Below are 69,300 nucleotides of genomic sequence, written 5' to 3'. Positions count from 1 at the left end.
ATGCAGCTGTTTCATTGTTCAGGAGAAAAACACATGCAGGGGATGATAATCCTTGCCTTCCAGTAAAAAAGAATATGTTTATCCAGGGCTTTTTTTTTGTCATAGAACGCACCGGAACGGCATCATTAACATAGTGCCTGAGGGCTGCTTTTGTGTCCGTGCTGCTAGTGAGTGAGTGCTTACTGCCAGCGGCGACCATTATGTTTATGTATGTGTAGAGTGACTGGCTTTATGTGTGTGTAGAATGACAGACTTTACACTAAAAAATTTTTTTAGTGTAAAAGTGTGACCCCAAGATGTGAGTTCCGGCACCGTTTTTTTTTTTTTTTACAAAAAAAGCACTGTGTTTATCTACAAAAAATAATTTATTTTTTACATTTATAGCCTGCTTTTTTTTCCTTCAAGGACCTCAAAGTAGCCTACATAACCCCCTCCTCTCATTTTATCCTCACAACAACCCTGTGAGGTAGGTTAGGCTGAGTCAGCAACTGGCTCAAAGTCACCCAGTGAACTTCGTGGACAAGTGGGGACTAGAACCTGGATCTCTCAGATCCCAGTCCAACATTTTAACCTCTATACTATACTGGCACACATAACATATAATTTGAGCATCTGATATATGCTGTACTGTTTTATGCTGTACTGCATAGGATTGCAGCCTCACTTCTGATATCCTTTTCCAATTATGCCTATCTTGGTAATTAATATTGAAAAAAAATTACAATCCTTGTCCATATACTATGAAGACCTTCCTTAGAAATACAATAAAGCAAAAATACTGCTGTGAGAGAGAACAAAGTAGAGTGGAAATTAAAAAAAATCAATCCAACCAACAGGGTAAGATGGTTGCAACATTAAGTTACACAGTAACAGTGAATAGTTTTTTAGGAATGGTGACATGGATTTAATGAAAACCATATAGGAGAAGTTGTTGCACTATCTGTTTGAAACTGGGTAAACAGTTTGTTTCCACACATCCACTTCTGTGGCCCCCAAACAAGTGCCAAGAGAAACTGTGTAGGTTTTTTAAACAGGCCCCCACAATTCCTCCTTGCCATTAACTTCTTTGTTCACAGAGGCCTCTCTGGCAGGGATAAACAGGGACCACTCTGTGTTTGGGAGGCATCCCAGTGACTGCCCAACAGTTGCTCATTTTCCCAACAGCTGTTTTTTCCAGTGAAGTGAAGCTGGAAATGCTTTCTCAAGATCGTTCTGTACTGTTTTATCTTCTGTAAAATGGGGTTGAAAAAAATTACAAGAGGAACTAGTGCTTGGACAGAAACAGTTTATATATCAGAAATGTGATGGTGACATTATATGCAATGACTCTTAATTATGGCAATGTCTAAAAACTACAACATGTTCCCATGGCTATAGAAAGTCATTTATGTATAATTGGATTCACTGGTGTATGTCTGCTAATCTGTTACTGGTTTGTATTCATTTAAGAAAAGAAGATTCAAGCAACCTATGGAGCAAGTTAAACTGATAGAGGATAAAGACATGAGATATAAAGATAAGCTGCAAGTTGGCATCGTAACTCATCTTTGCCACTGGAGTTGTTCACAGCATCTCTAAAATCTAACAGGGGAAAAGTAGATGGAGCAGGGTGTGATCTGATATGGGTACTGGCCTCACAACTCTGCACAAACTAATTCACATTTATTTAGGTAAGTAAGTAAGTAAGTAAGTAAATACATAAATATTGGGATTTGTTTAAAATTTTCAGGAGACCATGTCAGCCAATTAATTTATCACCCAAACAATCGCCAATGAAATAGATTTTTCAATACATGTGCACCCTAGTGCAGAAAACTGATGTGTTCAAAGCATGGTGCTAGAGCAGAGCTTTGCAGATATAATGGACCAACAAAAAGATGACCGAGTAGATCCTTGATCAAATCAATTTTCTTGAACTTTCCTGGAAGCAAAAATGATGAAACTGAAGCTGAACCACTTTGTGCATATCATGAGTTGGCCAGGATCACTAGAGAAGACAGTAATGCCAGGAAAAGTCAAAGGCAGAAAAAGAAAGCTAACTAGGAGATGGATCAATTCCATCAAGGCAACCACAGTCTTGAGTTTACAAGAATTGAGCAGGGCTGTCAAGAACAAGACATTTTGGAAGGTGTTCATGCAGAAGGTCACCCTAAGCTGGAGATGACTTCATGACATGGAATAGCAACACATGTTTCTCTCTGCCGACCTATCTTCTGTGTTGTACATACAGTGTTTTGGTTAATTTGGAATGGGTATGAGACTGGTTTACTCTTGCCAGAACTGAGTCTAGTTCATGTAGAGGGCTTTTGAAATTAGTCTGAGGACCACATGAAATTAGGTCGAATACTGCAGGTTGCCCAGCCTGATATAGACCAAACTAATTTTATTTCATTTTTCTACAAGTGCAAAAAGATTGCCATTTTCTTGCTTTGGCTCTGCTAGAAAACAAAAGGCTACCAGCACAAGCCTGGCTGATGTACAAGGATTAAAAAACAAACACACACTGCAATCTTAGGTACCTTTACCCAAGTTCAAGCCCAACTACACTTGGTGGGGCTTTCTCCAAGGCAAGTAAGCAAAGCATCGGTGCCATGTTCCATCGACAGAAACAGATAAGAGCTAACATTCTTTAGAGCAATATTAGATTTTTATAGGTTTAGAAACTTTTAATGTTTTTGGAAAGGAAAACTAAACCTTGCTGTCATGCAAAGTGTTGAAACGTCATTCTTTCTAGTTGAAGTTCTCAGAAAATTTGGACATGGATTTTGCATATGTATTGCTTGGCCATTGTCCCAGTAACAGTGGTTTTCTAAATACTGTTTTAGCTACTTCTAGTCAATTAGAACCACATCATGACACATGCATTCAGTCCAAAACTTTGCAAAATATCTTCTGAAATATCTTCTATCTTCTAGAAAATCTTGAAAATTACATGGAAAAGTTCTGGGGGTTTGGTTTTTTAAGAAATATAGGATATGTTGAATAACCCCCTTTCACCTTCAGGAAGCTGTGCTTTAGTTTATTTATTTATTTATTTATTTATTTATTTATTTAGGGAACTTCTATGCCGCTCCATTCGCTGAAGCCTCAAGGCGGCTCACAAACATAAATAAATAACATCCTATAAAACAATATAAATAGTTCTGTTTTCCAAGTGGAGAAAATTGAAATATGATAGCAACTTCACATTCCTCTGTGGCTATCAATAGATTTCAGAGCTGAACTGAGGCAGTCATTCTGTTGTGTGCACACATTATGGCAAACCTCAGGGGTGCCCTCAAGAGGCTACCTCTTCTCGGGGGACTGACAGCTCAGACTCTGACCACAAGATGCTTGTTGAAACAGTCCCAGCCCCAGTTGCAGCCCAAGGCCTGTGCCTGCTATGGGAGAGATTAGTTCAAGGGCAGCCGAGGGGGCCAATCCACCCACCTGTGGGAATGAGGAGGAGCAACAGTGCTGTCAGGGATGAGATTTAGAGATGGGGAGTCTATTGGATGAGGAGCTCCATGTTCCTGAAGAGGTGGGCCCGGGTCCATCCTCACAGTCATAGGGGGGACCAATTGAGGCCTCCAAGGGAGAAGTGCAGGAGTGCCCAGTTCCACAGATCTCCTCCTGCCCCCAGGGAGAGATGCAGAAGGATTCATAAGGAAAGCTTTGGGTGAAGAATGGTTCCACATTTTGCTTTGTGCCTGCTCAGAGACTTGCGGGCAAAATAAAGACGTTTGGCAAAGAAGTGCTGGTGAGACTGATACTGCTGGGAGGGAGACACTCAGCTCACGACACATCCATAGTGCTGTGCCCTGCCCTCAAATAGGCTCAGCACCATGGATGTCTCCCTAAAAGTTCAGACCGAACCCCGGCGTGGATGCAATGTCTCCCTGATATCGGAGCCACCCACCTCCACCACCCAGGCGACAGTTGTGGCCTGGGTGGCCGTGCCAGCTGTCCCTGCTTCAGCACCTGGGCCTTTGCTGAGAGGCCAGGCCTGGCTGCAGTCAGTCCCCACATGGCTGGGGGCAAGCTCAGGCCCTGCAGTCCTAATCCAACTCTCTGCCCTTCCCCAGAAGGCCCTTTTGGTCGTTTCCTGGGTTTTTGAACACCTTTGTCTGTGGCAAAGTTCCCCTGGTACCTGTATCAAGTTCTCCCCCACTTTGGTTGGGGGAAAACCAAACCCAGTGGCCCACAATGGAGAAACCTTAAGCAGTCTCTCCTGGGCCTTCCTCAAATTTCTTGTGAGGCTTGGTTACCTTGCCACCAGGCTGGTAGGGGAGAGCTATCACTTCTTTTCTCAGGGAAGTATATCTCCTCTGCTTCCTTTCCTGAGTGGAGAGTTCAGAGGCATTTTCCCCTTGTGTGCCTGTTGGCTGTCCAGCAATGGCTCATCCCCAGCTTGGAGATTGTTCAGGCATCCAGTCAATTTACTGCTGAATGGGTTGGGTCTGTAGACGTGCTTGGTCTACAGATGACCTCAGTCAGGTTGCCTGCACTCCAGTGCCTTTCACCTAATTATGCAGAGATCTGTGGCTGATTGCAAAAGGGAGTTCCTCTCTCTTGGAGCTGGGTAAGATGAAGTCAGTATGGCCTGGCTGAGCCAGCTGCTGTACCATAACAGATGGGTGGGAGCAGGTTAGCAAACATGAGTCCAGAGTCCCACTGAGCACACATGACTAGTTGTGGAAGTCTTTGGATCTTAGCCTATGTAAATTTGATGGGTCCTCATACTGTGACTCTTGCACCACTGGAAGATCTCCAAATTAATCAGCTTCAGGTCTGTTTTACATGTAATTCTGAAGTAGAAAATTATGCATAAATTATGTTTCCCCTTTTATACCAGGTGCCATGAAATGTCATTAAAATTCCTGATCATTGGCTTGACAACTAAGTGTGGCTGAGTTCTGTGAAACTATCTGTAAGAAATTAATATTGGCTCTTCCTGTAAACCATCTGATTGTTGCATAACTAATAGGTTAATGCTACCTCTGCATGCAGAGACTACATTGTAGATCAGGTCATAGTAAAAGGAGATAGTAAAGAAAACCAGTGGGAAGTTAAACCAACTTGTGTTAACATTTATTCATATATCACATAAATATAGCAGTCAGAACTCAATAGGGATAGGGAACTGTACTCTTTGTATTCCAAACTAATATAAAATATATGTTAAAATGAAATGTAAAAGAAATAATAAAATAACATTTTCAAAGACCCAAAACACTAGTTTTGAGGTCAAAGTGAAATTGTGATTAAAATATTAAATGTACACATTAAATATTAGATGTACACTGATTGTGATATTTGCTCTATGTTTGAGCAAATGATTCTGAATCCTGATTGTGAATCCTGAATATGATTTTATTTTGCATATTTGTGATAGGGAAGCAGCATAACAATTGCCAATGAGTGGAGGAAAAATAACCTTAGCCTGGTTTTGATGAAAAATACTTCAGAAACTTTACAATGTATAACATGGGTTTATATTCAACATCTGAAGGTGTTGGGTTTTTAAACTTGGAGGTTAGATTATGGAGCCTCCACCCTCCATATTAACCAGAAAGGCTAAGCTTTACTGTTTCCAAGCATTTCCACATTGTTTCTTGGACCAGATATAATCGCTTCCCTTCTACAGTTTTGGAAGGGTGATATCAGGGCATCCTCTGATTTTGTTCCTGAGTTGAACAAAACAGAGTTCCTGTTTTTGTTTGTTTGCTTGATTGCTTTTCATGTAGTCTTCACAGTATTATGTACTTTTTTACTGAAGTGATTGATTGAACCTGAAAGGGCATCAGTCAATGCATTTGGGAGAACATAGTTCAAGTTCCTCCTCTGATTGGAAACCCTCTGCAGTCTGGGTCCCTGAACATGGTTACTCTTTGACTGTGACTTCCTGGGGGTGGGATGCTGGCCTTGGAAGGAGGGTACTGGACCATGTATCTTTGTCTGCCTGCCTAATATCTTAACACCTGAAGAAGACATAACCCATTGATTAATGACACACAGAAACATCCAAACAGAAAGGCTGCATAGAATGGAAAGCATCCTCTGAACAGTCAGGGTTTGTTCACACACAGAGCAAATTTTCAAGGTAAGCTCTAAAGCTGCGATAACTAAAGGCAGCTTCTTTGTTTTAAAAATGGATACCAGTATCTCAGAAGCTGCTTTGGTTGCTTATGTATTGCTTGTAGAGAGAATATGCTGCAGTAGTCTGAAACAAAAAGGGTCTTATATGCTTACTACCTTCCTCCAAAAATGTTGGGAGTTGTAGAAGTTCAGAACCTAATTACCAGTCTAATTAAGATTGCAGAAAGGTAAGCAGGTTAATAATTAATGTAACAGCCAAAATATGACCTTGCACTTAAAATTGAGACCACATTAACTATTATAAATAGTTTGTGGCAGAACAATAGACTTGACTAAGGACCTTCTTGGTAGCCCTTTGGCTCAGGTACAAGGAACTGGCAGCAGTTCTGCTTCTCTAGTGACCCATCTTCCCACCAAAAGGAAACATTCCTATTTTGTATACAGTCAGTATCCAGTAAAGTGACCACTTGTAAGTTGCCAAAAGAGGGGAAATTCATTACCAAAAACAGGACGAAAGTGGACAACAATTTGCAAAAAAAAATTTGCACAAGCCACAAAAAGTTAGCAATGATTAATATAGTTTTAATAGCCATCTCACTACAGTGGGGAGGAGTGTGACCAGGTGACCTCTGTACCTTGCTCAGCCTGATGTCCAGATGTTCACTGATGATGGGCAATTTGAAGGCCCCACACTTCCTTCTAATGGGTCTATGTTTTTATACTGGATGTGAACTGGACATTCTGCAAGTAGAGAATGCCTTCAGAATAGAGTTGTTCACACAGAGAATTCTTTTCTGTGAAAGAGGACACAGGACAACCTGTCCCCAGTCTCTTGCTTCCAAGCACTACTAAATTTTACAGCTTGCATCAGATAAGGGACGATGAAAGCAAGAAAAGATACAGCTGCAGCAGCATCTGGGTCCGTGCTTAATCCTGTTCTGGCAGGCGGCACTCTCGTGGCAGGCAGAACTCATGCACCCATCCAGCTTGAGCTGGTTTGCAATATGAACAGAGTGCTAGATCAGATGGACCATTGGTTTTACCCAGCATGGCTTTTCTTAGGCTCTTATGTTCTTATATTAACATATAGATACTGTGTTACAAAGACAGAGATCGATCTGAGCATTGGATCTTTTGTATCTAACACTTTGGTGTTACTTGATACATAGGTGTTTCTCTTCCAGCTGCAATTTATTTATTTATTATAATGCTATCCCATCTTTTTCCCTTCAAGGAACTCAAGGCAGCTTATATAGTTCTCCTGCTCTCCATCTTATTCTCTTCTCCATTTATGGTTCAAAAGCAGAGAACTGGAACAGTGAGCAAGCTCTTTCCAGATTTTTTAAACACATGCTAAGCTTATAAGCTATTCATTTTATAGCACTGCCCAATGCTTGTATGCGAGGCATCAGTCTCACTGGTTGTGCTGCCATGATGGGAGGACTGTGAATAAGCTGCATGGCCTCTTGGCCTCACCATGGGGTTTCCCACCCTCACTGTGCTCTCTCCTGACCTTCTGCCCGTCCATATTTCTTTCTTTCAAAATGTTTGCAAATGTTTTCATTTTTATCAGGTTTTCAGAGGTGCACACGTGTGCAGTTTCAACTATTCCAAAACATTCAGCTGGTACCCCTTCAAGGCCCCCAATGGTTAAAGGACCAGAGGTGCTCTCCATGGATACGGACAAAGTGAGGCTACCAATAGGTTAAGTTGTTGCTTTACTTCTCATCGGACAGCTGTCAGAAAATGAGTTTTCTAGTGAGAAGCAAAGGCATGAGGGGATTGTTGCTGGTGAAAAAGAGGGGCAGGTTGATCTCCCCCTTTGTGCTGAGATCCTCTAGTATTTTACAGCCAAAAAAAAATCAACATAAAATTAAGAAAATATGGTGCCTCAGAAGGAATCAGCACCTTTGGAGTTACCAGGCCATGAGGTCTCACAACCTGTGGTCACCTGAACAGTCAAATTGGCCAGACTGTTGGGGGAAGAAACAAAATGATTCCTTTATCCAGTGGCAGTGGGAAGGGGTGGCCTAGAGAGGCAAGACAGAAGGACGTTGAGGCCTGGACAATGGGCACAGTACATAGGAAGGAGAGGAGGACACAGTTAAGGGGGAAGGGACATAGGGGACTTCCTCCTCTGCCTGGGGAGGTGGTGGGGGCAGTATGAGTGTGAGGGAAGAATGAGAGGAGGAGCTGGAAAGCGAAATGGGAGAGGAAAGCAAGGCCAGGAGCTGCGAGAAGGAGGCGCATTGAGGTGGACAGGTGAGAGGGAGGGAAAAAGCAAGGCTAGGGAGTTAGAGGTGTAGGGAAATAATGAGTTAAAGTGTGGGGAGGGAGATGTCAAGGCCAGTGCTGGGAGAAGGAAATAAGAAGGAAAAGCGGTAGCAAGGAGAAAAACAGGCTAGAGCAGAGAGAGAGCTTGAGGCTAGAAATGATAGAGTCTAGGAGAGGAGAAAAGAGCAAAGGGGAAAGGTCCTTGCTGAAGGAAGAAGGTTGGGGAGAGCCAGGAAGCACGCCTTTCCTTGTCTTCTTAGTGGAAGGTACAAGAACTAAAATCTGATGCCCTCTTGCTTTTCAGGTTTTTGCTTCTATTGAGCATATTTTTAAAGGTCAGGGAATGGAAAGTTTTGCAGGCACTAAAGGAAGTGCAAATAGGAGTAAGGATAACTGTAGAAACCAAGCTGAGGTTCTCATGGCCCAGAGGCTGTAAAGGGGCATCCAAGGTGCCAGACAAACTGTTTCTTATTGTTTGATAAATGCATGCTCTATTTTTCTGCAAGAAAACTGGGAGGTACAAGGAATAGCTTGTTTGCTCCTTAATAAATGGTGATCTAGTTTTGGACCAAAGGGGAGAAAAAGTTCAACTCTGTAGGCATCTTCCAGAGGTAAGTCCAGTTGAGTTAACTGGGTCTTATTCCCAGGTAAGCATATGACATGTTTCAGTCAAACTCAATAAAAATAATGTAACTGAATAAAAATGATGTGTATTCAGACTGATTACTGTTGGGTGTGGATAGCCATGGAAAGGGGGAAAGGGGTGAAATTCTACATTGGAAAAAAAAGTTCCTTGTGCAACTTCTAAGAACTCTCTTTAGATGTAAGGAGCTACGCAGTATGTTTATTTAAGAAAGGGCATGATCTTATATATGTAGACTGTTTTCTTGGCAGTCAGTCCAATGGGGATTACTCCCAAGCAACTGTGCAGAAATGTTGATAAAAAAGAGATGTGTGTGCTTTATGTGAATCAGGCTGCATGCCAGAATAAGAAGGTAATGGTCAGATAGCCTTAAAGTTTCAACAGTAGATGTTTAGTAAGTTAAATATTACTTCTATTTTATGCTGTAGTTTTGCATTTTTAAATATGTATTTTATGTTTTTTACTGTTATGAACAGCCCAGAGAACTGAGATTGTTGTAAGGTAGAGACATGTAATATGCAAACTTATAAATGCAGGTATATTTGAGGGATAGTTTTGTCTGTTTAAACTTTTAAGAATTCTGTTTCATTTTAGTCTGGAACTTACATGAAGAAGTTGGTGCCAGTCCTGAAATTTGTGTAAATAGGCTAAAAGGTTGTGTTTTCCTTTTCTTCTCCACCCCTCTGAAAAGTAAAATACTGCAGAAGAAACTGTCACTTTGCTCTTGGGTGTAAACAACCCACGCCACCTTTTCAGGCTGTTTATTTTGAAGCCACGTGATCTCACTTGGAGAGAGCACTCATTTTAGCCGGCCTTCCCCATCCTGGTGCCTGCCATATGCTTTAGACTAAATCTCCCACTATGCCCTGGCAGGGTCACCAGGGGCCTGGGATGGTGAAAGTTGTAGTCCAAAACATCTAGAGGGCACCAGGTGAGCTGCTTGGAGTTCTGGGAGGGAATTGTTGTTTAAAGCCAGTGTGGTGTCGTGCTTAGAATGCTTGGTTGGGACTCAGAGGATCCAGGTTCTAGCCCAGAATTGGGTGATTGTGGGCCAGTCAAGCCTAACACAACTCTAACCTACATTACAGGCTTGTTGTGAGGACAAAACAAAGAGCAGGGCCATGAAAGCCACAGTGGGTCCCTTGCAATGGGATAAAAGGTGCAATATAAATGTGATGCTGCTGGTGAAGATGATGATGATTTTTTTGCAAAGCTCTTTCTGAGGGACCAGTGGAGGCTCCTCCAATGTTCTATCTCTGACCACAATAGTTTGTGCAGTCTGCTGTAGAATTAATTCTACCCATTGTTAGATTTTTTAAAAGAATAACTGTATTATTCCTTCCCTTAATTAACCGTAATTTTAGAATAACTGTATTTCCCTATTTCAACTAATTGCAATTTTGTTTTTTGTTGGTGAATGACCGAATAAAAAATTGATGGATTGAAACAAAGAGGAGGGCCATGAAAGGCACCGCGGGTCTCTTGCAATAGGAGAAAAGGTGCGATCTAAATGTGGCGAAGGCGATGTTCTTGCAAGCAATGTCCTCGGGGAGAGCTGGAGGCGCCTCCTCATCCCGCGGGGAGGGCGCCTGCCGAGGAAGGCGCTGGAAAGAGACGCCGCGCAGCTCCCCGGAGGCTGCGGGCGGCGTGGGGCGAGGAGGCAGGAAGCCGAGGGATCCGGCGCGCTGAGCCCCGCGCCGCGCGGGCCGGGCCGGGCCGGGCCGCCTGAGGGAAGCCCGCCAAGGCGGCGCGGAGGAGGCGGGGCGCGGGCAGCCGGCTGCCTCTTAACGGCGGGCGCAGGAGGCAGAGGGCGAGTCGCGCTGCACCGACCGGCCATGGAGAGCGACGGCGCGCCGAGCGGCCGAGCAGTGGGCAACACGCCCGCCGGCAACGGCCGGGAGAAAGCGCCCCGCGGCGGCGAGGGGGCCGAGCGCGCCCATGCCGCCGCCGTGCCCATGCTGCCGGCTATGGAGGTGGCGGAGGAGCCGGAGAAGACCGCGCCGCGGGGCAAAGTCAAGGATCCCAGCTACAAAATCCTCTCGCTGGTAAGGAGGCGCCGGGCGCGTGGAGCCCTGCGGCGCAGCCGGCGCGCTGGGCGCAAGTCCCGCCTGCTGGCCGGGCGGCCGACCTCGCAGGGCTGTTGTGGAAATCAAATAGGGCGTCTCTTTCTCTGCTGCCCTCCGCTTGCTCGTAGGAGGAAGGGCGGCTCTTAAAAGCGATAGGACATCGATCGCGATACATTGGGGAGAGAGGGAAGCAAGTTCCCTTAGTGTGCTTTGGGGGGCTGTAATGGATTATGGTTGGCACCACTGGCTTCGCTGATCCACCTGGAAAGGGCAATATGATGTCCACCATCTAGTATAAATCCTTGGGTAAAATCCTTGATTTGCAAAAATCGTTTTTTGCCTGGACACACAACTGGGTATGCAATTGGTGGCTTGGTCTCAGCCACGAGCTCATCATCTGTGATGCTCATGCCTGATTTAGCTGTGGAACATGTGAAACAAGAATAAAGACGCTCGTGCCTCTGAGCATGTGTAGGTGTGCCCTCAAACCAATTGGGATGATGGAATGGGCAAACAGGATTTAACCCCAGCTCAGCCTTCATGTCCTTGAGTTGAACTGAAGCCCAAGTAGTGACGGGGCTGTTGGACACATGCTAGTAGTTTGATTCTGGCACCCGCTAAGTAGCACGGTTCACAGGACCAGATATTGCTAGCCATTCCAGGCTTCCCTGTCGATCTCTGGATAAATATTCAAAATTATAAAATGCGTTACAGCCTTTAGTGGTCTAGTTATTTTGGACTGCATCTCCCATCAGTCTCAACCAGCTCTGTCTGGGATAATAGGAGCTAGAGTCCTAAATTCCTGTAGGGCACTGGTTTGAGGAAGACTGGTGTATCACATATACCTTTACACCCTTTAGCCTTGCATTTGGTGTTTGCCTTTAAAGTCAAGTGGGTTTCCCTGCCTGGCTGATAAGAAAATTGTAATCTGCATTATTGATTTTGCAGCAAGGAGTGATACTTGCTCCAGGTGGAGCACATGTGGATGACTTTGTGCATGTGCAGCCTTCAGCCTAACCTCACAGGAAGGGTTTGACAGTGAACTGAGTTGCAGAAATGCAATAACCTTGAGCTGGGACACAGTGAAGAAAGACTGGAATGACCAAATATGGTTATGCCACCTCACCTTGCTGATACGCAGCCCTGGCACGCTGCCATCTGTGTTTCCCAACCAGGGACTGCTAGAGCTTTTGAACCACAGCCCCCGTCATTCTCACCCATTTGTGGGTGGATGGGAGTTGTAGTCTAAAACATCTGGAGGGCAGTGGTTGGGAAAGGCTGTTTGTTCCCACCGCTCTCCCTGCTGAGCTTCTCTAATCTAGTAGCTATTTAGTGTGGTGCTAGGGTTGCTCTGGGCATTGTTCTCTGCCACATTTTGAGAAAGCTGCAGTTTTCAGAGCTTTCCCACATATGGTAACTTGGCAGAAAGTATGTTAATGCACTTAACTCGTTTTCTGAGCCATGGCACAGCCCAGCCCAGCTGGGGACCAGTCCTCTCCCAAAGAGAACAAGCGACCCAACAGTAATGAACTCAGAGGGCCTTTGGGCTGATGAAGTGGACAATAAGCCCACAAAAGGATTCCTGCTGTTAAAATGAATTCTCTGTATCTGAAAAAAATGCTTAGTGAAGACTTGCGAACTCCAGCACAGCACTCTCAGGCATTTGATGGTACTATCCATATCCAGGATCTCTCCTACAGACCTTAATCCCTGGGATTTGTAAACAACTCTTTGATGTGAGTTAAAGGTTTAGGCTGAACTTCTAGTAGGTCTCATCGTCCAGTGAAACAAAATGGAGTGCTAGCAGGACTGCAGCCTTTGTGATTCAGGTCCTGCATAGAAAGCACTTGCATGCTAAAATGCTTCTGTAACATCTTCCAGTCTTCCAGAATATATCTGCCCGATGGGTGTTAAGAAGTTTGCTTTGGAAATAACTCTTACTAATATCTACCTGAGAATTTTCTCTTAGGAGGAACTCTCTGAGTGTGCATGCTGTATCAGCAACACCAGTGCAATTAAGATATTGCTGCACCTATTTTAAACTCCAGTAGTTACAGTGCAGGAACAAATATAAAAGGATTTACTGAAGTCTTTAAGAGAGACATCACAGAACGAGACATCAAAAATAAGACAACAAGACACGCAAAGGACATTGCAATTTGTCTCCTATCTTCTCCCTTTGCAGTTCTATTAGAGTTGCTGCAGCCAGTATAGTTTACTGCAGTGATGGTTCTTTCCCACTTTTTGTTCTGAAGCCAAAGTATGTTGCACCACTGCCTGGGTAATGTTGGGGTAACGCGAGCTCTTCTACACCGTTTGTATGGCACTGAATAGTCCAGGGGCAGGCAGCCTGTGGCCATCTAGGTGTCTGGCTGTATTGCTCCCATCGCTCAGACCTCGCTGCCACAGCCAGCGGAGAAAACTGATCAGAATGGTTGGCCAAAAACTCTGGAGGGCCACAGGTTGTCCATCCCTGAAACGTTCAGGCCCGTGGGGGCTGCCGAGGTTGATGCGCCATTTGCCAATCTTCACTGCTGCTACGTGGTTTTAAGAAGATTTTGCTGGTCTGTTGTACACTATCCTGCAACTGGTTAACTGAAATATAATTGCAGAATTAAAATCCATGGACATAGGGTGTCTGTGTGTACATAGTTGTGAAATAAAATTAGTGTGCTCAAGGAAGTAATGTCTTTTGTTCTGACTCCATCTGTGTTGTTGGCATTGGTTGTAATAGTCACCCGACACATTGCAAGAAAAAAATTATGTGTAGGCTTGTTAGATATTGTGGGTTTCTCACAATGTTCTGCATGGAATTAGCTTCCATGTAAGGGGTTGATCAAGTTTTAAGTGGATATGGTAGCTTTCATGGAAACTTTCCTTGTCTCTCAAGGGCTCTCTCCTGATGGTGCAGCTCCTCTGGTTTATGTTGAGTGGCTTCCACTCCAGTCGGAGTGGCCATGGTTTAACATTACCCAAAATGCCCTGCAGCATTTGCCAGGGTCAGCCTGGGTGGGTTTGCATGGATGGGAATACCCCAGAAGACAGAAGCAAAATTCAAAACTATCTTGATAGGTTGGAGTGCTGGGCTGAAAACAACAATGTCAGTAGGGACAAATGCCAAGACCTGCACCTAGGAAAAACAAAGCGAAAAAGAAAGTGAACACATAATTGCAAGATGGGAAATACTTGGCTCAGCAATACTGCAAGTGTGAAGGATCTCGGAATTGTCATAGATCAGAAGCTGAATATGAGTCAGCAATGTGGCTGCAAAAAGGGCAATGGCTATTTTGAGCTGCATTGATAGAAGTTTCACTTCTAACTTCTATTGATAGAGAGGAACTCACCAGTTCCCCTCCATTCAGTGCTGGTTAGGCCTCCTCTTGAGTTCTACACCCAGTACCAGGCACCGCTGTTTAAGAAAGATGCAGACAAACTGGAAAAGTTTCAGGGGAGAGCAAGTGAAGGAAATCTGGTGACTGAAAATGAAGTCCTGTGAGGAGAGACTGAAAGAACTGAGGATGTTTAACCCTGAAGAGAGAAGACTGGGGAGATATGATAGCACTTTTCAGCTACCTAAAAGTTTGCCACAGAGAGGATGGCCAGGATTACTTCTTGATTATCCCAGAGTGCAAGACATGAATAATGGGCCCAAGCTGCAGGAAACCTGATTCCAGCTGAAAATCAAAAAACGTCCAGGCTGCTAAAAGTAATCCAGCAATAGAAGCAATTACCTAGGGTGTCTTTGGGCTTTCATAAATTGGAGGCATTCAGGATGCTGCTGGACATCATTTTTAAAGGAAGCTTTAATTTAAGAGTTCAACACTGAGCAGGGCCTTATTGGCTCCTTCCAACTCTGCTGTTCTGACAGTATTTGCAACAGAAGTGCTATAATGAGAAGTACAAAGCTGGCCCAGGAAAATATATTGGTTTAGTAGCTCTGTGAGGCCAAAACAATTATGATATCTTGTTGAGTAAACAGAATTGACTTACTCTACACCTATGTCATTGTACTTTGCCCTTAGCAGATGGGAGGACAATTGTTTTTACTAATCTCGAAAAGGATCAGTACATTCCCACCCATGATCTTTTTTCCAAAGCCAAATGCCACCAACATCTTTGTTTTCTGTGAAGCCATGCACATTTAGTGTGCTTGGCTATATAGCTCAAATCAGTCCTCTAATTTGTCTAACTTGACCTGGCACACAAGGCTGTTTGCATCTCTTTTGTGTGTGTGCTCAGTTGTCTGTACAACCTTTATGGTGCAGGGACTGTGATCTCTGTAAAGACAATCATGCAATATCTTGGCATTGGAAGTGTTACTGACCTACAGTATGGGATAAAAGTACAAAATAAAGCAACATAGGATCAAAATTTTAAAAGTAGATATAAGAACAGGATAAGAACATAAGAAGAGCCATGCTGGATCAGGCTAATGGTCTATCCAGTTCAGTGTTCTGTGTGCACAGTGGCCAACCAGCTGCCTATGGGAAACCCACACATGGGATGTGAGTGCAAGAGTTCCCCCCCCCCACTAATGTTCCCCAGCACTGGGGATACGTAGGTGTACCCCCTTTGGTACCAGAGGTAGTGCAGAGCCATTGTAGCTTGTAGCCTCTGGGATACCAGTGGTTGTTTCATGACCGTACTTCTTATGTAACATTCTTGACTGAAAACAAGAGCCAAGACACACAAGCCATACACAACATGTCAGTAACTGCACCAAAACAATGGATTGCCTGGGAACTCAATGGATTGCCTGGGAGCTTGCATACAATATGTCACTAAAGTGGGCTTCATGTCAGCAAAGGACTTTGGATAGGAAGAAGCCCACAGTGTTTGATTTCAAATCAGAATCATTTTAATTGATTGCTGTGCACTTGGCAGTTTTGATACCAATTATTATTTTTCTTATCCAGGTTATTTCTTTACTGCCCAAGAGTGAAAGCTTTCATAACAATTGATCAAATTAGGATAATAAAATGGATTCAAAGAAAAGATGCGATAAACAATGTGAAAAGTCCAATATACAAACTTTAAAACACTTTAAATACCTAAAACAATTGCAACAAAAACTAGGCCTGATTAAAATAACTGATATATGTAACTCTATGCCATTAAATAACTGCGAACAAAGGGCAATTTTAACCTCATGCTCAAAAGATGGCAATGTTGGTGCCAGGCAAACCTCAGTGGGGAGATCATGCTGTAATTGGGAGACCATCACTGGAAAGGCCCTTCTTGTTCCTTTCTGGGCTTCTCTTGCAGGTGGCACTTGGAAGGAGGCCCCTGATTCAGGTCATACTGTCCAGGTAGATTGAGGCCAGCGGAGGTGTTTCATCAGCTGTAGCTGGTGGAAGGCGCTCTGTGTCATGAGGCCACCTGGGCCTCAAGGGGGGACAATGGTTGAAGGAACACCCCCAAGCTAACAAGTGGTTCCTTTAGGGGAAGTACAGCAGAAGAACCACCCACTAACAACATCTCAGTTTTCTTTATTCAACTGCAGTTTATTAGTCCCCCACCCCCTGCCACTAGTCCATTGTCACAGCCAGGCACAACCTTAGCACATCCTAAGCAACAACTGATTAGAATGAGAAGGGAAAATAGAGCTGCGGATCGTCAACATACTGATGGTGATGCACGTCAAAATCCTAGATTCCACCTAGTGGTTTAATGTAGATCTGCAGCAAGGGCCCTGCTCCGGGAACCCTCCTTGAAGGAGGTTAGGAGAGAACATACTCGGAGGAGGGCCTTCTCTGCAGTGGCACCCTGCCTATGGAATGCACTCCCTAGAGAGGTTCACTTGGCGCCAACACTATATGCTTTTCAGCACCAGGTCATGACCTTTTTATTTTATATGTTTTGTGCTCATTTGTGGAATATTTTGTATTTGGGTTTATATATGTCTATTGGATTTTAACTTGCAAGCCGTCCAGAGACCTGCAACGTATTGGACGGGGTAAAAATACCCAAATAAAAATAAATTGATGCTAAATAGCATGGCAATAGGACTGACCCCTGAGGAACCCCCTACTGGAGAATCTGCAAGACTGAACAATGTTCTTCAGGCACCACCCTCTGGAACTGGTTGTCCAGGTAGGAGTGGAACCCCTGCAGTTCCACCCACTCCCAGCTCAGACAGTTGCCCCAGAAGGGCACCATGGCGGACAATACTGAAAGCCACTGAGAGAAACAGGAACATCAGTAGGGTTGCACTCCCCTTCACATTATCATGCAGGTTGACTAAATGTGTTTATGAACTCTGACTGAAATGTATCCAAATAATCAGTCACATGCAAGAGTACCTGGAGCCGGCTGCCCATCACCCGGTCAAGAACATCTGCCACCAAGCTAAAGTTGTTAGGATTTTTCCAGGTCCAGGTAGGGCTTCTTTGGGAGTGGCATGGGACCATTCCTGCTTGCAAGGAGGCATCAATCACTTCTCTCCCACAGCTGGCTGTTCCTCTCAGATAGTTTTATAAGCCAAGAAGCCACATCTAGTCTGGATGCAGTTGCACAAACCTGTCCAGGCACCCTGTCAGCTTGTCAGCTTCTCAAACTGAACCAGCTGGTACTCATTCAATAAAACTAGATAAGTCTGTGTTCTGGGAACCTGGCCAGATTCAGCCACTATAACATTGGAGCCTAAGTCCTGGCACAAGCTAGAAATCTTGTTCTGGAAGTTCCTGCAAATACGTTGCAGTTGGCCTCAGATGAATTTTTAGTGTCCTTATGACCAGCTCATAGTAGACCCTGGATAACCTGAAAAAAGCTCTGCTGGGCGGCAGATAGTGAGATGTTTCTTTGCTATACTATGTATATATTCTGGATTATAGGACATACCAGGGCTCAGTTACATCTATTAGGAATTGTTCCTGATTTGTGCTCATTTATTTCATTTCTTCACTATCAGATCCAGAGTACATCACAGAGAGAGCCCTACAAGCTATACTACAAAGAGGGTGCTCAGGAGTTATTGTGTCAACCACATAAGTCACTTCTGTGTTCCACAATCTCTGTTCCTGTTTGACCGAATTTCAACAGGACCACTAACCGTATCAGCTGGAACCTCCTGAGAGCTTTCGGGATCTAGTCGCCTCTGCAGTAGGCCATCTTAATAGGTTCCCCTTCTGTGCAGAGGGGGAAAGTTGCTGTCAGTCTAACCTTCAGCAGGCAGTGGTCTGACCCTGACAAAAGGACTGAATGGAAGGCTCCCACCTTCAGAGAGCCATCCCCATGCTGGCTGAAAAGGAGCAGCAGCCAATATGGCACCCAGAGGGCCAGAACACTGCACAGCCATTAGCTACCTGGGCTGTGCTCCCCTTTACTTGACTAGTCCTTCTCTATACTGATGTGGCTTCCCCAAGATTCCTGTACTTGGGACATCTGCTCCCTCCCAGACTCATATTAATAGGGACAAATCTTCCAAAAAGGTCTCTAATTTCGAAGTCCTGTGCTCTAAATGGGGGGAGCTGCATGACAACTCCAAGAGTTCAGCCACAGGGAAGAGCTCCAGTCACTTCTGTAAATATGTCATAGTAGCCATTTGCATGTGTAGAGTGTGAACCAGGAATAATATCCCTTTGCTTTATTAATAAACATATTTCAAGGTTGGCATAACTAAAAATGCTACCAGAACTAAGAGCAGAATGTTTTGGGCAGAAAGAGCATTGGCTGCCTCTCCTTTACAGATAAAGCATTTCAGCTTTATCAGTGTGTCACACAGGGAACATTTTCAGTTAATTATGCCATGCCCTCCCAGTAAATGTGGGTCTCTTAAAAAAATGATTGTCTGGAAAATGCACTTTTCTTCTAGGAGGAAGCCAACTGAGATCCTTTGCTGCTGCTTTTAGGAAACAGAAAAAGAATATTTCTATTTCAGAATTGACAGAAAGTAAATCCGGTCGTTTTAGTGTTTTTAAATGTGCCGCCCATTGTATTTGTTTCTGTAAGGTGAAAGGAGAAGCAGTGAAGCTGCAGGAACAGCAGCCTAATTGACTTTGCTTCTCTATGTATCACATGCACTCATATTTTTCATAGGAAAGGTGTGATAGAAGAAATCCAATACTAGAGCAGGTTGGGTAACCCCGTGCCCTCCAGATGTTTTGGATTAAAACTTCTGTGAGCCTTCACAATTGACTGTACTGACTGGTGCTGATGGAGGTATAGCTGAAAATACCTGGAAGCCACTAGGTTGTTTAACTCTTTGCTAGAAAGATGCAAGGCAAATGAGCCATATTATACAGCTTAAATAAGAGTGTCCCTCTTATTCTATCCTTGTGCTGAACTTCACATGCCTCCCTGACATACAGATATGACAGATAAATACTTGCTTCTACGTACAAACAAGGTGTCATTTCCTAATATAAGTGTTCATGTTGATTCACATTGACTGCCAATGATTCATTCAAAATTATCTTGCTGTTTTTGGTACGAATCACACAGCGTATATGAAACATTTTGGGGAGTGTCTGCGTTAGCTGCTAATAGGACTTGGCCCTTCAGCATATTGCTTTCTGAAGTAGAAGTAATAACTTAGTAGCTTCAAAAGGAAATTCTGAGTTTTTAAAGGTCAGCGCTGGCTGAAAGGCATACAGAGTTTTTGGTGCCGATGTTGGCACTGGCAAACTTCACACCATGTGCCTTCTGCAACTCACAGTGAATAAGCGGCAACCTATGAAAGTGGGTGTGCAAAGTCCTAGTAGTGATCGCTCATCGTGTCCCATACACACGGCACAGAATCAGTTCTTGTGGAACCTCTACGCTAGGACTGACTTCAGCTATATGAAGGACACATTCTTTAAAAGAACGCATACATTTTGCTCATCCCCAGATATAATAACTGAGCGCATTACCATCTGGGCTTGTTTTTTCTTTGTTTCTGATAAGACGGGAACCTGCTTTCACTGCATGCATAAGGCTCGTGTAATTTTTATATGTAGCTTGTGTGCAGCTCAGTGTTCGTCCCTGGGCGAGTGACATTACTAACGGTGGAGAAGGGAAATCATAGACCCAGTTTGCAGATAATAACAACCCATCTGGGTTTCGTGTATGAGTGTAGATGAACAACAGAAATCTAAGAGGAAGCCAAAGAAAATGAGTGGGCGAGGTAGGATTACAGGGAGAGCAAGAGTATGAAGGATGAAAGGATAAAAATGCCTAGAGAACAGGGAACAAATGCAAAACAGCAAAGTACAAAAGTGGAATAAAGATGGCCCAAGGCTAGCAGCACAAGTATAGCAACCATGTGCTGGATGCTTCCTAAAATGTTTGTGCATGTGGAACAAGAAACATGGTCCTGGATTGGGAAATCATGATCAAATGCTTGTGGTTTTATCTGTCTTCATCTGAAAGAGCTCTAACTGTGCTACCCAAGTACTCTCTGCCTAACATGAGAAGTGTTTCTCCACTACTCTACCCACTTGCCGCTAGCGGCCTTAATCATGTGGCATAATGCTTTGTAGCTGATGCTTTCCATCTTCCTCTCACATAGAGCAAGTAGTAAGGGGACAGAAACTCATGCTTAGAATACAAAATTTCACAATAAAACCGGACATTTGCTTCTTTCTTTCAAAACTTGAAAGCCAACTCCAAAGTCCTTTTGATAAGACTCTCCTTAATTCTGCTCAAGAATGCCTGGAAGTTACAAGGTATGAAATAGTCAAATTGTACCTTTAAAAAAATCCAGGTTTTAAAGACTGCCTCATTGCATCTGTATTTTATTTCTGTAATGTCCGTTGCTTTGCCGTTTAAATGCATTTTTAATTTTCAGCCGTGGGCTTGAGGACAGGTTGTTTTTTTCCAAGCAATAGGTATGAGTTAACACAGACTCAGATTGCAAGTTATGCAAAGGTTCTTTCCTCTGCTTTTTTTTCCAACTCCAGAGAAGTTTGGACTGGGTGCATCTAAGTGGAAAACAGCTGTCAGGGAGAAACTGCTAAACTTTTTCTTTCCCTCCCTCCTGTTTTCAGCTCAGAACTACACTTCACAGGGGCTTGTTTTCATCCCCCTGAAGAAATATATAGGGCAAGTTATCCATAACTTGCTGTGCAAGTAGTGCCACTACTTTAAATATGCAGCCTTCAATCAGTCTCATTACAAGCGGTACAAACCCCGATACTTTGTTTGTTCATGGGTTAAACAAGCCAAAGTTAATCTAATAACGTTAGGATAACTTTAAGTTGCCTTATCCATGAATAACCTAAAATGCTCAGGTTCACAATCCGACTGCTTAGCGACTGCACATTCAAAGTGGCAGATACACATGCACATCACATGTCTGGGCAAATCATGTTGAGCCGTTAGGCCATGATGCGCTGCTGTTACATGCACACCAGTCACAGAAACCATGAGGAGGAGGGTAACTCTGAGCTACAAGGAAAATATGGGGAGAGGGTTAAGGAGCCCTGAGGGTTCTCCTCTTGGACGATTCAGTCATCTTGCCTTCCTTATAGATTTATTTTCTGGTAATTAAAAAAAAGATGGAAGAAGCAGTGAGAAAGCAAGGGAGGGCAGCAATTTGTAGCAATGTTGCTAGTTGCATGAGTGATACAGCTCCGTGATGGAGTGAGCACCAGCTTTTCATGCAGAAAGCTTCAGGTTTAATTGCTAGCACAGAATCACAGAATCATAGAATAGTAGAGTTGGAAGGGGCCAAGAAGGCCTTCAGGTCCAACCCCTTGTTGTTGCAGGTCACCAATTTACACCATCCCACTCAGATGCCTGTCCAGTTTCTTGCTGAATGTCTCTAGTGTGGGAGAGCCCATGATTCTCCAGGCAACTAGTTTCACTGTTGTATTGCTCTGACAGTGAGGAAGCTTTTCCTGATATTTCCAGGTAGCAACTCCAGGTAGGCCTGGAAAAGATCTTGCCTGAAGCTCCAGAGAGCCACTGCTGTCAGGGTCAACACTAATCAGCTAGATGGTCAATTGCCATATAAGGCTGTTTCCTATGTTCTTATGGACCTCCACCCCTATAAAATTCCATGTGAGGCAGGATGATTGTAGAGTAAAAGCCTCATTTGGAAGCAGATTGTCTTATCTTATGCTTTAAAAATATACGGAAGAAAGAAGCATATGTAATTTGAGCCACATTCACTGTAAATAAAGTTCTGTAGATTTCAGTATAATTTAATTTCAAACTATTTTGTATGTGCTATCAAGGTTTTCCTCACTTATGATGACCCCATGAATTGGATGCTCTTCAAAATGCCCTGTCTTTGTCAGTTCTTGTAAACTCAAGGCTGTTGCTTCTTTTATGGAATTGGTCCATCGTCATAGTTCTGCTGCCGCCTTTTATTTTACTTAGCATTATTGTCTTCTCCAGTGAGTCTTGCCTTCTCATGATGTGCCCAAAGTATGACACTCAGTTTTGTCCTTTTAGCTTTAAGCAAAAAGACAGGGCATTTTTTAGCTTTAAGCAAAAAGACAGGGATTTGATTTGATCTAGTACCCCTTTTGTTCATCTTTGCTGGTCCAAGTATTCACAAAGCTCTCCTCCAGCTCCATGTTTCAAGCACATCTTTTTGTTTCCTATCAGCTTTATTCATTGTCTAGCTTTCACACCCATATACAGTGACTGGGTGCATAGCTTGGCCTTGGTCTCCAGTGGAGACACATATTGGACTTTTCCAGTTCCTTCTCTGATACCCCTTCAAGTTTCAGTATTCTTGGAATTTCTTGGCTGCAGTCTCCCTTTGAAGTAATGATTGAGCCAACATATTCAAAATCTTTCACAATCTCTATTGCTTCATTGTTGTGTAATTCTTTTCTATTAATTCTTTTTGCTTTCTTAATGTCCAGCTGTAGTCCTTCTTTTGTACATTCTTCTTTCACTTTCATCAGTCATTATTTGTTTTTCGGCGCCAGGCTGAGAGCTTTTTATTCAAACAATGTTTTAATAACATTTAATATTTATAGGTTTTAATTGTGCAGCCGGGGTGTTTCTGGATTTTAACTGTATTTGTACTATATTTATTTATTTGTGTGACCCGTCCTGAGGCTATATAGCAAGGGGACGGCATACAAAAACTTTAAATAAATAAATAATTCAGGCATTTTTCCATTCATTGTAGCTTTCTGCATATCCTGAATTACTGATATCTTCTGCAATTTTCACTCAAATCACTGATATCTTCACTGCAATTTTCCTGTAATCCTAATCCAGATTTCTTTATGATATGTTCTACAAACAGATAGGGAGATAAAATAGACCCTTGTCTGTTGCTTTTGGCTGTAGGAAATCATTCTGTTTCTCCATATTCTGTCATCACAGTAGCTTCTTGTCTACAATACAGCTTATACATTAGGATAAGCAAGTGCTGAGGCACACCCATTTCTTTCAGCAGCATCTATGGTTTATCATGATCCACATCATCAAAGTCTTTGCTGTAATCCATAAAGCATAGACTTTGCTGCTTCTGAAATTCTTTGCCGTACTCCATTAGCCACTGTACATTTGTGCTGTGATTCAGAGATCCGTGCACCTTCAGATAAGCGCATGGATTTCTTGCTTGTACACTGATTTGTAGACACAAAGCCTCACATGCAAAGGTTGAGTTCATCAAAATAAAAGTAATTCACATATGCATCCAATCTCCAACATTAGTCAAGTTTATATTGTCCTCCACAGAACTGTTTGATATGGAATTAGGACTGTTTGATATGAAATTAATATGGTGTTCGGGTTTTTTTTTGAAAAATTATTAAACTAATTGTTATTCCCTACTTTTGGGGTAATACTTAATGCTTAGGTCCTTGCAATTTTTGCTCAAGGATCTTACCCATTTCCAGACCACTAGAGGTTGGTTGCAATTTCTCTTTACTCCAGTGGATCAGTTTTGATCTTGAAGACTTGCCGAAAGTACTGTTTTCACAAAAGGGAATTAGTAGAACTAACCTGCATAATACTAGTTAAGTTCAATTCAGTTCTGAATTGCAATTCCTAACAGAAGTTTGAGCAGCTTTGATCGTTTGGAAATGCAGTGAGGAAAAGGCACCGTTCAAATCTGGGGAGATGGTCAAAAATTATAACAGGACATATTGGTTAAAAGGGACCAAGGAAAGAAGGAAGATTCAAAAAACTTAAAACTTATATAGCTTGTGGGCAAGACCATCAACTGTGCAGGGAGCTACTATACAAGGAGATTTTTATTCTCCCTTGGACATTATGCTGTTGCATGACATGCCACGTAGTTGCATTTATTCTTTCTCCTGCAGATCTGAATGTTGAAAGCCACAAATGTATACCGCCCATTGCAACTGCAGCATCAATACATAAGCATATCCCTCTTGAAAATTGTTAGTATCAGTAATGTTACAGGAAAACTATTGTAATTCCCATTGGTGCTGCTGTATGACAGCAGTTACTCATTTTGCTGATTAACGGAGGGTCTCGCAGGGATCTATATTGGAATCAAGCCTTTTCAAGTTATTCAAAAATGATCTGTAAAATTAGGGTGGTTAAAACAAAAAGAGATTTGGAGGCTTTCCAAAATGATGCCTCTTAAATAGGAAATGGATGTTAACATGGCAAATGAGACTCAAAGTAAGAATCTGTACATAGATTAAGTATGAGGCATTTTTTCCCTCCTTCAAGTTTAAATTGTTTGGATCTCAGTTTGCGGGAGCTGACCAGGAGAGAGATTGTGCAGTTGTACTGGACAGTGCACTGAAAATACCCACCCAGTTGTGTGACTGCTGTGAAAAACGTAAACTCCATGTTAGGCATAATTTGGAAAAGAACTGAAACCTGGCAATATGGAATGTATATTGGAATTGTAGTATCACAGCAGAAACACATCTTGATTATTTATTAAATCATAATTAACAACATTGTACATCCCAGAAGATGAACAGTTACGAAGATTTTCAAAAACATTCATCTTCAGTTTGATTTGTCCTGCTAAAAATGTTGCGATGTTCTTGACCCCTTTCAGTTCAATGTTCATATGGTTTGATTTTGTGTCAATTTCTAGGAATTATGCACAGGTTCTGGGTCCTCCCCTCCCACTGCCCAAACAATTTGTCGTAAACACAAGAATATTTTTGTAATGTTCTGAGGCTTGCAGCTCTGTGAACTCGCCTGTGCATGTGGTTTGCCCTAGACACCAGAATGACATGAATCAGTGTAACTCATTTTGGTAAGACTTCCTGACCACAGGAAAAGATTCATACTTTCTCCAGACCATGATGATATTGTGGGGACTGCTCATTAAGATGACTTGCATCCACTTATAATATCAAACTGTTCACATGTGGCAGTTAGTGAGGTGATGTTTAGGCAACGTCCAGCTCTTTGCAAACTGTTTGGAGCCTTGGATTTTAGCTCTTGTTACACAAGAAGTATAAGTGTGCCATGTTTTATTGTCTATTCTGGAAGTTAATGCACTATGCTTTTGAATTGATATTATGCATAAAAGCATATTTTTATAATAAAGCCAAATGCATATTTTGAGAACATTTGGCACCACCCATCCATGTTGCCATTTCCCTGCAATCAGTTGGAATTCCACCCAGCGATTTTGTTGAAATTGGTTAATTTCCTTATTCTGATTTAAGGAGAACATTTTGGATATACTTGGACAAACTCAGGTTGTGACTTGAGTTCATTCTGTCGTCTGTACCATTGCCTCTGTTCCCTCTGAGTTTCCTAGCAATCTTGTGTTTGCTTAGAGGGGAATGGATTTCTCCCAGTAGCAATATATTGTTTTAAGCTACTCCTGTTCTAATGCAAAGTATTCTGCTTCAGAACAGATTTGTTAACTTTGCAGCTGTTTATCCCCAGCCCTGAGGAAGAAAAAGAAATTCCTGGGAAATCTGGAGTTGTTTGTTTTATGCTGTCTGGGGACGAATTATATCTCTCCCTTTCCACTTTTTATGCAATCAGAGGTCACCCAGCCCAAGTTCAACATGTTAACCACATGCTGAATTTTTTTGGCCAGCTTGTTATTCTGTGACCATAAATGAATGACTTGCTACCTAGGGCTGTTCAACAGCCTTGGGGTCTCTTCCCCCACACATGCATGCACACACATGTAGGACATATTAGATATGAATCAATCCAGCAGCCTGTTCCTTGGGAGTGTGACCATGGCAACGCGCATGCTGAATACCTCCACTTCCAAATTTGCCACTGTGCTGCTGGAAAAGGTAGTGTTACCTCTTGCCTGGCTGACTGGCAGAACTGAATGGTTCCTCTTATTAACCAACCTTTTTGTTTGTAAAAAGGGAAGGCAGTGACTGTAACCGCTCCATTGCTGCCCGAGCTGCCCTAGGCCTGTGGTACTTAAGATTATGGCGTCACTGCCATGCAATGGGCAGAACATGATGAATTTTCATTTCTCCCAATGCACAGTGCCCCAAAACAGGACATTCATAATACTTTCCTTGTCTGAGCTTTCCACTTCTATACGTAAAGGTGAAATGGTTTTCTCTCTGAAGAATTAACAGCTAAATTCCAATCATGCCTCAATTTAGTATGTGTTTTTCACTCTGATTTTCTTAGGGAAAGGCTTTGATTGTTGCACTGTAAATTCCTTGTAAACACACTGAGTGCCAGGCTTCATCTTGTTGCAATCGTAGTTCTTCCAGTGGTAATTCCAGAATTGCTTGCAGCTCCTGAATAGGCAGTGGTAAAAAAAGAGAACGGCCTCTAAACCGTATGAACAGGGATTGTGAAGTGCAGATACCCAGCTGGTGTCTTGAAGCACTAAGTATGCAGTTTTTAGATATTACTTGAGGTAATGCCAGGAGCAATTATATAGGGATTGGTCCACTTCTCTCAAAATATAGCAGTCCAGGCAAGAAAGCTCTGACTCTGAAGATGAGGAGCTAGAGGGCTTGCAATGCATTACTGAAAAGCCAAGGTTAATGAACAAGATTAGCCAAATGGCTGATGAGAACCAGTCCAAATTTGGTTTGTGGGGAGACCCTATAAAACAAGGAGGGTTAGTGGGGGAGGGATGGGAATTCATCAGTGCAGTAGTTTGTTTCAAGCCAAATGATCAGACCAATTAAGTAATGTCCAGTGTCCACCCCTCCCCCCCAATTCACACAAACATAGAAACATAGAAACAGAGCGAGTCAGAAGGGGTCTCTCGGGCCATCCAGCTCCGCTCATGACATGCTTACCCTTCTTGAAGGTGGAGCCTGCTCTTTTTGGAGGGAAATGAGAAGGAAGATTAAGTTTTGAATCAACTCTTGACACGAGCCAACTCCACTAATCAGAGGATCACTATTCTGATTGCTGTTATTTTTTAACTGTAGTGAACAGCTCCTCCTGAGTCCCCACCTCCCACAACCCCCCTGGGTGAATCCTCACCCCAAAACTTCCCGATCCTAACCACCAGGAACCAAACAGACTGGATTCAGCACACGTCCATCCAAGTACTTGGGGAAAATAGAAGTTTATTGAACAGAAACACGCAATAGGAGTGGAAGGTTTGAAAAGGTGAACACTCAGCAACACAGATGCACTCACACAAGAAGGAGAGGGGAAGGAAAGGGGAATTGGATAGCAGCATACAGAATACAAAGTGCAAACTCTTTGAACATCTCAGACGTAAATCAACAAAGCTAACTGACCTAGCACTATTACCAGATAGAATACCTAGCAGAGTTTCCTTGTATTGAGGCATGGATGGATAGAGCTTTGGTGGCAACTGGTTTCTTTCCAAAGAGGGAACAACTGCCAGCCAGAGTGTTCTCTTTTCATCCCCTGCAAGCAATCAGAGCCCTTGCTTCCATGGGGTGACATCTCCTGAGCACTCCCAGGTGGGACCCATTGACTTGATGACCCCCACCTCTCCAGTGCCCTTCCCCCAGGAATGTGAGTTGCCTTGTTCTTGGATGATTTACAACTCTTTGTTTTTGCTGTTCCTCCCTCTGCCCAGCCTTGGTGCTGAAGTGGGCTTGAAGCCGCCACCTGGGCTCTGAAGTCCCAAGGGTGGTTTAACTCCTTCCTCACCCCTTGGGACATCACACCCTGTGCACTACATTAACAAGTTTATTATTACTCGCTGTTGCAAAGCCAGTAACTTTGAACTGAGAAAAATAATGCTAGTATTCACATTTTCACAGTGTAATGTTAATCTGTATGCATTTGGTGGATTAATAGAGGCTTCCAATGTTTATTGCTGTTTGGTTCAATTGCTGTATTGCACAGGCATCGCAACAGAAGCATGACAAAGCTGTGATAATAAATATTTGTGGGAAATTGTTACAGCTCTGAGTTCATGCTGAGAAAATTTGCTTCAGAATATTGCTTCATTAGCCGTTGATAGAAACAGCCCTTGGAATGACTGTACAGGGAAAACCCAAGAGTAATTCCATTTCAAGTGAAATCATTAAAGTCACTACTTCTGTTTGTGTGAGTGTGAATTTATTGGGAAATCTGGGAGAAAGATAACAGGAGTCAGGAAGCATTCAGCTAAATAATCTCTGGGGGATGACCAAGCACGTGTTTCTGTTGCCCAATTATAAAAGAGGAGGAAATGGGTGTATCTGATGAAATATAATAGCCAGTTAGTGAGACCCAAGTGTGATTGCCAGAAACAAGGATACGTGTTTCTGTGTGAAGGCTGAACCACTCAGAGAGCTGTAGCCCCTGGTTTTAAGGAGAAGCTAGATGGAGAAGCTAGAAACTTGGTGGAATGGAAAGAACCAAGAGGATACTGTTATCTCTGGATATAAATTTTATAGGAAGGAAGGATGTTGGATGAGATGTTGCTCTGTATGTCAAAGGGATTATAGTGCTGAAGAGATTAGAACATCTAAAAGGGACTTTTCCACATAAGTGCCACAGGTGATAATGCCTGGCTCCAAAATTAATTTAATTCTAGCAGTGTGCTATCACCTCCTAGATCAGATGCTCAGAGTGATCTTGATATAAAAAAACAAAGCGAGGCCTCCAAAGGATTTGTGAGGATCTCCAAGAGGATGTCAGGGAAAACAACCACAGAATGGCAAATATGGTTTAATGCAAGCAAATATGAAGAGATGCACACCGGGCTATAAAATCCCAACATCAAGTATAAGCTAATAGGATCCAAACAAGTGCTGACTGAGCAAGAAATAGAGATTGGTGTTATGTACAGCTCAATGAAAATGTCAGCCCAACTCATGTGTTTCTGGCATGAAGAAGCATAAATTCTCTTTTAGGTAAAACTAGAAATTGTATTTCAAATAAAACTGCCAGTACTGCATTCCCCTTACGCAAATGCATGGTGCAGCACACTTTGAATACAGTGTCTCTCTTCTGGTCGCTGCACCAAAAAAAGGGGTGGGTGGGGAATAAGTGCAGAAAAATGCAATTAACATAATGAAAGGACTGCCATAATCCTTCCTCCAGTGTACGGACGGGATCTGGCAGCTTGGATTGTTCAGTTTACAGGGAAAAAATGGTGAGACATGATGGAAGTGTGCAAATTTCTGCCTGATGTGGTGAAAGTAAACATGGAGACATTTTTATTTGTTATGAAATTCAGGACTGAGAGGGGGAAGTACTTCTTTACACAGCAGTAGTTGTAAACCCACAGAATTCACTTCCACAAGGTGCAGTGTGGCCATCAGTTGGCTTTAAAAGGAGACTGGACAAGCTCTTGGAGGAGAAAAGCTATCAATGGCACCAAGTCTGATGGCGGTATGCTGCCTACTGTAGTGGAGCCAGCCTTCCCATGTTTACCAGGTGCTGGGGAACTTGGGCATGTGGGGCTGTTGTATTCTTGCCCTGCTTGTGGGTCTCATTTTGGCAAGTAGCTGGCCACTGTGTGAACAGGTTGCTGGATGAGATGGACCCTTGGTCTGATCCCCCACAGCTTCTCTTATGCTTTTAATTAGCCTTATAAATCCTTTAGTATGTTTTATTGTCTGTTCTAGGTATTATGTGTCATTGTGCTAACAATAATCTTAGGATGTATATTCGGACTGAAGCCTAGCTGTACAAGAGATGGTAAGTAATGTGTAAGTAAGTAAGTAACCCTAAGTAAATGAGTCACTTGTGATGCACAAGAGGCATCTTGCATTCATTAAGAATGGCAGCCCATTTTGGCTCTGTTTATATCGTACACAACAACTGAACCTGATGAATAACTTGAGTAAGCTCTGAAATGAAACACAGTGTTCCTTCAAAAACAATATTAAAATGCCATGAAATTGCAAGTGATGATCTATATTAGGCATGACTGAGGTCATTCAAACAATTGATTGCTGTATTAGCATCCCTTTGTACATCTAGAATGATTTTACAAATGGTGTCGTAATACTAAAAGAATCTTGTTGCAGGGCAAACCATGAATGCCAGTGCTGACCTTTGGCACTCCATTAAAGAAATCCTAGTTGAGAAGTCAAGTGAGGTATAGGTTTACTGCTCATGTTCACTCAGTGCTTAGGGATAATTTCTACTGATTTCAATAGCACTTACTCTACAGCAAATGTTCCAGTTGGTGTCGAAGGAGTCTTAGGGTTGCCGTTGAGCGCTGTAGTCCTGTGCACGCTTTCCGTTGCACACAGAGTGGCTTGCTTCTGTAAACACATGCAGGGATGTGTCCTGGCCAGCCAACTGCCATGGCAGTCCTTTATACCAGTGAGAGAAAGGAGGAGGAGGAGAAACAGCCATTGCAGTAGGAGCCAGTCCCCGCTGTCAGGGTTGTTGGAGGGCTGTCCCCAGACCTGCATTGGGTAGCCCGGCTCTGGTGGCACCACTGCGCTCATCTCTTAGTGAAGAGTGCCTGTTACTTCATTGCACTCCAGCGTAGGTAGGTCCAGATCATGCTATAACATGCAAGATGGAGGCTCTGTCCCTAACCAAGAGAATATAAACTATTTCAGTGAAAACATGCAAAGGTCGTTGCTATGAGAGAACATTTGGAAGCTGCCGCTGTGACCGTGACTGTCTTCAGCTTGGAAACTGCTGTTTAGATTTCCAAGAAGCCTGTATAGCACCTGGTAAGCATTTCTCCCTCCACCCAGAAACACTCCCTCTGGCTCCCTAAAGTTCCCAGCTGCTCGACTGCGAGAGAGCTAGGAGAAACAAAGCTGCTCCTGTCTAGTACACTCTTTGCTTGAAACACTTTGGATGTTTCTCTGTTGTTGAGAATGTAGCACTGTGGTTATTTCTGTCATTCTATTGAAGTGTTTCGGCACGACAGAGAAGCATCTGGCCTCCAGCATGTTGAAATGGTAGCAGTAAGGATTTTGCTGGAAAGCAAGTCTCTGGGAAACAAAAAGTGATGGTAGGAGGCATGGACTGCAGGGAAGGAGAAGTCAGGGAAGCAAAAAATGCTCCTTTCCCTGCCACCACACCCATTCATTCATTGATTCATTCATTTTTAAAATATTTTTCTAGACCGTCCCATTACTGAATTATCAGGACAGTTTAACAATGCAAAATGTAAGAAAAGAAAAAAATAAAAATAAAACACAGCATCCTAAAATTTAGCAATAGTTCTTTGAAATTCTCTTTTTCTGGCTGCTTCTTCCCAGCTTGGCTTCTCAGATTTGTGCTTGCTGTGATGGAGGGAGGAAGGCAAACTGGGGAGAGGGGGAACAAGAGAAGAAGTAAACATCAATTTTCACCTTCTGCATTTGCAGACTTCTCCCTTCCAAACACAGTCTTTGCACTGGCACTTTTTAGATGAGGGCTCCAGATTGCTCCTATGCCTATCAGCCCTAGCAGTAAAGCCAATGGTGAAGGAGCCAATCACAGTGATGGGAGTTGCAATCCAATAACATATGGAGAGGCACAAGCTGTCAATTTTAAAATGGTGGCCTTGGGCATCTCTCCAAGTGTTGCCATCCACTGCAGGCACCTCCTTCCCTACCACCTCCTTCCCTACCACCTACCATACTTCTGCCCTACCACCTTTCCCCCCACTAAATGCCAGGAAATGTTTAAAGGGGTTAGGTAACCCTTGAACACGCAGCTGGTGATGCTTCTCTGTTGTCTGCTGCAGTTGCCATCCCCTGCTCAAAATCGAAAAGGTGCTTTTGCTTTGATGGCCATGACTGCTTTTGCGGTCCCTGTTCCCCAGAGTGGTGTAGGTTTTTCCCAGGCCCTGGCTGCACTACTCTGGATGGGCAGCAGCAAAAGCATCTCTTGGACAGTGGTGATGAGTGAGAGGTGGTGCCGAGCAGCTGCCGAGAGAGAGAGAGAGAAGGAAAGGAAATCAGAACACTGAAGTGTCCAGAATAGTGCAGCCAGTGGCTTCTCTAGCCAGCCACCATCTCCCACCTCTGTTCAGCAAGCCCATTGAGGTAGGATGGGAGCAGGGAGATCAGCTCACAATCAGGGGCCCCTCAAGCCCAGAGCTAATCTTGATAGTTAGACATGGAAATGAAAAGAAAACCGTTGGCTGGTTTTAAAAAAAGTTCAAGCAAGTGGCTTCTTTGATCTTATGGCCACAGAATTAAATGACTTAGCATTGCATTCCTGTGTCTTTATACATATTACCCAGTTAAGCCCATGTTTAACTAAAAGTGGATTCCCTCTCTCTGTAGCCAACATATGGACCTGCACCAAGTTTCGGTGTGGTGAAAAGAATCGGCCTGAATACCACTGCTCCTGTTCAGATGATTGCGTGGAAAAGAATAATTGCTGTGCCAATTATTACTCAGTTTGCCAAGGTGAAGCAGTATGTTTGTTTTATGCTTGCATCATTAATGCACTGATGGGATGGTCTATTTACTCTGCTCTGTCAAGGAAATTGGTAGTTGCTTGATTTAAAAATTCTTAGAAACTTATCCTTTGCTGGCACTCGAAGGGATCCAGTAGGCATACTCAGAGTAGCAACTATATGTAATATTATTGGTCCAGCAAATGAAGATAAATGGCCTGCATTCAGACTTGTTTTGCTGAGTACAGTTCCATTAAAATCAGTGGGGCAAGTTAGCTGTGACTTAACTTTCAATGGGAATTGAATTCAACTGAGAGAGGCTGTGTTCAGCTCTATGTCGGGCAACCAATATCTGAGTTTGAAAAGCTGTAAAACCTATGAAAATCTCTGCCTAGACACCAGCAGATTTTGCTGGCTTTGCCGTGATGTTACCTGACTGAGGACTCTCACTGACTCCACAGAGGAGACCTGGTAGCTGTGAGTCCTTTTGGTAGCTGGAGTCCTTGCCCGAGGACTCGTGGGCTTTTGATTTTTTTAAAGCCAACTTCTCTCTATTCTGGAGGTTGCCATTCTGCACAGGAGAGTGCTTTCAAAAAACAGAAGTGAAAAGCACTTTCATTCCTGTGCAACTACTTGTATAGCCTTTTGGCTCTCGACATTTCCTAATAAAGACCAGTCAAGCTGTAATGAGATTGTTTTGCTCATGTCTCTTCCCCATTTTTGTACAAAGAGCAGTGTGGGTGCAGCATCTGATTTGTGCATCAAGAGGTGTGGGTGGATGGTGGGAGACAGACCCTTCCTCTTTTCCCATCCCTCCATTATGCCAGCCACTTTCCCCATGGTCTGTCTTACTACCAGCCCCACAGCTGCACTCAGAGAAATGTGGCTTGGACCACTGATCAAGGAGATGGGTCAGCTTTCCAAGACTGTAGCAACAACATGAAAGCAGCCCACTGTTTTAGAATAAACACTTACAAGCAAGGGCTCTGATCCAAGAGGTACTTCAGATATATAAGCCCAGTGGGATTTTTGGTTGCTGATATTTAAATTGCAGATCCCATAATGCACCTCAAACTGTGAAAATCAGTTCAGGATCAAAAATCTCACTGTAATGTGGCAAGGGAAGCTGCTCATTCAAGTAGCAAAAGCCCCCAAATTCCTAGCATCAAAATTCCAAGGATCCTTGACATTGCATCCTAAGTTTAAAAAAAACCCAAACATTATGAGTTTCAGTTTAAGGCAATTAATGTTTTTAACATCTCTCACCAGTTATATTTATCGCATGGTAGCAAATCTATTTTGTTCCTTGCAAAAAACAAACAAAAAAACCTATAAAAACTTTTACTTTTAAATAAGGGAAAACAAGCTGGCTGGAAGAGAAATGTGAAGACATAAATCAACCCCAGTGTCCAGAAGGGTAAGGATATTTAAGCTTAATTTTGCATCTTTTGAAAAAAAAGGGGGGGTGTTGTTCATCATACCAAAGGCTGTAGCAATATAAAAAAAAGGAATAATAGCACAGGATGGTAGCAAAAGATTTTCAAGAAACAGGAAATTAGGCTTGTAGCTAGGAAAAAATTGCAAAGACACTCCACTCCAAATTTCCACATGATTCATGGTCCTGGGTAACCCTTCTCTGAGTGTTGTCTCTCCTGCTGGGAATTGGGAGCTGGCTTATTTAGGAAAGGGCACATTAGGTAAGCATTTGGTAAGTGAGGTCACATCAAGCAAAGTCAGATTGACATCCAGTAAGGTCACAGGCAGGTTCAGGCAGGCCTTTGCGGGATCATGGAAACCTCCTGCTGAGTTCTGCTGACTGTCACTTTCCATTGCAGCAGCGAAGGGTGAGTTCTGCATCTGGCACGAGCCAGATGTTCTGCTGCCCTGTGCGTGTTTGTGCTGAGCCCCACGAGGAACAGCTGAGGTCCCATAGGATGCTGACTTCTAAAGCATGTATTAAAATATCAGGCGGATTGCTAGAAGAATGTCTTAAAACAGTGTGCTCCGTGCGCCCAGGAACATGAGTGTGTTGTGAGATAAACTCATCAAATAATATTAAAGTCTGTTGGGAGCCCAGAATATCAACCCACGGAGAAGGCTGCCTGCTGTGCCTCTGGATGAGTCACAGTTCTTCCTCGACTTCTCCCACCAGCCCCCGTGGTGGACAGGACAGTCTGCTGCTTGTTGTTGACAGGTGTGATTATAGCATGCATCACTATCGGTGCAGAAATCCGGTAGAATACGTCCTCTGATAAGGAGAGTACTGGACATGTTTCCAAGCAGCCTTCCCCAGTAGCACATCGCTGCCTTCCCTCATGGCGTTTGGCAGGAAAAGGTGGGCTCCTGAGTTATCAAGTCAATTCCCCTGCGGGCAGCAGGAGTCCCTCCTGGCCAGTGCGCCTTGCTGCCACAAGCACATGCCGCCCAGCCACTCCCTCTCGCATGTGGCCTCTGTTGTGTGGCTCCCATGAGAGACCAGCAGAACCCACAAGAGCTCAGCAACTACAAGCCTCCAGGTCTGTCGGCAGACGAAGCAGTGGCGCACCCAGCAGGTTGCTCTGCAGAGTCATGCTAGTTGCTCTCCCAAGTTGGGGCTCTTTGCAGAATCGGGGGCAGTGGCAGACCCCCTGGCAGGGCCAGGGGGAGAGTGGCACATTTACCATTTTTCTTGCTCTGCAGATTCAGCACTCATCCCCAGGCGATGGCTGCTTTGGGATTTGGGACATTTGTAGGTGAATTGCAATCCTCACCCAGTATTCTCTCCTCATGGGAAACAAATCCAGTCAGTTATTTATTGATCCTGTTCTTAAAAATCCCCAGTGATAGCAAATCTACTGCAACGTTAAGTAGCATTGCACAGGGTTTTCTGGAATGCAGTCTACGTTCTTTGCATACCAGCTTGGGCCATTGCAGCCTATTTTAGATGAAGAACTAATTCCTAAGTGAAAGGCTTGAGGAGTGCCAGTTCTGTGTTCTCTTTGTGGGACTCTATGTGGCAATTGATGAGCTTGATGAACATCTGAGCCTGTTTCTTGCAGTGGCTGCCTTTGGATTGTACTCATAGTGAGATATTTTAGTTTCTCATGCTGCATGCCTTATTCTGCTCTTTGTAACACGTTTACATTTTTTGGCTCAGTGATCTTTCCTCTACTTGTCTGGCCCTTTCATGGAGTATAATAGGATTGGAATGAAGACCTTGAATTGATCCATTTCACACGCGCGTGCACACACACACACGGACGCACACATTAGTATAGGTGAAATTTGTGCCTGTTCATTTATCTGTGGATACACATCCACATTAGCTCTGTTTGCGTGTTCAAACTAGCATGATTAAAATTATGTGGAGTAGAAGAGCAGGGAAGCTTCATTCCGGCTGTCATTTCCCTGGTGGGAGGGAAAGTCAGAAGGGAACAGTTTCCACTATCTGTGTAAGCACCCCAGTTCTTGTAGAACCCTGTGCAATGTAAACTGTGGGTGGGGTAGACACGCCTCTTCAAACCTGCAGGGGGCATCTTTCTCCATGTGCTTGCAAGCACATGGAGGGAAATGTCTGAGCTGACCTTAAGCTCTTTTTATTTAGTGCTAGTTAATTTGTATCCTGCCTTTCCACCAAAAATGTGTGCTCAAGGCAACTAGGTATAAAATGCAGATTAAAAGCAACACCTCAATTAAAACCCAAATATGAATAAATAAAACCACAAGAATAAAAGACATGAACAGCATCATCAAACTGAACCCCCACTGTTGCCGGCAGTGGACTAGGTTGTATGCCAAAGGCCTACCTAAATGAAAACATACTGCCCAAACAAATGTCTCAGAACTGAATTAATAACTGTCTGATTTCTAATTGCTCAGATTTACACAACCTCCAGTGCTGTTGTTTTCTTTGGATGGATTCAGAGCTGAGTATTTGCACACATGGGGTGGACTTCTTCCTGTTATTAGCAAATTACGTGAGTAGCAACTTTGTCTAAGCAACAGTTTATGAAAATAGTGCTAGATAATTTAAGCAGTTGTCTTCCTCTTCGCATGATGCCGGCCTGGTCCTCCTGAGCTTTCGATAGCTCCTGTAGACTCCTCAGGACCCAAATAAAGGATGGGGCAGGGGGACAGCAGGGGGCAGCTCACAGAAGGAGAGTGAGACTGATGAAGATGCCCTTGGGCTCTGGGAAGTGCTGACATAATAGAGCAGCAACTTCTGTGGTTGGACGGGTCATTTTGCAGCGACCACACTCTCAGCTATGGAAATTTGGCAAGACAACACTCTGGCTCTTAGGAGGTAGTACTGGGAATGAGGGTGGCAGAATGTTAAAAAATAGAATAGAGTTGGACAGATGTACTGTTACATTGAAAATATATATAGTTTTTTAAAAAGCCTGACATGGTTTGTTTATTTGAATGTCTAGCTCTAGAAGGGCTTGGAAAGGGCAGATAGGGAGAAATAAGAAAATGATATCTTGTCACTCTACTGTTTGAGTGTGTGTGTGTGTGTGTATGAATGAATGAATATATGTTGTTATTCCCACTTCTTGAAAGTATAAGTGTTGCTTATTATGTATATCCAGTGGAAATAGTAGAGGCATGTAGTGAAAGGTGAGGTGTCTGCTATTCTAGTTCTATAATCCTGGATGTGCTGCTGAATAAGTCAATTTGGATGCAGAGTTCCCATGCCTTGGAAGATGAGGAAGAGGCTGTCTTTACAGTACTGCCAAAGAGCAAACCCAAATAAATCAATGAATGCTTTTTCAGCTCTTTATACAAATCTCTAAACGTTCAGTGTACTGCTCCAATAATGTATGGCAGTCATAAACTGAATACCAGAAGAGGCAGAACTCAGTTCAAGAGCTTCTTTACTGTGGCAAAACATTAAGGTCAAAAGTTTCTGTATGACATTTCCTCTCTTCGTGTGTATGAGAGCTGCCCGTGGATACCAGTAGCTGCTTGAAGCATCGCTGGGAGGTGGAGAAGACTCCACATGTTCTTCCCGTCTTCCATCCTTTATGTAAAACAGCTTCCCAGGTGGCCGGGGTGATTTGCATGAGGCCAGTACGAAAAAAATGCGTTGTATCACACATGGAGAAGGCTACCTGCACTTTGTGGAGAAAGCTGATTTGCACAGATGCAGCGACTTGTGGAGCTTATTCCAAATGATTATGCTCCCATCCAGTGCTTTTTTTGTTAAAAAAAAAAAAAAAGGTGCTGGAACTCACGTCCCGCCAGCAGTAAGCATACACACCAGTCCCAAGCCAGCAGCTATCTCTCACTATCAGATAGCAGATGCAATAGCAGCCCGCAGGCACTATGTTAATGATGTTTGCTGCTGATCTGCTACGCCAGACAGGCCGTTCAAAATCACTACATAAAATCCATTGGAAGAAAGGTGCTGGAACGCCGTTCCGGTGCGTTCCATGACAAAAAAGGCCCTGCTCCCATCACTTCCCACACTGTAAATGCACAGGAAGAAGTAGCCTTGAGTGGAGTTGCTGAATGTTCATCTGGCCGCATAATTTTCACAGGGTGCAACCGCTAACAAAAATGGCATTGCGCATGTGTAAACTACTCTTATGCAATTGAAGCAGTACTGTGGTTGTGATTAAAGTACATTACACTAGCGCAGGGGTGTCCAACCTGCAACCTACGGGGCACATGTGGCCCAGGATGGCTATGAACGCAGCCCAACACAAAATCATAAACTTACTTAAAACATTATGAGATTTTTTGCGATTTTTTTGGTAACTCGATTGTGCAGTTCTTGAGCGTGGACTTTGTAGATGACAATGTCGTGTCACAGTGTTACGTAAAATAAACATGTGTGCTCTTGTCATTTGTACGCATGCATGGCTTCAGTTTAACTGCTGTGTGCGGCTTCCCGTGTGTTATTTTCCAAGCACAGACAGTCAAATTGACACCATCAGACTTCACATGTGCTCATGGTGACTTGGCAAGTGAAATGCCGCTATTATCAATAATCTTTCAACCCACTGTTGCAAACAGTGTTATACATTTTGACACATTGGCTAAACATAGTCCTGTGAACAGTGAAAAATATGCAGCCTTGCTGTTCGAGTTGATACTAGAATTTGAAATCAGATTTCAAGATTTCTGGAGAAATAATCACTATTTTGGTATATTTGTGACTCCATTTTCAATCGACATATGAGTAAGTATGTTACCTGCCAATTTTCAGGCTGAATGCATGCAGCTGCAATCTGACATTCAACTTAAAGAAAAAATTGATCATGGACTTTTATATGTCCTGTCGTCCCAGAGACAAATATCCCTAGCTTCACAATCACACCTTATTCACGTCTTCACTTTTTGGCAGCACCTACATTTGTGAGCAACTATTTTCAAGAATGAAGCACACTAAGAGTAAGATTAGAACCAGAACATCTGATGACCACCTTGAGGACTCACCTAGAATTGCAACTACAGCCACCAAACCTGATATTGATCCATTAGTTTCTCTTCTATAATGTCAAATACAGTGGTACCTTGGCTCATGTACTTAATCCATTCCACAACTCTGGTAGCGACCTAAATTGGTCATGAGCCAAGCCAAATTTCCCCATAAGGTTCAATGTAAATAAGATTACTCCTTTCTATGACTGGTTTTTTTTTAATCACAAAAATGTGAAGCAAAGTGACAAAGAACAGCAAAGATTGAGGCCTTTGAGGGCATAGATGAGTGCGGTCGCACTCGGGCAGGGAAGATGGGTGCGATCATGGCCATCTCCCCCACCCCCCAAGCACGATCACGGCCATCTCCCCTCTGAGCATGATCACGGCTGCCCCCCTCCATGCACAAACACGACTGCGATCGTGGCCCTAGGCGGGTGCGGCCATCTCCCCCCCCCCCCCCCCAAGCATGGCCGTGATCGCACCTGTGCAAGGAACACGGGCGCGATCACGATCATCACCCGATCCGGAGTTCATGACCTGAGGCAAATTTTTTCTGAAATTTGCGTTCACTACCTGATTTGGTTGTGGACTGAGGCATTCATGAGCCGAGGTACCGCTGTATCCCACTAGTTTAATGTTGCCCTCTTTTATAATAATCAAAAATCAATGAAGTGTTATTATTTAGATATGTTCATTTTCTATATTAGTGATCACAAACCTGGAACTTGCTCGATGATTTTTCGCTCCCTGAACAGAGTGCCACAGAATTAGGATTATGTGAGGTCTTTTTTGCTCATCTGAGGTGGTGGATATCATAGAAATTATCCACAAACTTATTTTTGCTCATCAGCTTTTGTTAGTTTTTGTGTATTTAACGTGGCGCTCAAGGCAAGTTTTTTTCTTCCAATGTGGCCCAGAGAAGCTGAACAGTTGGACACCCCTGTACTAGAACAACATGCTTTATATTGGTGGTTTCACTCCACTGGATATTTTATTTTATTTTATTTATTAAAACATTTCTATGCCGCCCCATTCGCCAAAGCCTTGGGGCGGCTCATAACATAAAAATTAAAATAAGATACCAACAACAATTTAACAATATAAAATAAGTCGCCCTGGCCAGATAAAATAAGCAAATAATATTAACAATTAAAATGATATTTAATTGGATATCACCCCCATGAATATTTGACATGAAAAGTTGTATTATCTGTAACTGTGAAAGTATTAGAAATTTCTAATGCATGTATGTATTTTTTGCTCCTAGGAAAATGTGGGACATACACGCGAGGTCTGAGACCAGTGTATCCATCGAAAACGTTTCCCAATCATTATAGCATTGTCACAGTAAGAGCAATTTGTTTTTCCTCCTGCCCTCTGCACTCCCCTTTCAAGGAATAACACTGTTTTATTCTATTTCAGTTTTAGATCATTTCAAGAGATGACATTAACTGGTATAAGAGAGTCCTGTAATTATACAGTCAACACAGAGAATTTTGGCCATAGTTCCATTGCTTGGCCAATGCGGAAAATGTATGCTGGAAAGATATGTCTGTGGGAAATGCTAGTGCTACAGAGACAACATGAGTAATGGAACTGGGAGAGAGGGAAGGAGGAGCAGAGAAAAGAGGGCGAAATTAGTTGCTATCCTAAGACAGAATTTCTGTGCTGTTTCATGCATGACACCAGTTTTATTTATCCCCCTTCCAGAATAACCCGCTGTTTTCACAACCACAGGATCTGTTCAGCTTTGCAGCCTGCCCACTACAAATCTTACATCCATCCTGTCTGTGTTTCACAAATTGCCAGGCACCTTGTGTTGCCTCATCTGCCCACTAATGGATTTTTTTAAAAAAACAGAATTTAGTTTTACTTGTGCTAATTAGCATTAACATTAATGCACATTGACAGAATCTCACAAATGTGCTTCCATGCTAATGTGCACTTGTGCACATGTGCTAACCAAATTAATTAATTTTTACTAGTGCTAATCGCCCCCAACTTTGAAAAACTGGAAAGGGGAATCCACATGCATCAGAAGAAGGCAGTCAAGATATAATGAATCACTCTTACTTACAGGGCCTCTACGCAGAATCCCATGGCCTAGTAGATAACAAAATGTATGAACCGAAGACAAATGCTTTCTTCACTCTCAGAAATAAAGAGAAGTTTAACCCACAGTGGTACCAAGGACAGCCAGTAAGTGCTCATTTTAATATATACTGTCATGAATAGGTCAATAGTTATTGAAAGAAGTGAAATTTTAAATTTTATAATTTGCTTTAACTTAAAAGTGGAACCTCTTTTAGGTGAATGAAGATTTGTATGAATTTATTATTATGTACGTATAGAGCAACATCCTGTGCTCTCCAGGAGGTAAAGGGAGAGGACCGTGTCCCATGCCTAAACTCTGGCAAAGTGGAAACGGGAGTTGGGAGGTAGGGAAGCGATATGGAAAAGGGCAATGGTTCTGAGAGGGCTATTGGCTGTGTATTCATTACCAGGGTTAAGGATACTCTACTAGTATATACAGGCCTTCCTAAAAAACCTGTGGCCAGGATGGGAGAGTGCCTTTTCTCATCACACTGCCTAGCCACTGAGGGCACCAGCTGCCACGCTCCTGGGGGCTCCACGTGGCCCTAGGCGGGTCCACCAGGAGACCCGTCAATCTAGTGACTCCCTTTCGTTGGAGCCCCTTCCTCCGGAGGTGAGGCAAGTGCCCACCTTGCATTGCTTCTTCCGCCTCATGGAAACACTTTCTTTTCAGGAAGCCTTCCTGATCTAGTCAGCCACAATTTTATTGAAAGGACTTTACTGTATTTGTTTTTAACATGCCATTTGGGGGGGGGTGTCTTTTATCATTCACCATTCTGAAATCTCCATCCTGAACTATGAAGCTGCGTATAACTCTTGTAAATAAAAAATAGCATAGTGATTATGGAAACAGAAGGAGGAAGAACACGGGGGGGGGGGGGGTTGGCAGCAGAGCTGTCAGAAATGTGGCAGTTTGCTGTGGAGGCGAGACCAGGAGGATGCCTGAGGCAGCACGTGGGGCAGTCTGTCCAGAGCTGAGGATCAAGGCGGGTGGGGAACGATCAGGCTTCTGAGTCACTGTGAATGCTGAAATCACGTGGGCGCAGAGCAGTCCTCGAAGGTCCCCAGTGCAGCCTCTGGCATCTCCAGGTAACAAGTTATGTAAAAAAAGACCCCTTGTTAGAACTACTGCGATTGAGGGCTGGATGGGTATGAAGCTTCTTTTGCAGCTGTGGATAGCCTTCAAAATAAGTCTTCCTTTGAACAGCTAAACTATAAATAAGACTTACATTTGCAAGAAGGATGGTACCAAGGTCAAAGGAAAATACTGTCCTACTGACAGTGATAATATTGCATATTTCTGTTATGCTTTAATAACCTGGAAGAAGAAGAAATGTTGCCTGGCAAAAATTCAGGAAAGCATTCAAGCAGCAAATTGTATTCTATCAGATCCATATACAGAAAGAAAGTATAAGTAGGAATTATTTCTCTTTTTGTACAGATTTGGCTGACAGCTATGTATCAAGGACTAAAATCTGCTACATTCTTCTGGCCTGGTTCAGATGTCAAAGTTAATGGAAGTTTTCCAAACATCTACAAATTATACAATGGGTGAGACTTTGTAAATTAGAAAACAGCAATTAATGAAAAAAGAACTAAAGACATTATGTTAGAAGTCTCCACATTCTGTTAGTAGCTGAAGCTACCCTCAGTTCCTTTCTTAATTATCCTCATCAATGGACCCCTGAACCCCTGAAGCTTAATACATAGAAGTAAAACAAGTATTGCACTCTTGATACACAAACAACAGTCTGAGAGGAACTATTTGACATATACAAACAGATAAGCGATACCCGGCCTGTCTGACAATGTTGTCATTGTGTTTTCTGCTTTAGATCAGTATCATTTGAAGAAAGAATAGCAACATTTTTAAGTTGGCTAGAGTTACCAGAAGAGGAACGGTAAATATGACATTTTCAAAGTTATGCTTCTGCTTAGAATAGTAGAAAACCAGAACAATAATGACTACATTGAATATGATATGGTGTAGATACAGGCTTGTTCTTCTGTGTACAGAAGGGTCTCACATTCTGTACAGGTGCCTGCCAGCAGAAGGGAGGAAGCCTTTTCATTTCAGTGATTCCCATTTCCTTTCCCAATAGCATGTGCTGCTTTGGGAAGAGGTTTCGAGGAAGAGTGCATGGTGAAAATTGTTTATACTTCTTCTGCAAGGAAGCATATCCCATGTGCCAAGTTCCTTTTGAGCCATTCCTTTATATCCATCTCTACTTTACATTAATTTGAGTAAAGCCACCAAATTAGGCCTACTTCTGCTAAGAGTCATCATCTCCCTGTGATACGTTTCTTCAGTTTATAACTCTGTTGCAGCAAAACCTGCAAAATGCCCTGTGGTTAAATGAACTGAACACGTAGGTTGTGGCATGGTTTTTCATAGGAAGAGCCCATGGATGCACTGTCCAAAGATAAGGATGTGAGGTTATTGGGTCTTGCCTGTGGCAGTTCATGTCACAAGACAGTTGCTAGGGCGCGTTCCAGCCATAGTTAAGCATGTTTAGGTTCCCTTGATTTAAATGGAAGATACTTGACTGTGTGAGAGTTAATACAGTATAGTGGTTATACTGCTGGACTAAGATCTGAGAGACCTAGGTTCTATTTTCCACTCTGCCACTAAGCTAACTGGGTGACTTTGGGCCAGTCAAACACTCTCACTCAAACATAGCCCACAGGGTTGTTGTGAAGATAAAATGGAGTTCCTTGGGAGGAAAAAAAACAAATGAATGAATGAAATCAGTGGCTCATAGATGCCTGGCTTTGGTTAGATCACACCCTTGCCACATTTACTTGGGAGTAAGGATGTGGAAAAGGCAGGAATCCAGCTCTTTCATTTGCTGGACTTCTTTTCTGTTCTCAACCCTGGCAAGGAAGTGAGCTGAGCTGAGAGTGAGTCCATGAACACTCGGAATTTTTGTGCAAAGTGCATCATTCTTTGTGGATGCTTTTAAATATTCAGAGAGCTTCGAATTTAAGGATATACTTGTAATCCTATAATAACCCTGTAAGGCAGGCCAATATTATAATTATATTGCAGATGAGACTGAAAATGAATGCATCCTATAACAGAGCAAAGTTCAGTGTCTTAAACACCAAAGTGTTAATATCCTATGCTACAAATATAAAGTACATTGCACTGATGTAATTGACCTTTTCTGAAATGCCAGCAGTGCTTTCTTGTGCAAATAGTTTCCTTGATAATACATCATACCAGCAAATGTTATTTGCATTGTTTTAGAGGTTACCTACAGTAGCACAATATAATTTATGTTTGCGGTAGTGTCAAACTGGACATGGCCCATTAGGTGCGGTGCCACAAGGGTGTGCCTTGTGTTGTTCAATGCATAGTTGTTTCTGACAAATTACCTTGCATTTAAATATTTTCATACTTTTCTCAATTTATATGTAAAATATTAAAATTCTGATGCTGTTTGATATAGACCACACTTTTACACTCTGTATTTAGAAGAACCAGATTTCTCGGGTCACAGATATGGACCAGTCAGCAGTGAAGTGAGTAACCTGTTATTACATTTGTTTAGTTTTTAAAATTATATTCCATATTTGGATCGGGATGTGAGCATTTTCAAAGTTTTGTTAGGGTGGAAGTTAACATGTCCTTCATTTTATAAGGGCAATATGTATACAAATGAATATGCATTAGCATAAAGCTTTAGACAGCTTTGGTTCTGTCATGATGTATGGTAAAAAAAATAAAGCACATTTGACCATATTTGTGATGCTTCCTGAAATAGGTGTGTAGATCTCAATTTGTTTCCATGTTTTTTCCCTTGTGGATAGTCTGTTATGTCAGCGCACATATACTCCAATGGTTATGCGGTTAAAAGCCGTTGGATGCTATCGCATTGCAGCTTTAATGAGCTGGGAGCTGCACTGAGAAAAGAAATCATTCCTTCCCCGTTTCACTGATGACAGAAGCCATCCACCAGTGGGTGGTGGAGAATCCTCCTATTAGCATGGATGCTACATGTTAATTTATGCGTGTTCTGCCTTTCTTCTTCTTTTGTCCTGCAGGTCATTCTTGCATTACAAAGAGTGGACAAGGTGGTTGAAATGCTGATGGATGGACTGAAGCAAATGAACTTGCATAATTGCATTAACATTATTCTGCTTTCTGATCATGGTAAGTTTTTTTCAGTTGCTCAAAGTACTTTGGAATAGAGGACTTCAGCGCTATACGTCAAAAGACACTGTGTACCTATTTTACCTTTTCCTCCTAGATGGATTTCTTTTCCTGCAAGGAAAAGGATGGAGAAGCAGTGGGAAAAGAGGGCAGAGTTAAAAAAGAAGATCATGTGCCCCAATCCCCATAACATTCAGAGGATGTGGCAGGGCAAATGCATAGTGAAAAAGCTTCATCTGTATCACTTATGTCTATGGGCCAGATTAAAATACTTTTTTTTCCCAGTAAGTTTCCTGGGGTGACCATGCCCTCCTCCCTGGACCACCAATTCTTTGGTGACTTCCCAGCTTTTACATAGGTTCATGCATCCTAACAGGCTGGGAAGCCTCTCCTTAGTTACAGGCAGTAAGAGCTTTAAACGAAAATAGGCTGTTGTTTTTAGTCCTTTTGATTTTGGCTGTGCCTACCACTGAATTTACCTTGAGAGGCAGTGTGGTGTAATGGTTAAGAGAACTGGACCAGGGCTCAGGTCATCTGAGTTCTAATCCCTGTTCAGCTGTGGAGCCAACTGGGTGACTTTGGGCCAGTCGCAGACTCTCAGCCCAACCTACCTCACAGGGCTGTTGTGAGAATAGGATTGAGAGCAGGAGGAGGAGAATGGTGTAAGTTGCTTTGAGTTCTTAAAAGAAAAAGGCAGGATAGACACCTAATAAACAAACAAACAAAAATAATTGCATACCCTTGACTTACATGCTGGTTGCTTGCTGATAATTATTATATCTTGTAAACTTTGTTTTCTCACTGTTTAGTAACTATAACTATATTTATCAGTGAGCTCCTATTTCTTAAAAAGGTTTATTTCTGCCTGCTCCTGCTCTTTTTTGAAGGGATGGAAACCGCTCACTGCAACAAAGCAGCATACCTGAATGAATACTTGGACAGTGTTGAAGATTTGTTTGTAGTACCTGGTCCTGCGGCTCGCTTGAGACCCCAAAAAGTGCCAGATGAGTATTTCTCTTGTATGTAACAGCTGACTAATTTGCACTACTTGTCTATATATTTTATAGCTTTAACAATTCACCAACTGAGGAATATATCAATCAATGAACAGCAAAATAATCTCCCTGTTTCCTTCCTGGGAACAGTTGACCTTTGGACCCTTTTGACTGAAGAAAGAGCAGGAGAAAAAACAAGACTAAAATAAATACATGATTTTATTTCACTTCCACACCTGAAAATATGTAAATATTTAGTTACGTAATGACACATTTTGGCACCTGACCTTTGCGCTGCGATATGACATCTGATAGGTTAACCCCCCCTTTCCCCCACACAGTTGCACAATTGCTTTGTCAGTGAGCATGCATAACAATGATCTAAACTGTCCGCAACATTTGGCATCAAGGTCAAATGAACCTGCAAAAAGAAATAGGCAGGAAAGGCAGTGCTCAATACATTCCTGCCCGTTTTATTTCGTTTGCAGTTTTTCTCTCTGCCCTACTTCACCCTGCCCGCTTTGTTTTAGTTAACTTTCAAGCATGTTTTACAGAATCCTGATTGAAAATTTCTCTGGTAAGGAATTGCTGATAGAGAATTAGTACGTGGGGAAGTGACATTAATATATGTCACTTTTCTTTTCTGAAAATTATCCCACCAGCACTTTGCACACTGAGCCCCATACCAAATACATTCTTCTGCTCCAGTTGAACTGGAATTCAGTCTGCTTCATCTTATTCATCATCTGTCCTGGGATGTAACTCAGGATACTAGTCTTAAAATATAATCCAGGCACTGTAAAGGTTTTTTTCTTAAAACAATCATCCTCAAGATGCTTCTTTTCAGTAGGTCATTGCTGCAGCCTCCTGAAAACACTCTCTCTCTCTCTCTCTCTCTCTCTCTCTCTCTCTCTCTCTCTCTCTCTCACACACACACACACACACACACACACACACACACACACTTTTTAGAAAGGATGTGTTTGTGTGACAGAAAAATGTACTCAGGATGGAAGGTCAGCAAGAGGAGCTGTTATGATTTGGGATGCCAAAAATGCCCCCACCCATTACAACAGTTTTATGGACCATGATCTCTTAACTTTCTTCCACAGAAATGAATGGCTGTTATTCACTGCTATATTGAAAACAGAATAATACATTTTAAAGCAATTAAACTGTATATGTTTGGCCATGGTCAAGGCCATGGTCTGTCAGTAATACCTTCTTGGTGCAAATCTGGAGTAGTTTTTAGGATACTGAGAGTTATTGTTTCTCCTTTGTATTTACTTATATCTTTCTTCTGGGTCAAGTTCTGTACTGAGCACTCAAAAATCACTGACTACTCAGAAGTGATTTAAATGTAAGACAAGGGAGCTTTTTCAGCCAAGCCGGCTTGGTCCCAGCATGGCTTTGTCTAATTTGCCTTGCACATTCTCAGGCTATGTTGTGCAGTACAGAGTTACCATCAGCGTTGCAAAAATGAGGTTCTAAAGGAAGATTGTGCAATATTTAAATCATAATTGCTTACTAGGAAATCCTTTATTTTCATTTCTCTTTCAACCTTCAGGTAACTAATTATTTCATCTGATCTTCCAGTTGATTACGAAGGCATTGTCAGAAACCTTACAGTAAGTATTGCCAATACTTTCTTGCCTGGTTATGACTTTTAGCTAAAAGATTTAAAAAGAGGTATAGCGTTCACTCTCCCGTTCCCATGGAATATGCTCTGGTGCCTTGTCACACACCTCCAGCAACATGGCAGCCGCTTCCGCATTGCACAGTGCCATCCTTCCGGAAAGCGGTGCTTGCATTTGAAGAAACTGATGCTGGCACCGGTGGTGTGTTGGGAGCAGCCCACATGATCAGGGTTGCCCATCTTAGATCTCATCCCAGAGGCATGAGATGAGATTACGTGGAAGTGGCCCCCGTGTGGTCTGTACTCCATACTCTGTGTGTGCGAGAGAGAGAGGGAGAGAGAGAGAGGTGAGGGACAGAGGGAGTGCACACACAGGTGCAGCTGGCCCCAAAAGCTTTTCAAATGAATTCATTCAAGTTCACCCATATGCTTTGCGCAAGCATGATTTTAGGATGAAACATGGACCTGCATTTCATCATTTCAGTGCTTGGAACCAGATCAGCATTTCAAGCCATACATGAAACACCACTTTCCCAAGCGATTTCATTATGCCAAGAATGACCGGATTGAACGTGTGCTTTTTTATATGGACCAGCAATGGCAACTTGCTCGGTGAGTTAGTGCTTTTTCATCCTGGTTAGAAAAGCTTAACTTTATGAAATCCACTCATATATGAATGTATTGTAGCCTTCCTATACCATAGGGGGTATGTTTCCAGTTTTCTTTTTCATTCCGTTTAGTGGGAGTAATTGCTGTTTGTATTTAGCCTTCCCTTTTACAATAATCCAGATGAGTAGTCTTTTTCCTGGATTTGATTTCTTATTTTAGAATATTTATATTCTGCTCCAATGTTTAAAAAACCTGGAGTGGCTTAAAGCACATTGTATCAGTGTAAATTCACAAAAGCATTCAAACAACTTCTTGGTTAGGAAAAACCATGGTAAACAAGTACATTTTTAATAATTGTCCGAAACACATGGCCATCTGTGCCTGATGTGTTCCAGAGAGTAGGTCCTTCCAAATAGAGGATACCAGCACAGAACAATTCCAGTGTTGAGCTGCTGCCGGATAGGACTCTGCAGGGTCTTGAGCTTGCGTTTCATTAGGGATTGGACAAGAAGTTTGGGCTGGATAGGAAGGGGATGGGAAATCAGTGAAGAGATCTGAGAAGAGGCATCACATGGGCTGAGCAAGTGAATGAGTTTGGGAGAACTGGTTTGGATAGTGGACCAAAATATGAAAAAGGAAAGCCTCAGAAGAGAAGAATGAGCTAGTCATGGTTTTTTGTGTAAAATATTCTGGGAGGCATTGTGAATTATGTATTAATGCCTTGTTTTTGTTTTACAGGATGCCTTCTGAGCTCAAGTATTGCACTGGTGGATTCCATGGCTCAGACAATGTATTTGCAAATATGCAGGTAAGTATGATTTCCTGCTGTGCCCTTCCAAGTGCCCTGAGGAGCCCAAGTAGGTTGTGTTACCTTTGAAGAAGATGCCAAGGTCTAGGATGGTCTTCAGATTTGAGAGATCCATGTTTTTCACTCAGCCAGGGCAGCCTTGGCCACTGGCATTCCTTACCTCCATCTACCTGTTGGGATTCTGTCCCCTTTACTCACGGACATGCCACTTACCTGTATTATGAGGATGGAGAACTTGGTGTGTTCAGTGGCTTCTTTTTCTGTTGTAAGGGATATCCCTCAAGATTTTTCTTTTCAGTGGATCATTGCAGGAAGTTACCTAAGATATATTGATGCATTTTAGAAATGAAATGGTCTTGCTGTTGTAGTACTTCATGCTGTAGGTGAAGAATTCATGCAAGAGGAAATCTCTCCTTAGATAAATAACCGCCTCCCACACAGAAGAGGAGTACATCAGGGACAAGGCTAGACTTGGCAGCAGTGTTTGTTACTGACATGCTGGTTTTTCAAGCACAGAGTTTTCAATAGTCAGGTACCACCTGCATTTTGAGAGATTCACAGGGGAAGGATACTTGAGAGCAAGTGCTTTAAGGTTGTTCGAGAACTGACACATGCTCATTTTAATGAACTGAAGCTGGAAATGTGGCATTTATTTTCCTTTAGATTGCCATGGCTTAACTTTTCGGAGCTGGAGCAGGGATTGGGGTGGGACGGGACGAGGCCAGGTATCCCAAAGCTTACCTTTCTGCACATTTACAGGGCAGATGAGCATCATCCATAGGCTGTAGATCCCATGATTGCATAACAAGTGTGACTTGGCTTCCAAGGTGGCCACTTTCCTCTTCCACTATTCTGATCCCCTTTCCCTTACACCTGCCAATTGTTTCCCAGTTTCTTGGCCTTTGCACCTTTTCCCTGTTAGGATAGATTGATCTCCTCTCTCCCGAGGCTTAGATATTGGAAGCAACTGGTTTTCCACATTGCCCCATTTTGTCTTCAGTTCACTTGCCACCGGGATGGAGCTCCTAATACAGTCTTTGAGATTCGACATCCCTGATTTCCATCTAGACTGTTAGCGCTTGAGCAGCTTCAGGCAAGATCGCAAAGCTCTCCATTAAATCTTGAACCAGTTTCCAGTGCAGATCGCTAATAGTATTTGAAAGCATGATCTTTGGAAAAGGAAACAGCGGAATATCTGCATGTCTGAGGAGTACAACATGCAGATCTTTGGAAGTCAGCAGTGGTTGCAAAAGCAAGATGCTTTTAGATGTGTGGCGGAGAAATACGCTTGCCACAAAAGGTAACAGATGCATTTGACTGGAAGGAAGCCACTTGCTAGTTGCTTATTTTTGTTTTAGCACGACTACAAAATGTTTTGTCTTTCAGGTTTGCTTTTAAAGGTGTTGTTGTGTTGCTCATTATTGTGCTCTGTTTTTATTCTGTAGTAAACCATGAAGTTTATTTAAGATTATGTTTTATCATGCATTTTAGCTGCATTTTGTGATTTTAATGTGTATGTACTCCTCAGAGAGTTTTGGTTGTTAAGACATATGTAAATATAATTAATAGATTTAATGAATAGTCTAGATGCTTATAAAGAGATGGAAAATGGTAAAATTTAAACCACAACTTCAGGAACATTTTCTCATAAATATGCATACATTGTACGCTTTCCAATAGTTCATAGAAAGTAAAAAGTACCTCAAATTGAACATCAACAATCATGTAGGTCCCATGCCATGTCCCACGCCAAACCCTGCCTTTATCTGGCTTTCTTCTGCACAGTTTGATTTAGGTAAATATAGATAAAACTGGAGATAATCTTCTTTAAAGGATCCAGGGCTGCACACAGCTTGGATTAAAACATTTACTTTTGTTTTAGACCATGTTTAATGCAGATAAGAGCAAGACTTGCATGCTGCAAACAGGGTGGGTTTGGCGCTGCCAGGTCCATCGCGCTTGCAGAAATGACTGCTTGCTCAGCAGACTTTGGTCCTTCTAAAAATAACCCTGGAAATGAGCAGGGATATTTGTTTCTGGATCAGATTAAGACAACAGTTCTGTGAGCTCCACCGCCCCATTCCAATAATGGGCATTTCCGCTAGTTTCAGGCTGTTTTTAGAAGCGTCAGAGCTCTGTTGCATAAACAGTTGCTTCAGTGAGTGCATGGAGGCAAGAGGATACTACCCTGGGTGAACACATGGCTTATAGGCTTGCTGGCTCTTAAGCCCCCCTTGGGGCACCCAGAGTGTCTGATAGCTGATCGGGCACTGCGAGTTCTAAGTTGCCTCCACCTTTCTTGGATCTTCTACAGGTATCCTATACGACGCTATGGGAGCACTGCAATCTCATCCTTCCCCACAGTTCATTGTCAGTAGGAGTGCAAACATGGGGGAGCAGGCATCACTCACAGCCCCCCCCCCCCCACCCCCGGATTTGGTCAAGCCGTCTCTGCTGAGACAGTGCTGCCGACGCTCGCCGGCATAGCATGGCTTGGCTCTCTGGCATAGTCAAAGCAAAGTGCGCCCTGTCCAATGCTGCATTGGGAGCCAACTGCACTCTGCTTGGCCTGTGGCGGAGAGGACTGAGCAAGGGACATCACTGCGCTTGCATGGTGGTGGCACCACCAGATGGGGCAGCCATGGGGAAGCCAAGCTGATTGTGGCCCAACACCATGGCTGCCAAAGGAAAAGCTTCTGACACGTGCCCCCAAGTGCCCATTGGGCACTTTAGGATCAGCTGCCAGTGGTGCTTACCTGGCAACAGCTTGGCTGCAAGGGTGAGGGTTTCCCTCAATTTGGGGAGCCAGGCGTTCTCATGTTGCATGAGACCAATCAGTGAACGTGTTTTCTAACTTTCCTGGAAAGACTTCTGGAACAAATCTGAATCCTCTTACCTCAGGTAAGACTGCATCTGTAAGGAAAGGAATTCAGGAAAGGTCTACTGGGGAAAAACGGGATGTTAACATGGAATTTTGCCTTTGTTCCAGACTCTGTTTATTGGCTTTGGACCTGGATTCAAGTTTCAAACTGAAGTTGATCCCTTTGAAAACATTGAAATCTACAATTTAATGTGTGGTATGATTTCTTAAGCTGAAGACCTTTATGAAAAAATAGGCTGAATTTTGGGCTTTAAAGATAGTCTGATTAGCCTGGGATTTTCTATTTTTATCTTGGATACAGGAATCTATTGTCTTTCTCATGCCAGGGCCAGTTTCCAATCCTATCAGAGATGGCGTCCCGGCCCAACTCTAAATCTTTGAGTGGCAACTCTTTCCTGTTTCCCCATCCTTTCTCTTCACCTTCTGGAAAATGAAGTTTTGCCGATCTCTTGCTGGTGGCAGCATCATAGCCTTCATGGGTCCAAGCAATTGCTTAACATGCAGTGATATTATAAGGAAAGTGAGTGCGAAATCCTTTTGATGGCAGGCTGCTCCTGCGAGTTGAGTGATAGTTGAGGCAAAGCTAACAGAGCCATCTAAAAGATAGATGGTCCCAACCTGACCTCTACGTATATGGTAAGACAAAGCCTCTTGAGCAGGGACTAGGATACTATGGCCCATCTAAAATATTGGTTATCATGTGATTGTGTTTGCTCACTGATATCTTTAGAGGAAACTCTGCTCCACATTCTACTTAAATCTAAAATACACTGATAAGCAAACAAGACAGGACTTGGTCAGCACTTAGACTTTGGAACGCCTTTCCTTGAGATGCCCTGCTGGACCCTTTCTTTCTTGCCTTCAGATATCTTGCAAGGCCTATTGTGTTTTGTTTTGCTTTTTAATGATAGATTTCTGCCCTTAATTGTTTTTATTAATGTGGCTTCTCTTGCCATCATTATTTCTATTGTTATACAGAAATGTGTTAGTGGCTGCTGGTTTTGATCTACATTAATATAATGTATTATTCTGCTTATTATGTTTATGAGCTGTTTGGGTGGGCATTTGGCAAAAAGTGTATGGCATAAAATATGAATACAATGAATACAAATATATTTTGAAGACACATCATATTCATAATTATAGTTGCACGTGAAATGAGATGCAAAGTCTAAGTTTGAGCATTTTTGTCTTTGCTTTTTCTACTGTGGTAGATCTGCTTGAGATAACACCAGCCCCTAACAATGGAACTCATGGAAGCCTCAACCACCTTTTAAAGACAGTCAGGTATACCCCAAAGCATCCCAAGGAAGAAAGCATTCCTGCCACTTGCCCTGTTTCGAGGCAGAGAACCTCTGAAGGTGATCGGAGCTGCTTGTGTAGTTCATCAGTAAGTTCACAGATGAACGAAAGTGTTTAGCAACCATTTGCACTCTTGGCTGAAGCCATGTGACACTACATGCTATTTGTCAATGTCACTTGATATTCAGCAATTTCCATGAAAATAATATCCCCCATTTTAAGTGATGCACATATAGCCAAATATGGAGGTGCATTCCCCAAGCTGTGCTTTGCTGAACATTAAAGGTCGGCCTACTTGACTTCATTAAATAAATTATCTATTAAATTGTTGTGGATTCTATTTTCCCCTTCTGCAATCTGAGATCAGAACAAAGTCATACCACAATAGGTGCTAATAGCCACCCTTAGGAGCTTAAGTTTTGTGTATCATAGCTGAGCATAGTTTTATGCCAAAGCTGCCGATCTGAAGATGCCAGAGAAATCCTCCTGAACTGGGCTCTAAGAAATATTTGGGCAACTTGTAAAAACATGCCTCAAACGAGTTGTGAGCCTCCACGTAATTTCCAGTTCAGTGCAAATCCTAGCTGGAAAGGAATTCCCCACTTCCCTCTCTTGCACCTCATCTGCACTGGATTTCCATTTGCTCTCAAACTGCTTTCCTTTTACTTCTTCCAATGGCAATAAACGATTGCAGTGGCTCATGGGGAACGGCAGCAGGCAGGACATGAGCTCCTGGACCCTTTTTTTCCTTAACATGCTCCGGTGTGCTGTGGCGACTGAAAAAAGCTGGGGTGGAGAAGGAAAGAGCAGTCTCTGCTTTCTCCTGCTGGTTCCATCACCATCTGGAACACAGAAAAGCATCTGGATTCTTTCTGATATGGAAGAGCTTAGATGATTTCTGAGTTAAGCCAAGGCAAACAAGGAAGAACTCACTCATCTCAACTAATAATTCGAAAAGAATCTGTAGATAAAGAATCTGTCATTACAGCAAGGCTTTTACAGCATTGAATGGGTTCCTTCTAATGCTCATCCATTTTTCTGTATAGTAAAAACAAAACAAAACATCTCAAACATTTAAATTAGCATAAGAAACTGACATAAGATAAGTGTGCTGGAATTAGATATTCTGTCTGTCTTTCTATGGATAACACTTAATGAGAATGATTCTGCACAAAGTCACTTGTCCTCACCTCTTCTTTTCCCTTATATTTAGAGCTCTTCACAGATTCAACCACAGATAAATTTGACTACTGCAGAAAGTAAGCATTTTAACTGTTTTGAAAAAAGTTGAACATAAGGAGATGTCTCCTGGAAAGATGTATAAACCTTGATTTCCTTTTCCTCTCCTGCTCCAGTAAAGAAGATAGAAAAGCACAGTTTGCCATTTGGAAGGCCCAGAGTCCTCCAGAAGAAGCAGAACTATTGCCTTCTTCACAACCACCATTACGTAAATGGATTTAGCTGGAACATCCAGATGCCTTTGTGGAGTGCATATACAATTAATAAGCATGTGAGTTGGAGAGCAATGAAGGGCCCAGCTTATAAATGGTGGCAAGCTGCAGGAAAGGCAAGAGTAGCAAGCCATGCTTGGGCTCTGTTACTATCGGGGATGAGTGCTAAGGAGCTATGCCTAACAGATGTTGGACAAGGAGGGGTTTTGGCTGTGGTTTAAGTAAGAGAGAAGGGATGTACCACAAAAATGATAGGAGAGAATTCTAAGCATAACAAAGTAAGGATTGAATTAATTTATTTCACTGATCTCTAGACTGTAGAAGGAATTTGTGCATTCAGGATCCTCTGCCCTGCACTGGCAGAGTCTCTCTCCTCTTCTGCAGTGGCCAGATCACCCACAATACCTGCAGAGGGTTCATTTCTGGTGTTTGGAATGCATGGCTCCCGAAGGCAGTTTGCCCCCGACTAGTGAGAGTCACGCATCACCTGAACTATGTCTGAAGCCCTGAAATTATGCATTCCCAAACCAGGGCCATGCAGACTTATGCCTGGTCTGGAGAAAAAATGGTAATTTTTTAGAATGATGCTTTCCTATGTCTAGACAAGTTTTCAAAAGTTATCTGTTCATGGAACATGTCTGTTCAGATACTATAAACTAAATGGACTTCAGCAGTTAAACCGTTCCATAAGTGTAGCCAAATAACAGCGTATTATAATACATAAATAGTGTGGTCTGTGTCTCATAGAATATGTATAATGTGCATGCACACTACCTGATGCTCCTGCTTTGTTAATTAGGGCAACTGGAACACCTCTGCAGAAGCCTCACCAAGCTGTTTCCATGTTGACAACCGTATTCCTTTGAATAGAAGCCAGAGCTGTTTGTTTTACAAAAGCCATCCCCAGCTGCACTATGGATTTCTCTTCCCACCAAGTAATTTCGTTTTCTTTTTCATTCATGAGCAGAGTAATTCAGCAGCAGGCAAAGCAAATATTTGCCCTTCTTGCCTTTATATGCTGTACGCATTTGGAGAGGATCTAAAGACTGCAGAGAAAATGGCTAAATGACTCTTCTAAAGATATCAATAACTAAAATCTTATTAAATATATTGGAGAAATTATGGTTGACATAATTAAAGGCCATTTAGCTTGCTCAACATATATCGGATTTGAAATTCAGGTACAAAAAATTAAATGTCAAAATATATGCACAGAGGTGTCAATGGTAAATGGTTCATGCACATTAGAATGGCTATATTTTCTAACAGGATGCATGGGAAGGGCAATTAGGAAAGCTTTTTTGGAGACTGGTAATTTATTTGTGATGCCTTGCACAGAGGATGGTACTGTGCATGTATTTCGAGATTCAAACTTTGACATCTTCTTTCTCCAGTCCGGCAAGTCAACTCTGGAATGGTCTTGATGATTGGCCCAGATTAAGCGGCATCCCCATGTATGAAAATGTCCCTGACATTTACCAGCCTCTGGGTAAATGCCAGGGACATTTTCCCACACTCCTGGGGAACTTTGGATTGGGCGCTTACAAAGAAGCACTCCAGTGAATTTGCTTCCACTTGATGCTGAAGGCTGAAGTCCTTCAAATTCTAAGGGAGTCCCATTGCAGCCCTATTTCCATCCTGCAGAATGGAATGTCCTTTAAGCCCATGAAAATGAGTGATTTAAGAGCGCCAAGCTTGCAGTCCTAGATGTAGCTGTTCAGATGCAAGTCCTGTGTGTTCAGTGAATCTTGCACTCAGGCAAGCGTGCATAGGATTGCCATCTCAGTCTGCTTTGGACTGTGGTCAATCACAGCACTGAAAGAGGTATTTTAGATGCAACCAAGAGGATTTTACAGTCTTTGTCTTGTTCAACTGCAGACCTTCAGGCCATATCACAAACTGCATTTGAAACTCCTATAGATTTCCAGAGGGGTATGCCATGTGGTAAGAAGGGTTGATATTTGACAAACAAGCCCAAATATCACAGAATTTATTTTGGATTCTGACTATTCTGTGTTTAATAGATTCATTCATACAAAATAGTAGAATGGTCTTTCAGTCATTTCATTCAAATCTTATCTTAAAAGTGCTGCCTGCTTAGGTATAATGTATAAATGGTAATTTATACATGTTATATTTCTAGATCTGATAAAGGATGAAAGAAATAGTAAATATGAAGGACTCTTTTCAAGCAATATTGTGCCAATGTATCCTGCTTTCCAAGGTAAAGGTTAATCACAAGTAAAAGATGCTATGTGAACACGCTCACACTGATGTTTTTGAATTGGGATGTGGGCACTGTACAAGGTAATCTGCAGCTGTCCAAAGTATCCATTCCATGTTTTGTTATAGCTCCATGGCCTGTCATATATCTGTGACCATTCTGGGAGCCACTGATTTGAGTGTCTAAATGTTTATTTCTTAAAGGCTATGGCTCACCTTGGATGATCACAGCTTAAGAAGCTAAGATATAATGAGCTTTTGGGCCATTTACGTCTCCTTTTTACAAGTTGGAATTAAGTCAGGAAGCCTTTAACTAATCCTAACCCTGTCCAGAACTGGGAAACTATGGTTTCCAGATTCAGAATAAGCTAGTAACTTGTACTAACCTCTAGCCATTGCTTGATATCCTGGTTTATGTATTTGGTAATAAATGCTATGTATTTGGTAGTCTTTGTTCTGTTAAAGCTTAGCATTTCCTTGTTAAAATTATCCACTTTTCTTCCAGTGATATGGAACTATTTCAGTAGAGTCTTCCTGCCCAATTACGCTTCAACCAGAAATGGTGTAAATGTGATTACAGGTCCTGTCTTTGATTATGACTATAATGGCCTGTATGATACATCTGCAGAAGTTAAAAGGTAGGCATATGTCACTAATATCTTTAAAAAAATACCTGTAGTTTTATGACACTGGAAACTGAAGCTCTTACTAAACTTATTTTGTGGGACAAAACAGCATTTGAAATACACTTCATTTAGAAGGTTTATGTCCCACTGTCCTACTCCCAATAGAGGGCTTAAGATGACCTACAATTAGGTAGGTTGTTTTGATAAATGGACACTTTCAAATTCACACATAACAACCCATGATGCAACAAGCCATAAACCATGGTTTTTCATCATGTGCAAACTAGGTTGGCTCAATAGGCCACATAGACTTTATTTCCACAGATTATAAACTGACCCATTAGCTCTCAGCAAAAGAGGCCTCCCTAACAATACCATATGAAGTGAAAAGAAGCAATCTGTGTCTAAAAGATGCCTAAACTGATACCCGTGATCATGCGCTAATTTGTGTGCCATTCATTGCATCATCTGAGTTGCTATTACAATCTTTGAGATTTGGGTTGTATCTAGAACATACCTCATCACAGTTCAAAAAATCTCTCACATTAACAGTCAGGCTAACTGGAGAGCTACAAGAGATTTCCTGTTGTAAATCTTTAAGAGGTTAGACTGCATTCTTTATTTCTGGTCAAATGTTCAAGACGTATCCATTTCTGCAAGCCTTCCATCTTAGAGAAGGAAGATACGATGATATATGATATATTCTATGTATTGGTCTTTATTTCTGTGTTGTTATGATTTGTGTACACTGGCTGCCTGGAAGTCTTTAGATTGGGGTGGCCAATTTGTGACTTCCGTATGTTTTGTCCTGCAATACCCATCAGCTGTAGCCAGAATAACCAATAGTATATGTGCACGGGGGCTCTGGACCAATAATTGAAAGGCCACTAGTTGCTTTATATGCAAACAGCTGATAAATATTCACATATAAATAAATACAGGAAATCTGTTTGCTGAAAAATAATAAATCTTTAACCAGCTAGTTCTGCTGAAGTTCTCTAGTTTTAAGGACATTCCATACTCTTGATGTCAGGGAATATGGAAATTTTGCTGTAGGGTTCATTTCAGTAAGGTTTGCACTAAAGGACATCCTAGCAGATTGAATTTAGCGAAACTAAAGTAGCCTTCCCTGGCCTGGTGTAGTCGAACACATCTGGACAACAGCATCCCTAGAGAGCATGGCCCTGCAATTTGGGGATACTGGGAGTTGTAGTCTGGAGGATATCAGGTTGGGGAGGGCACTGAACTAAAACATCTGAAAGTTACACTTCTGGCTTCATTAAATGCTTCTAGATTTCTTTACTCATGCCAATGTGGTTTATTCAATTTTAAAAACTTATACGAATAGTCTAAACTAATGTTTTATATGTATTTTATATTCCAGACTCTCAAATAATTCAGAAGTCCTGCTTCCCACTCACTTTTTCATTATTTTGACAAGTTGTAAAAATGTTTCCCAGACTCCTTTGCACTGTGATGGATCCCTTGATGTTGTATCATTTCTTATACCTCACAGAGAAGACAACAGTGAAAGCTGTGCGGTGGGTAAACTTTTTTTTTCCCCAAACAGAAGATGAGTATGCACTTATTTCAGCATCCCAGTTTTGCATGTGGATTTCTTCTTCACAAGTGCGGTGGATCTCTAATTTTGGTTAGATGCCCATTTCTTGTCCTTATGGATGTAAATATAGACTTGGACACCTGTGTGCAGTACACAATGAAAGCTCTGAAGCTTTCAGAATGGGCCTTCAGTGCTCTGGATAGCTCTTTGCCCCTTCCAGGATTCACAGAAGCTGTGCAAAGTTATGCAAATACACTTTATTCGCATAATTTGTATAGGTCCGTACTTCATTTCTGGACCTGGCATTTTGATTTCATCCAGAGCGGTCCTTGTCATGACTGGTATGTGGGCATGTACATAGAATCAAGGAATCATAGAATAGTAGAGATGGAAGGGGCCATGAAGGCCATCAGGTCCAAGCCCCTGCTGTTGCAGGACACCAATTTACACCATTCAACTCAGGTGGCCGTCCAGTTTCTTTTTGAATGTCTCCAGTGTGGGAGAGCCCACCACCTCTCTAGGCATCACAAGAGCCTCATGGGTACTCAGTGCACCAGAGGATCAGCCCAGGTTTTGAATGCTGTTACCAGAACAGTTCTTTGTACCAACCACAGCGTGCTTGTTTTTCCAGTAGAACCTTGCCTTCTGCAGCTTGGCCTACTCCTCAGGCCTAATAACAGTGGACCATGTATGCTGCTGTAAGGGAGAACGCAAGTGCAAGGTCCTATGGGAGGACAGGAAGGACTCAGCCAGGGTGGCTGACAGCTGAACTACATGCTACACCTGGCTTCCATGTGGGGTGGGGGGCACTGATTTGGGAGGAGTGGGGTGGGGGGCAACTAAGGCCCAGCAGAGCAGGGATTGCATCCTTTCCTCTGAACACAGATGAATGCAGATCATCCCCATATGTGCTGTGGTGATGAAATGCTGTACATCCTCACTGCTGTATTCCTTCTTTGTACATGTCAGAATAGTCCTTGAAGTATATGCCTGCACGGCAGGTTGAAGGGGAGGGCATATGACTCAGTGCCGGAGGCCCTCCTTGCATGCAGAAAGGCCCAGGCTCAGTCCCCAGCATCTGCCAGAAACCCTGGAGTGGCTGCCAGTCTTTGTTGATGGCAACGGGCTAGACAGACCGATGGCCAGCGTCTGCATTTGGCAACGGCCTGTCTCTCGTGTCCTTGGCTCCCTTGCAGACTGCTCATTTCATCATCCCAGTAACGGTATCTCTGCCTCACTGGTTCTAACGTGTGTTTCACTTTTTCAACAGGATGGCCAGACTGAGTCCCTCTGGGTTGAGGAGAGAATGAAGTTTCATACCGCTCGAGTCAGGGATATAGAACTTCTTACTGGCCTTAGCTTTTACCACGACCGAAAACAGCCTGTTGCTAATATTTTACAGCTGAAAACCTATTTGCCAAGTTTCAGCAAGGCCTGATTTTAATTTTTGTACTTTTTTGGGTTTCTGTACAGAAGGAAAGAGACTGCATTACAGGAAGCAAATTAGTATTTTATGCAGATGTCTGAACAAAATAGGATCTGGAAAGCATCTGTGCAACCTTTGTATCTCAGGGACATTTTATGGACCAAGGTTAACAGAGGACAGCAGCCTCTTTCGGCTTCATTAGCCACACAAGTGGCAAAAGTTTTATAGATTAACACCAACCTGCCAGTATTCTATGAACAGAGGAGACACACGTGAGAAAAACAGAATTCCTTTCTGCAAAATTAAAGTATATCCTGAGTTATTTTATTTTGTTTGGTTTTTTTACAAAGTGGATGAATTAACTGGTTTATATATTACAAAAATAAAAAAATACAAATACTACATACAGCCACATTCTGAAGTTGTTTTTCACTTCATACTGTACTCTAATACAGTGGTACCTCGGCTCAGGAACACCTCAGTTCATGACCAAATCGGGCTGCAAACAAAAATTTCATAAAAATTTGACTCGGGTCGCAAACTCCACACTGGGTGGCGACTGTGATCACGGCTGTCTCCCCACCCCCCTGAGTGGGAGATGGCCACGATCGTGCTGGGGTGGTGGGGAGATGGCCAAGATTGTGCCTGTCTTTCCTGCAGGAGTGCAACCACGATCTTGGCCATCTCCCCCCCGAGCACGATCGCGCCCGTCTCCCCCCGCCCCAGTGCGCCAGGATGACGGACATATGCAGGGATGACGGGCACAGCTGCGCTTGTGCTCAGGGTTGGTGGTGGAGATGGCCATAATCTTTGTTGTTCTTTGTCACTTTGCTTCACATTTTTCTGATTAAAAAAATAGTTACAGAATGGATTAACCTTATTTACATTGAACTTATGGGGAAATTTAACTCGGCTCATGAGCATTTTGGGTCACAACCGGAGTCTGGGAACGGATTAAGTTCATGAGACAAGGTACCACTGTACATACATTCCATAGTGAATACCTTGATTTATATTTAGATTACTGTGCTGCATGTGTTGCAGCTGTCTGAGCACTGTAGAGTTGAAGCCAGCTACTGGAGGACTTCTATTTACTTCTTGCGCTATAAGTGGCTCCAGGCTAGAAGTTGGTAACTCCTTGTGTAGAGTTCCTGCTGCCCTCTAGTGGGAATCACTGTTATATACCTCCTCTCCAAATCAGCAGATACTATTCTTCAAAGGCAGTACATGTTAATAAAAAATGAAACCACCTGAATATTTGTTAACCACCATTTGTTATTTCCCCCAAATTAACCCTAGCTCTGATGATTATGGTTGTCACTGTGCTAGCTGGTGGTCCCCGCTCTCCCAACCCAAGCTAAAGCACAAAATACATCAGAGGCAACTGGTCTGGTATAAACCTCTTCCTGAGACAACTCAGCCGTATGTGTTATTCATTGGCTTCTCTGCCAGAACATGGGTTCTTCTGCGACTGTTAACATGCCTTGTAGCTCTTAAAAGATGGGAAATCCCATCCCTCTGAGGGACAGGTCAGTTGGCTGCTACTTCATTCAGAACTCCCGTCCTTGCCTTGTAGGGTTCCTGTGCACACACAGAGAGTGCCCAGCATGTTGTGAAAGCATTCAGCCATAAGCGCTCTGCAGACAGGCCTAGGCAAAATCCAGTGCCGTGAGAGTGGATGCCAGTTCATAAGATTCTCAGAATCTGTTGAACTGAACCGGACATCTCTAGTCCAGCATTCTGTTTACACAGAGGCCAACCAGCTGCCCACAGGATCCCCGAAACAGGACATGAGTACCCATGTTCCCCAGCAACTGGAATTCTTTTCATTGAAGACCTTTATCCACACACAAGGCAATGGGTTGTTCTACAGAACTGTTAGGAGGCCTCCTTTGTCCCAACCCCAAACATGTTCTGCCTTTCATTAAGAGGAGGGAAAATCAGGATCACATTGGCCAAAGTCATTCTCTGATACCAGTGTACCTCTCAACCTTGCCTTTCAAGGGATATGTGTTAAATGAAACCCAGGCAGGGAGATTCTAAGTGCATCAGCTTTCCAAGCCAGCAAGGGTCCAAGCATGGTGTGGGTCCAGGTTGTCACAGAAAGCCCACCTTGCCAATGTTAATAACCAGCAATCACAGTCTTGCTTTTCCTTCTATGTGTTGGTTATACGTGTGATAATACGTGTTGATTATATGTGCGAACAGCTTTATTATGTAGGTATCATGCTTTAAAGAGGCCTGGTGAAATTTAGGTGGCCATTTGGGATCTTTCCAAATACTACTAGTGAACACAAAGACTCTCTGGGCAACCAGCCAGCAACAGTGGCCCCCATGTTCTGCCAGATGTTAACATAGCAACTGTTAACTCTGCAGCACATGCTTTGTGCTGGGCCCAAAACATTCACACTCATGTATTTGACTGTGATAGGAGCATAGGAAACTGCCTTTTATGGTGTCAGACCACGGGGCCATCTTTCCCACTGTTTTCAAACTGACTAGCAATGGCCCTGCAGAGTTTCAAATGGAGGTTCTTGGACTCCTTCCTGGAGATGCCAGTGATGTGTGGCACCCCAGAGCCTTGGCTCCTCCCAGGTGTGCTGGCCCAACAGCCTCTTAATACTTGTGCCATCTTTTGTGATGCCGCATTAACGCATCATGCACACCTCAGTCTGAATATGTGTACCTGGACTTGCTGCTGCAACTGCATTCCCTGGTACAGCAGCTCAGCAAGTTCAGACCTTCCCCTTCAGAATGCATAAAGCAACTTTTCCTGTTTGTCTCCATTGCTACAATTTTAAGTACTGTCAAGGGATTGTCTTTATATGCTCACATCTTATCTGATGCAGAATGTCTGCATTTTGAATTTGGATGTTGGGCTGAGTATAAATGTATCCTAAGACGTGGTCCTAAATCATGGGACTCTCTATGGGCAGTATCCAGTCTGACATTGGCACTAATGTAATTTACATTGCATTCATGTTAATGACCTTGAACGCAATGCTGATGTGATACTTGCTGAATTTTCTGAAAAACTTGTGCCAGCAAGCACTACCGGCATTGTGCTAAAGATTGACGGAGCCGGTCAAATGAAATATATGCTGGCAAAGTTACATTGGATATGTGCACAGCTATCAAGATGTTCCCACACATGCAGAATAGCAGCTCAAGATGGCTCGTGACAGCTTTCTAGCAGCTCTGCTAGAGCAATTTTGACAAAAATAAAAGTGGCAATGGCATTTCTATTCTAGTCAACTCCCTCTCTGGGTGCTGAATGAATTCTGGTGGCAAGGTATTATTTATTTCAATGCAAAATAAAACACAATTAAAAAGTACTCATTACTGATGACATAGGAAGGCTGGGAAAACACTTGGAACAATGGAAAGCAGGCAGCCGGTGTGGTGTAGTGGTTAGAATGCTGGATTGTCCCAGATTCTAGTCCTTGCTCAGCCATGAAGCTCCCGTTGGGCCAGTCACTGGCCCAGCCTACCTCACAGGATTGTTGTTGTGAGGATAAAATGGAGAGGAGGAGAACCTTGTTAGCTGCCTTAGGTTACTTGCAGGGGGAAGAATAGCAGGGTATACATATAATCTAATATAAGAACAAGAACAAACTATTCAGTTCTAGGAATGGTGGAACAGCAGAGTGATGAATGCCCTGACACAAACTGGAATTTTAAGTATAATGCAAGAAAAGCATGAAGTTTATATATTCTGTTATCACTGAAAATATTATAATTAAATGGATTCCCTTTGTCTTGAATTTGACTCCTGATAACCCTATAGAGGGAATAAACTGCATTGAGGTGGCAAGAAACAAGCTGTGCAAACTTGTTCTTTAGCCTTTTTTTTTAATTTTGAGGCTGACTCTGTGTGAAACTCTGTTGTAGCCCCAAATGTGTATGAATACTCCTATACCTACATATTAATGCATCATACACATACTTGGGGATAATAAGAGTCATCGATGTGGGCATCTGCTTTTTGTTTTTTCTTAGATGATAGTAACTATTGACAAGGGAGTCATTTCTTTTGGTTCAGCAACTACACACTCATAAGTTATATGGAGTGAAGCAGTTCCAGTCTTCAGTTTTATGCTGATCATCAAGCAGAGGCTCACTAAGACCAAGCAAGGAACACAACCTGCCTTAAGCACTAGCCTGTTAAGTCAGCTCTTGCTCCAAATGCTCATCCATAACAATGGTCTTTGTATATTCTTCAAAGTACCGTATATGATACAATGTGATACAGGAGCAGATGCTGAAATGAAGATCCAGGTCTCCTGGAACAGAACTGATTCTGTACATAGCGGAAGCCGTGATGATGATGGGCCAGAATTGTTCAGCTGATCATCACTGCTGCGATCTTTAGTCTTCAACCAGCATACCTGCTTCGCGGCTTTCAGTGGCAATCAAGCACTGTGCAAGCCGGCTTTCCCCAGCCGGTGTCCTCCATGAGCGATGCACTTCAGCTCTCAAACCCCTCAGCATTCCTGGCTATTGAGCATGGCTATATTCCTATTGCAGAAGATAATATGCAACCAGATGGGGACCCTGATAGTATGCAAGGCACTCCTGCCTCTTTCCGGATGTCTCTTGAGGTGAGATCACCTATTTGGGAAGCAAGAAGATCAAACTGAAGGCCATCTTCCTTCTCTGAGGTCAAAAAGGAGCAGGAGAAAAATGAACTGTACTGGCAAAGGAGGAAGCCCAGGGAGTCCTGACTTAGGCTATGAAGAGCTCTTTATTGTCCAAAAACTGCTCAGAAGTACAGCTGCCAGAATGGCTTTTTAAAAGTACTACTGAAGCTGCTATTTCAGCTCCTTAACAATAATTAATGATAGCTATGGGTCTGTCACCAACACTTTAGAGAAGTGGTAGGAGGTGTATTTAAGGCAGAGCCAGGGAATTTGTGACCCTCATATGTTCTTGTACTCCAACTTCCATCATCCTGCCCATTAGCCTTGCTCGTTTTGGGTGCAGGGAGTTACCTTCTCAGGAACAGAACTTATTCATAACCCAGGGACTGCCTGTAGTGCAAGGACCGCAAGCCGAACCCACAAGAATTCCTCTGAAATTTCCTTTGCTTACAATTCCTTTTCAAGATTGATTTCTTTGCTATCAGATAGAATGAAAATGAGAATAACGGGGAAGAAACTTTTGGCACAGTATGAGACAAAAGTCCCCGTCTTTGCACTCTGCCCTCCTGCCCAGCAGTCCCAGAATGCAAATCTGCTGGATAGGACAGGAGGAAAAAGCGGCTTCAAATTTTCTGCGGGCGACTGTTCTGCGCCTCCGCCACAGGGTGGCAGCGTGGCCTAATTATTCAGATTTTCTGTGGCGGCTGGAGAGCAGCGTTTCTCAAGGCCAGGAAGAGGAAATTTGCATATTGAACTTGGAATACAATGATTGATAGCATGGCAGGAACTAGAGCATGAACTGTTCCATTCCTTTCCTAGAGCTCTCTGCTATGCTTTCTTCTTTTACTACTTATCATTACACTGTGTTTATGTCCCAACTGTTTTGTGGCAAACCCAAGCTGGTTTACATAGTTCTACTCCATTCCATTTTTTCTGCACAGCAACCCAGCAAGGTAAGTTGAGCTGAGAAACAGTGACTGACCCAAAGTCCCCCAATAGGCTTTATGGCTTAGTAAGGAACTGGCACATGGATCTCCCAGGTCCCCTGTCCAATACTCCAAAATATTTAAAACTATCTAATTCAAGTGGGACCCTCAACAGTATGTTACAGTATGGCCATTCAGGTTCCAGCTGTTTTCCCTTCCAAGATACTTTCCTTCCCTCCAGTTTTCTTTCCCTTCTTCTGATAACAGTCAGCATTTAACGGAGGATGCGCAACCCTCATTTTCTGAAAGCTCTCCAGCATCGATTCAAAATTATTATTCGTTTAATGCCACCCTTCCTTTGAAGGAGGTCAGAACAGTATTTCAGCAACTCTGTGAGGAAAGTAAGTTAACCTGTGTCTGAGTGGAAGCTTGAATCTGGGTTCCCTACCTTTCAGTCCCACAATGCGAACTCTACTTTCTCAACCTGGTGCTTCCAAAATGTTTTGGACTACAGTCCCTATCAGCCCTTAACAACATAGCCAATGACCGTCTTAGCTGGAGATGAAAGGAGGCAAGACTCTCTAGTCTCTGAGGTGCACTGGCTTTGAACACAGTGTGCTGTTTATTTAAGTACAATTTGAATTTTAGAGCAGAGCCTACAGTGATATTGGCAGGGCTCGTGTACCCCTTGTTGGAAGCAGTTGCGGGTTTTTTGCCCTAGAACTCCTATCACACCTCATCACTGGGAATTTTAGGCCAAAGCATCTGGAGACCCACAAGTTGCCCAGAAATTTCTACTGAAACAAAGTCTAAGTATATATAAGTGTACTAAACACACAGATTTGGATCCTAGGACAAGATGGCCTTTGCAGTTTCTTCCACCTCTGTGATTCTATAATAATGTAGTTAGGGAGTTTTATAACTGAAGCACCAGCACCAAGAAGTCCCTGGCCTTGATACCAATCGGACTGGGCCAGAAAGCAGGAGCTCCAAGATTGGTCGTCGGGTATGTATATTCACAACATTGATTCTTTAGTTCAAACATGCACTGAATACATAGAATACCTTTGTGTTTATCGTCAAAAACTAGTTGTTTTCCAGTTTTACCTTTTGTGCAAAAGAAGCTGGGTGACTAGGCTGCCCAAAATAAAACCATGTCAGATACAGAACGGATGTGAACTTTCTTCACTCCAAAATCCAATAGCCTGCTCACAATGCTTCCTTCCTTGTTGTCACTGGTAAGGTGGGAAATCACGCTAAGTAGACCTGCCTCCTCCTCCATCTTTGTGTAAACATTTTGCTTAAGCTGAAGGTTATACACAGATATGTGTGCTCATAGACCTCCCGCCACATCAGTCCCCTTATTGAAGTAGATAGATCAGGGAGGCCGTTTGTACTTATATATCTGTGAGTCAACATAGATTTGTACAAACTGTGTGTGCACTCTGCCAGGAAGGGGTTGAATGCCACAAGTTATTGAAGCATAGAAGCATAGGAACAGAATGAGTCAGAAGGGATCTCCTGGGCCATCTAGTCTGACCCCTGGCTCCAGCCAGCTTTGCTCATGCCATACTTACTATGTGCATGTCCAGCCTATCCTTGAACACCCTCACTGTTGGGACTTCAACCACCTCCTGTGGAAGTCCATTCCATACCCCAGGGGTCCTAATCATCAGGAAGTACTTCCTGGCATCCACCCTAAATCTTGGTCCCCTGAGCTTTGCTCCATTGGAACACATCCTGCCCTCCACTGCAGGGGAAAAAAGGTGGCACCCCTCACATACCTGTATGTTGCTAACAGGTCCCTTTTGAGTCTTCTCTCAAGGTTGAAAAGACCCAGCTTCCTTGGTCTCTCCTCATATGGCTTACCCTGCAAACCAGGGTAGAGAGTCAGTGTGGTGTAGTGGTTAAGAGCATGGGACTGGGACTCAGACGATCCGGGTTCGAGTCCCCACTCGGGCATGGAGTCAACTGGGTGACTTTGGGCCAGTCACAGACTCTCAGCCCAACCTACCTCACAGGGTTGTTGTTGTGGGGATAAGATGGAGGAGGAGAATGATGTAAGCTGCCTTGAGCCCTTTGAGGAAAAAGGCAGGATATAAATTGGAAAAAAAAAAAAAAAACCAGACACCATCCTAGTGGCCCTTCACTGAACTGATTCCAACCTTCCTTATATCCTTCTTGTAATGAGGGACCCAGAACTGAACACAATACTCCAGCTGTGGGCACACCAGAGCCATATAGACTGGCAGTAATACCTCTCTTGATGTAGAAGTCACACTTCTGGCTATGAATCCAAGGGTGGCGTCTGCCCTCTTGGCTGCTGTGTCACACTGCTGGCTCATGTTTAGCCAGTAGTCAACCAGCACCCCTAGATCCTTTGCACAAGTGCTGCTCTCCAGACATTTGTCCCCTAGTCTGTACTTATGATGCCCATTCCTATGCCCCAAGTGCAAGACCTTTCACTTATCTGCATTGAAGGCCATTCTGTTGACCTTGGCCCACTTCCATAGTCTGTCCAGATTCTTTTGGATCCAGAGTACCTGCTCCTCAGTTGTAGCCACCGCCCCCATTTTAGTATCATCTGCAAATTTGACCAGCAGTCTTCCCACCCCTTCTTCCAGGTCATTGATGAAAAGAGTGAACAGGATTAGTCCCAGGACTGAGTCCTGGGAGAATATAATTTCCTGGACCAGGAATCGAACCTGGGCTGCAGCGGCGAGAGCACCAAATCCTAACCAGTAGACCACCAGGGAGCTATACACTGTGACACAGACCAGGTTCACACGTGACCACAGCTCAGGGAATGGGTGGAACATGAATCTTTGGTTCAGAATATATGTGAGCCTGGCACTATGCTACCCCAGATTAACTATGCGCTATTAGCCATGAA

At 42.9% G+C, this 69,300-nt stretch overlaps 1 protein-coding gene across 3 annotated transcripts; it reads left to right on the top strand.

The window, feature by feature from the left end:
• The first annotated feature begins 9,367 nt into the window (after positions 1–9,367).
• LOC123020568 (ectonucleotide pyrophosphatase/phosphodiesterase family member 1-like) lies at positions 9,368–61,243 on the top strand. Of its 3 annotated transcripts, XM_044424465.1 has the most exons (26): positions 10,816–10,899; positions 10,930–11,040; positions 29,934–30,006; positions 30,885–31,001; positions 32,553–32,678; positions 34,025–34,085; positions 36,527–36,624; positions 40,341–40,420; positions 41,153–41,272; positions 42,609–42,718; positions 43,003–43,068; positions 44,620–44,692; positions 45,215–45,323; positions 46,211–46,342; positions 47,915–47,946; positions 48,439–48,566; positions 49,302–49,371; positions 52,361–52,448; positions 53,467–53,642; positions 54,768–54,813; positions 54,910–55,064; positions 55,805–55,940; positions 57,149–57,229; positions 57,734–57,866; positions 59,239–59,395; positions 60,686–61,243. In XM_044424465.1, the coding sequence occupies exons 1-26, from the start codon at positions 10,831–10,833 to the stop codon at positions 60,851–60,853; spliced, it is 2,715 nt and encodes a 904-aa protein (XP_044280400.1). In that variant the 5' UTR covers positions 10,816–10,830; the 3' UTR covers positions 60,854–61,243. The 3 variants fall into 3 exon arrangements, with proteins under 3 accessions (XP_044280409.1, XP_044280400.1, XP_044280390.1); XM_044424474.1 differs by lacking the exons at positions 10,816–10,899; positions 10,930–11,040 and adding an exon at positions 9,368–9,394; XM_044424455.1 differs by having other exon boundaries at positions 10,816–11,040.
• The last annotated feature ends 8,057 nt before the right edge of the window (positions 61,244–69,300 follow it).

Source organism: Varanus komodoensis, unplaced genomic scaffold, assembly GCF_004798865.1.
Source record: "Varanus komodoensis strain SLA01 unplaced genomic scaffold, ASM479886v1 scaffold1, whole genome shotgun sequence".
NCBI classification, from domain to species: Eukaryota; Metazoa; Chordata; class Lepidosauria; order Squamata; family Varanidae; genus Varanus; species Varanus komodoensis.
The sequence above is the reverse complement of the archived record's forward strand: the minus strand, read 5'-3'. Positions and strand labels throughout refer to the sequence as shown.

Bases quoted from the DNA above. Each gene is read 5' to 3' on its own strand.
- LOC123020568 (XM_044424455.1), top strand. From the start codon at position 10,831: ATGGAGAGCGACGGCGCGCCGAGCGGCCGAGCAGTGGGCAACACGCCC. The intron at 34,086-36,526 runs GTAAGGATATTT...CTAATTGCTCAG, and splicing joins CAACCCCAGTGTCCAGAAGG to ATTTACACAACCTCCAGTGC. The intron at 55,065-55,804 runs GTGAGTTGGAGA...TTTGTTAATTAG, and splicing joins CATATACAATTAATAAGCAT to GGCAACTGGAACACCTCTGC.